Source organism: Rhinoderma darwinii, chromosome 1, assembly GCF_050947455.1.
Source record: "Rhinoderma darwinii isolate aRhiDar2 chromosome 1, aRhiDar2.hap1, whole genome shotgun sequence".
In the NCBI taxonomy this organism is placed as follows: domain Eukaryota; kingdom Metazoa; phylum Chordata; class Amphibia; order Anura; family Rhinodermatidae; genus Rhinoderma; species Rhinoderma darwinii.
In genome coordinates this window covers 394,253,664-394,316,368 of record NC_134687.1, presented here as the reverse complement: position 1 = coordinate 394,316,368, position 62,705 = coordinate 394,253,664, and the positions used below count along the sequence as shown (strand labels likewise).

General features: G+C 42.2%; 1 protein-coding gene across 1 annotated transcript; it reads left to right on the top strand.

Moving 5' to 3' along the window:
* The first annotated feature begins 28,468 nt into the window (after positions 1 to 28,468).
* ZNF367 (zinc finger protein 367) lies at positions 28,469 to 53,959 on the top strand. The gene is made up of 5 exons (XM_075828830.1): positions 28,469 to 29,085; positions 32,245 to 32,395; positions 47,101 to 47,220; positions 51,332 to 51,470; positions 52,060 to 53,959. Exons 1-5 carry the CDS (start codon positions 28,690 to 28,692, stop codon positions 52,295 to 52,297), a joined length of 1,044 nt encoding a protein of 347 aa, XP_075684945.1. The 5' UTR covers positions 28,469 to 28,689; the 3' UTR covers positions 52,298 to 53,959.
* Positions 53,960 to 62,705: the final 8,746 nt, after the last annotated feature.

Sequence of the window (62,705 nt, the reverse complement as noted above, 5' to 3'; positions counted from 1 at the left end):
CGGTTTAAATTACATATTAACTTTATTAATGGAGTCATTACGGTCGCGGCGATACCATATATGTGTACTTTTTTTTTTTTTACACTTTTACTAAATAAAACCACTTTTTATGGAAAAAAATGGTTTTATTTTTTTTTTTACTGTAATTTTTATTATTAATCTTCATTAATTTCACATTTATTATTTATTTCACTAGTCCCACTAGGGGACTTTACTGTGCGATATTCCGATCGCTGCTATAATGCTCTGGTATACTTCGTATACCAGAGCATTATTGCCTGTCAGTGTAAATCTGACAGGCAATCTGTTAGGACGTGCCTCCGGCGCGTCCTAACAGGCATATGTCCAGGGCAGACCTGGGGGCTTTTATCAGGCCCCCGGCTGCCATGACACCCCATCGGAGACCCGCGATTGCATTCGCGGGCCGCCGATGGGTGACAGAGGGAGCTCACTCCCTCTGTAAACAAAGTTAAATGCCGCGGTCGCTATTGACGGCGGCATTTAACGGGTTAAACGGCCACGATCGAAGTAAACTTCGATCGCGGGCGTTGGAGCAGGAGCTCAGCTGTCATCAGACAGCAGAGCCCCGTCACCAGCCTGCACGGGAGACTCGTGCAGGACTTAGACTAGGCTGACGTGAAAAGGCGTCAGCCTAGCCTAAAGCCCATTAGTGACTGACGTAAAAAGGCGTATTAGTGGTCACTAAGGGGTTAAAAGTTAAAAAAAAAACCTTTTCCCATTTTCCCCCTAGAGCATAGTAAAAAAATAAATAAACATAATTGGTATCGCCGCGTCCGTAAAAGTCTGAACTACTACAATATATCATTATTTAACCCGCACGGTGAACGACGTAAAAAAATTTTTGTAAATGCCAGAATCTCTATTTTTTGGTCACCTAATCTCCCACAAAAAATGAAATAAAAAGTGATCAAACCGTCACATTTACACCAAAATTGTTAGGGATCTGCCAGGTACTACGTCTAGGTATACTCCTGGGATTAATCAATCCACACCTGAGGCCAGACCTCTTAGACTGACACCGGCTCCCACCAACCAGGGTGGCAGGCTCAGGAGTGGGAGAGCCTATCGCGGCCTGGTCAGTCGGAGTTAGCTCTGCCCCCGGTCCTTTATTACCTGCCGTGTTCCCCTCCTCAGTGCTTGTAATTCTTTTGGATTCCTGGCCCCACTGCTGCTTGCTCCAGCCTGCTTCTGCCGTGCTTCTGCCTTGCTGCTGTTCTGCTTAACCCGCTTTGCTTTGCCTCCGGCTTTTTTTCCTCCTCCGTGCTCACTTGGGTATACTCCACTTCATCCTGGTCCTTACAACTCATTCACCGCTCCGTTTCCTCGCGGCGTTCCTTGGGCTACTGCCCCTTCCCTTGCGTGTTCCCTGTTTGTTCTCCCGTGCACTTAGACAGCGTAGGGACCGCCGCCCAGTTGTACCCCGTCGCCTAGGGCGGGTCGTTGCAAGTAGGCAGGGACAGGGCGGTGGGTAGATTAGGGCTCACTTTCCCTTCACCTCCTTCCTGCCATTACATAACTAATGGCCAAACGGAGAGGACTAACCAGTCCCTGGAACAATATTTAAGGTGGTTCATCTCTGACTGTCAATTCGATTGGGTCTCATTCCTTCCCCTTGCTGAATTTTCCCTGAATAACCGGGTCAGTAACTCGTCAGGGGTCTCCCCGTTTTTCTGTAATTTCGGGTTTAACCCAAGGTTCTCCTCCGTTTCCCCTGGTTGTTCCAATAATCCTGAGGTAGAGGATGTTCATCGGGAACTGTGCACTGTCTGGGCCCAGGTTCAGAAGAACCTAGAGGCGTCCCAGAGCGCACAAAAGATTCAGGCGGATAGTAGACGTTCTGCTAACCCCCGGTTTGTCGTCGGGGATTTGGTCTGGTTGTCGTCCAGGAACTTGCGCCTTAAGGTCCCGTCCAGGAAGTTTGCTCCCCGATTTATTGGGCCTTATAAGATCATTGAAGTCCTCAACCCTGTATCCTTCCGTCTGGAGCTGCCCCCATCCTTTCGCATACATGACGTCTTCCATGCCTCCCTCCTTAAACGCTGCTCCCCGTCCTGGTTCCCCTCGAGGAAACCTCCTGTTCCCGTTCTCACCCCTGAGGGGGTGGAATTCGAGGTGGCCAAGATTATGGACAGTAGGATGGTCCAGGGCTCCCTCCAGTACCTGGTCCATTGGAGAGGGTACGGGCCGGTGGAGAGGACTTGGGTACCTGCCCGTGATGTTCACGCTGGGGCATTGATCAGGAGGTTCCACCTTCTCTTCCCTACTAAACCGGGTCCTCTTAGTAAGGGTCCGGTGGCCCCTCATAAAAGGGGGAGTACTGTTAGGGATCTGCCAGGTACTACGTCTAGGTATACTCCTGGGATTAATCAATCCACACCTGAGGCCAGACCTGTTCGACTGACACCATCTCCCACCAACCAGGGTGGCAGGCTCAGGAGTGGGAGAGCCTATCGCGGCCTGGTCAGTCGGAGTTAGCTCCGCCCCCTGTCCTTTATTACCTGCTGTGTTCTCCTCCTCAGTGCTTGTAATTCTTTTGGATTCCTGGCCCCACTGCTGCTTGCTCCAGCCTGCTTCTGCCGTGCTTCTGCCTTGCTGCTTTCTGCTTAACCCGCTTTGCTTTGCCTCCGGCTTGCTTCCTCCTCCGTGCTCCCTTGGGTATACTCCACTTCATCCTGGTCCTGACAACTCTTCACCGCTCCGTTTCCTCACGGCGTTCCGTGGGCTACTGCCCCTTCCCTTGCGTGTTCCCTGTTTGTTCTCCCGTGCACTTAGACAGCGTAGGGACCGCCGCCCAGTTGTACCCCGTCGCCTAGGGCGGGTCGTTGCAAGTAGGCAGGGACAGGGCGGTGGGTAGATTAGGGCTCACTTTCCCTTCACCTCCTTCCTGCCATTACAAAAATGGTATTATTAAATACTACAGCTTATCCCGCAAAAAATACCACTTAATCGACGGAAAAATAAAAAAGTTACGGCTCTCGGAATTTGGCGACACAAAAGAAATTTTCTTTTTTACACTTAGGTTTTTACTTGTAAAAGTAGTAAAATACAGAAAAAACTATATATATTTGGTATCACCGTAATCGTATTGACCCGCAGAATAAAATTAACATGTTGTTTTAATTGCACAGTGAATTCCATAAAACTTGCACGCAAAAAACCATGGAGGAATCGCTGTTTTTTCTACCCCACAAATATTTTTTCTCCCGTTTCCTAGTACATTATATGGCAAAATAAATGGTGCTACGAAAAACTAGAACTCGTCCTGCAAAAATCAAGCCCTCAGAGTACTATATCGACGGAAAAATAAAGAAGTTATGGCTTTTGGAAGGTGGGGAGGAAAAAACGAAAATGAAAATCTGAAAAAGTGCTGCGGCGGGAAGGGGTTAAAGGCTGTTTTCAATTTACAAATTCAGGTGGTTACGGACGCGGCGATACCAAATATGTATGGTTTTATTATTTTTTTCATTAATAAATGACTTGATAAGGGAAAAAGAGCGATTGTTGTTTTTATCCCATTTTATCCCATTTTATCCCATTTTCAAAAAATATGAAGCACTAGTACAGTGGATAACCCCTAAATAATGACCCATTTAGGAAACTACACCTTTCAAGGAATTCATCAAGCGGTGTAGTGAGCATTTTGACCCCAGAGGTGTTTCAGCGGCTTTATTAGGGTATGTTCACATGACTTATTTTCGGCATTTTCTCGGGCCGTAAACGGCTGAAAAATCTGAAGCAGAACGCCTCCAAACATCTGCCCATTGATTTCAATGGGAAAACGTCGTTCTGTTCCGACGAAACGTTTTTTATGTGGCCATTTTGAAAAACCGGCACCGTAAAAAAACGCCCATGAAAAAGAAGTGCATGTCACTTGTTGAGCCGTTTTTGGAGCCGTTTTTCATTGACTCTATAGAAAAACAGCTCCAAAAACGGCCGTAAAAAATGCTGCGAAGAAAGCGAATTGTTAAAAAAAAATGCCTGAAAATTAGGAGCTGTTTTCCCTTCAAAACAGCTCCATATTTTCAGACGCTTTTTGATAAGCGTGTGAACATAGCCTCGGAATTAAACTGTAAAAATGGAAAATTCTATTTTCTTCCAATAATATGTAGTTTTAGGTCAAATTTTCACAAGGAATTTAGGAGCATAAGCCCCCCAATATTTGATACACAGTTTCTCCTGAGCACAGCAATACCCAATATGAAGTCGCAAACTGTTGTTTGGGCACTCAGCAAAGGAAAGGATCGCCATTTGGCTATTAGAGCGCAGATTTTGTTGGAATGGTTTGTCGCATTTGCGGAGCCACTGAGGTACCACTACAGTGGAAACACTCCAGAAGTGACCCCATTTTGGAAACTACACCCCTTGTGGAATTCATCTAGGGGTGCAGTAAGCATTTTGACCCCACAGTTGTCCAGAAATTAGTGCACAATGTATGTTGCTGGGTGAAAATTGCAATTGTTCCATAGATATGCCATTTCACGGCCAAAGAAGTGACCCATTTTAAAAACTACACCACTCAAGGCATTCACTGTGACAGTCGCTATAAATGTAAAGGTGCGTGCAAGTACGAACGAGAAGGTAAACCATGTAAACAATGAAGAGGCTGCAGCGTTTATTCGAGTTCCATTGCCCCTTCAAACATCTGACGGTGACAAGAGTGGGACCCCATTGGTCTAATATTGATGGCCTATCCTAAGGAAAAGCCATCAATTTTAAAAACCCGGATAACACCTTTAATACGTTTCACGACACCTTTTAGCCATGCCCCTATTTTTAGACATTTTTAGAACTGTTGCGGTAGGTGTAAAAAGTTTCCAAAACATAAATTTGACCCATTCTATGTACTTAACTTTCCTGGTGCAATTTCAAATAGAAATCTGACGCATTTGTCCCACTGAATTCAAATTGGTCCTGCTAAATGCATCTGTATTTCAGTCCAAGTGGGTCCATAGAATTTCTTTGTTCAGCTCTGTGTGCCTAGTATTGCTTCTAGGAAAGAATATGATCTATGTGTTTTTATGGACTTATTATAAGCAAAAAAAAAAAAAACAGCAGCAGCACATACGTTTTTATCGGATCTCGAGTACAATTGTGCGTATGATCCCTAAAATATAGAACAAAATAGTACTTAAAATAAAAATCGTTATGTCAGCATCTAGCTCGGTATTTTGACAGTATTAGGGTATGTTCACACGCTAGCAGGCTTTTACGGCTGAAATGACAGACTGTTTTCAGGAGAAAACAGCTGCCTCGTTTCAGCCGTAAAAGCTCCTCCTCGTATTATGCGAGGCATCTGTGACGCTCGTAAATCTTGAGCTGCTCTTCATTGACTTCAATGAAGAACGGCTCAAATTACGTTGCAAAGAAGTGCCCTGCACTTCTTTGCCGAGGCAGTCAATTTACGCGTCGTCGTTTGACAGCTGTCAAACGACGACGCGTAAATGACAGGTCGTCTGCACAGTACGTCGGCAAACCCATTCAAATGAATGGGCAGATGTTTGCCGACGTATTGTAGCCCTATTTTCAGACGTAAAACGAGGCATAATACGCCTCGTTTACGCCTGAAAATAGGTCGTGTGAACCCAGCCTCATGTCGAATGTGTCGGAGAAAATGGGTGAGATTTCATTGTGTCTTGATGAATCTGGTGCATACTGCACTGGGGAGAGATTTTTCTGCGCCAGTATTAACAAATCTAATTTTCTATCAAATATTGTGGCTTACAAAAGTGGAGCACATACAGTGGATATAAAAAGTCTACACACCCCTGTTAAAATGCCAGGTTTTTGTCATGTTACAAAATCAGTCCAAGATGAATAATTTCAGAACTTTTTCCACCTTTAACCCCTTAGTGACCAAGCTTGTTTGACCCTTAAAGGACAGGTGTCGCGAAAAAAAAATACTTTTTATATAAATTTGCTTTTAGTGTGTTATTAAAATAAATTTTATTTATTTGTGTTTTTGTGTTGTACTTTTTTCTTACTTTTACTTCACTATGGGGGCTGCCATTTTTTTTTTCATCTCTGTATGTGTCGATTAAGGACACATACAGATATGGAATACATTCCCATAGAGAATGCGAACGGGAGCCGTTCCATTCACTATAGCGTACGCCGTCTGTGTGGGAACGTTGCATGCGCCGTTCCCACACAGACCAAAAGGAAGGTCTTCGGCAGAGCGATATCCGGCGCCATTTTCATGTGGACCGGAAGCCGCGGCTGGACAGTAAGATACTACTTCCGGTCGCGGCTTCCGGACATGTGTTCAGAAGCAGGGACTAGGAGCGGAGGGAGTGGAGGCAGCGGCGGCGGCAGGAGCAGGTAAGTTATGTTTGTGAATGTTCGTGTTTTACTGTGTGATTACCACTGTATCTAAGCCTACTACACTGTGCATTCGCTCAAAAAATGGCGGCACACAGTGTAGAAGGTTTGAACATTCAACCCCCTCCTTTCTCCTGGCACTAGCCAGGATAAGGGAGGGGGATTCTGTGAGCTCACTAGAGCGAGTGTGTCTTCTCCAATTTTGCAGCATAAAGCAATGAGGTTGCTTTACCACATGGCAATGCTGTAATTTTGGGAATTGCTCCCTCTAGTGACCAGCACATGGAAATGTTATAAATTAGTATCTAATTTATAATATTTCCTGTCGAACATGAAAATGAAGAAATGCACCCCACAATATATTCATCTAGAGGTATAGTGAGAATTTTTAGTTTTGTTTGAGGGTTTTTACAGATAATCCACTTTTGTGTGACCAATTGTAATGATGTTCATCATAGTGACAATTTTGGCAGCACAAGCATTTGGCAGCAATTTATGCAGTGGGATGGCACAGAAAAAAATGTATACTTTATTTTTAAAAGGTGTCACTTTGTGGCACCTTTAAAAGTATTCATCTAGGGGTATAATGATAATTTTTTGTTTTGTGCGTGCGTGTGTGTGTTCCAATTTGTAATGGGGCAGTAAAGTAATTGGCAAAAGAGTAAATTAAATTTAAATAATCAAAACTAAAAAGGGCAAACGTGACAGAGCCAATAAAGTAATTGTAAAATTAATATTCTAAAGTGGATTGATAGATTTTGAAACAATCCTGGATACAAAGCCCAGGCTTGGAGGGGCACGTGTCACACTGATGAATTGTGTCTTTGCGTTTATAACAGACATGACATATTTTCTGGAGCCGTCTTTTTTTTTTTTTGTGGGAAGCACCTCAGAAGGGAAATGTTGCCCTCTTCTGGAGGCATCACTTCAAGAGGCTGAATTTTCTCCCCCCTCTTCGGTGTCTGCAAAAATAAAAATTTTTATTATTCTTTCCTGGTATTTCAGCTACTTTTTCTGATGGCCAGCATATCTGTACAACACATAAGAATTGTACAACGCCATTTGAATCAGGTGTACAACTATTTTTTTGTACCACGTACGGGACTTTCTCATCGCATCATATGGCTTTATCATCTGATCCGATAAATTGACTCCCCCCATATGTTTATTGTATGCCTGGATACATACGGGCTTTGGTGTTTCTTCTGCTCTGCCACGCATGGGTACAAGAGTGCTCTCATCATTGTGGATAGTTGTAAGCATAAGGACATCTTTTCAAGGAGGGGGTGCATGAGGTCCCACACAATTCTCCCATGTGTACCTAGATAGGGGGGGCAGTCTAGGGGATTTATTTTTGTGTCCTTGCCCTCATATATTCTGAAGGTATGTGTGTACCCGGATTCTGATTCACACAGCTTATAAATATTAATGCCATATCTGGCCCTTTTATTTGGAAGGTACTGCCTAAATTTTAATCTTCCCTTAAAGTGAACAAGGGACTCATCGATTGAGATGTGCTTCTGAGGGGTGTATAATTCTTCACATTTCTTTGTAAAATGGGCAATGACTGGTCGAATTTTAAAGAGGCGATCAGAGTTTGGGTCATCTCTGGGTGGGCACTGGGTATTGTCATTATAGTGTAAAAATTTCAGAATGGCCTCAAACCTTCCTCTGGGCATTGCATCACGATACATTGGTGTATGATGTAACACATCTGTTGACCAGTATGATCGTATTGTTGGCTTCTTTGTCAGGCCCATATTCATCAGCAACCCCTAGAATTTTAACATTTCGGTTGCATCAGTGGGATGCCACCTGTATTGTCTGGCAAAAAACGATTGCGGGTTTGCATTAATAAATTGTTCTTCATAGAGGTTAGTCTGCACAACACTGAATTAATAAAATCATCAGTTATATAAAGTTTGAAAAATTCAAACTCATTTAGCCCTGTTGTATCCACTCTGATTCCTGAGGCACCAATAAATTCAGGAATTTGAGGGTTAAAATTACATGGGGGTGCCCAATCCTCTTCACTTGTGCCAGGCAGGGCTTGATGGCTTCTCATTTCAGAGGTGAAATATGGATCCGCCCTCACTGGCAGAATCTGTATCAGATCAGAGCATTTGAAATGCCTCCTCTGTGTTATACAGTCGCTTCGCCATAATGATTTTTATTATATATATATATATACACACTACCGTTCAAAAGTTTGGGGTCACCCAGACAATTTTGTGTTTTCCATGAAAACTCACACTTATATTTATCAAATGAGTTGCAAAATGACTAGAAAATATAGTCAAGACATTGACAAGGTTAGAAATAATGATTTTAATTTGAAATAATAATTTTCTCCTTCAAACTTTGCTTTCGTCAAAGAATGCTCCATTTGCAGCAATTACAACATTGCAGACCTTTGGCATTCTAGCTGTTAATTTGCTGAGGTAATCCGGAGAAATTTCACCCCATGATTCCAGAAGCCCCTCCCACAATTTGGATTGGCTTGATGGGCACTTCTTGCGTACCATACGGTCATACTGGCCACTCCATTACAGATAGAATACCAGCTGCCTGCTTCTTCCCTAAATAGTTCTTGCATAATTTGGAGGTGTGCTTTGGGTCATTGTCCTCTTGTAGGATGAAATTGGCTCCAATCAAGCGCTGTCCACAGGGTATGGCATGGCGTTGCAAAATGGAGTGATAGCCTTCCTTATTCAAAATCCCTTTTACCTTGTACAAATCTCCCACTTTACCAGCACCAAAGCAACCCCAGACCATCACATTACCTCCACCATGCTTGACAGATGGCGTCAGGCACTCTTCCAGCATCTTTTCAGTTGTTCTGCGTCTCACAAATGTTCTTCTGTGTGATCCAAACACCTCAAACTTTGATTCGTCTGTCCATAACACTTTTTTCCAATCTTCCTCTGTCCAATGTCTGTATGCTTTTGCCCATATTAATATTTTCCTTTTATTAGCCAGTCTCAGATATGGCTTTTTCTTTGCCACTCTGCCCTGAAGGCCAGCATCCCGGAGTCGCCTCTTCACTGTAGACGTTGACACTGGCATTTTGCTGGTACTATTTAATGAAGCTGCCAGTTGAGGACCTGTGAGGCGCCTATTTCTCAAACTAGAGACTCTAATGTACTTGTCTTGTTGCTCAGTTGTGCAGCGGGGCCTCCCACTTCTCTTTCTACTCTGGTTAGGGCCTGTTTGTGCTGTCCTCTGAAGGGAGTAGTACACACCGTTGTAGGAAAACTTCAGTTTCTTGGCAATTTCTCGCATGGAATAGCCTTCATTTCTAAGAACAAGAATAGACTGTCGAGTTTCACATGAAAGCTCTCTTTTTCTAGCCATTTTGAGAGTTTAATCGAACCCACAAATGTAATGCTCCAGATTCTCAACTAGCTCAAAGGAAGGTCAGTTTTATAGCTCCTCTAAACAGCAAAACTGTTTACAGCGGTGCTAACATAATTACACACGGGTTTTCAAGTGTTTTCTAATCATCCATTAGCCTTCTAACACAATTAGCAAACACATTGTACCATTAGAACACTGGAGTGATGGTTGCTGGAAATGGGCCTCTATATATCTATGTAGATATTGCATTAAAAACCAGACGTTTGCAGCTAGAATAGTCATATAGCACATTAACAATGTATAGAGTGTATTTCTGATTAATTTAATGTTATCTTCATTGAAAAAAACTGTGCTTTTCTTGCAAAAATAAGGAAATTTCTAAGTGACCCTAAACTTTTGAACGGTAGTGTGTATATATATATATATATATATATATATATATATACATGTGTGTGTGAAATATAATACAGTAAACTGTTCTGTAATAGTGATCTAAGTGAACGTACCTATAATATGTCTTCTGTTACAGTAAACTCTACTGTAACAGTAATATAATGTAATTATTCTTTTTTTATATTATATTATTTATTCATTTTTTTTAAATAAAACGTTCCTAACAAACATACAACTGTCCCTAACGGACAATGGCAGGTGATGGCGATTCACAGTACAGGGCACGTCACTCTGGATTCCTCACTGGGTAGAGCAGAGAAGGGGCACTGGACAATGGCAGGTGATGGCGATTCACAGTACAGGGCATGTCACTCTGGGATCCTCACTGGGTAGAGCAGGGGCAGGGCACTGGACAATGGCAGGTGATGACGATTCACAGTACAGGGCAGGGCACGTCACTCAGGGTTCCCCACTGGGTAGAGCAGGGAAGGGGCGCTGGACAATGGCAGGTGATGGCGATTCATAGTATAGGGCACGTCACTCTGGGATCCTCACTGGGTAGAGCAGGGAAGGGGCACTAGACAATGGCAGGTGATGGCGATTCACAGTACAGGCCACTGGGGTACTTTACTGGGTAGAGCAGGGAAGGGGCACTTGTCAGTGACACTGGCAGGGAATTGATATAATTCTTTATTTTCTGTCTTCTCTCACTGTCTCTTACTAACACTCTTAGTAACAAACGTCTGATCTCCTCACTCTCTCTCACAAAAGGAGGATATCAGACGCTGTGAGCAAAAGTTGATAGCCAGTAACTGGCATCAATAAGCTGTGATTGGTCAGTCACTACAGACTGACCAATCACAGTGATCAACAACGTGGGACCGCTGTGATTGGTCCCCCACAACATACAAGTGACAATCTGCTGTCTTTGACAGCAGTTGTCACATTGTGATCTCCTCCCCTGGCTCTTTCTGCCAGGTAACTCTTAGACTGCTGTGATTGGTCAGTCACTACTGACTGGTCCCCCACATCTTGTCAGTGACAATCTGTCACATTTTAAATGCTCTAACCCAGCTCTTTCTGCCGGGTTACTATACTAAAACGCTATGATTGGTCAGTCACTACTGACTGACCAATCACAGCGATCACGGGAGGCACCGCGCTGTAATTGGTCCCTCGCCGTATCAGAGTGACTATCAGCTGTCTGTGACAGCCGATATCAATCTTCTGTCACCATGTCTTTTGACATGGTGACAGATTTTAGCCATGACGTAACTGTACCTCATGGTGCCTTAATGCAGGGCAAACCATGACGTACAGTTGCGTCATGGTGCGTTAAGGGGTTAATTTCACCTATAATCTGTACAATTGTATTGAAAAACAAACTGAAATCTTTTAGGGTGGAAAAAAAATAAATAAAGAACAAAAATAATGTGGTTGCATAAGCATAAACTAATACTTTGTTGAATTACCCTTTGGCTGGGTTCACACGTGGCGGAATTTCACTTAAATTCCGCTGCGGACACTCCGCAGCGTTAATCCGCAGCGGAGCCGTTTCTGCATTGACTTCCACTTCTATTTAGAAGTGTTCGTTTAGACGATGCGTAACATTCCGCTGCGGAGCGGAATTTGGTGTCCGCAGCATGCTCTGTCTGTTGCGGAGCAGTGGCGGACTCATGGCGGAATTTCTCCATTGACTTCAATGGAGATTCTAAGTTCCGCAATGAAGTCCGCAGCTGTCATGCACATGTTATATGTGCTGCGGATGCGTCTTGCTTTTTTGCCATGACATTTCTTCATTCTGGCTGGACCCATGTATTTCTAGGTCTACAGCCAGACTGAGGAGGTCAATGGGGCTCCCGTAATGACGGGAGCGTTGCTAGGAGACGTCTGTAAATAGTCACTGTCCAGGGTGCTGAAAGAGTTAAGCGATCGGCAGTAACTGTTTCTGCACCCGGGACAGTGACTACCGATCCCAATATACAGCAACCTGTAAAAAAATATAAGTTCATACTTACCGAGAACTCCCTGCTTCTGTCTCCAGTCCGGCCTCCCAGGATGACGTTTCAGTCTAAGTGACGGCTGCAGCCAATCACAGGCCAAGCACAGGCTGCAGCGGTCACATGGACTGGCGCGTCATCCAGGGAGGTCGGGCTGGATGCCGAAAGAGGGACGCGTCACCAAGACAACGGCCGGTAAGTATGAAATTCGTTTACTTTCACTAGGGAAAGCGCTGTCCCTTCTCTCTATCCTGCACTGATAGGGAGAAGGGAAGCACTTTTCCCGCAGTCCGCAGCAGCTAGTCCGCATCAATTTTCTGCACATTTTGTGCAGATCCGCAGCCGTAATCCGCAACCCGGATTAGGTGCGGCATTGATGCGGACAGTTGCGGAGGAAATCCGCCACGTGTGGTCATGCCCTTTGACTTTATGACAGCATTCAGTCTTTTTGGGTAGAAGTCTATCAGCATGGCACATCTTGACTTGTTAATTGTTGCCCACTCTTCCTTGGGAAAGCACTCCAAATCTGTCAGATTGCGAGGGCATTTCCTGTCTACAGCCCTCTTCAGGTCTGCCCACAGATTTTCAATGGGATTGAAGTCTGGGTTCTGGCTGGGCTGTTCCAAAACGTTGATCTTCTTCTGGTGAAGCCATTCTTTTGTTGATTTGGAGGTATGCTTAGGGTCGTTGTCGTGCTGAAAGGTGAAATTCCTCTTCATCTTCAGCTTTTTAGCAGAGGCCTGCAGGTTTTGTATCAATATTGCCTGATATTTGGAACTGTTCATAACTCCCTTCACCTTGACTAAAGCCCCAGTTCCAGCTGCAGAAAAATAGCCTCAAAGCAAAAGTTCTACCTTGTTCTCATCAGACCATTACACGTTTCCCCACATGCTTTTAGCAGACCTGATGTAGGTCTTTGCAAAACATAGCCGGGCTTGGATGTTTTTCTTTGTTATAAAAGGCTTCTGTCTTGCCACCCTACCCCACAGCCTAGATATATGGAGAATACGGAAGATTATTGTCACATGCACTACACAACCAGTACCTGCCAGAAGAAAGTCCTGCAGCTCCTTTAAAGTAGCTGTAGGCCTCTTGGTAGCCTCCCGGACCAATGTTCGTCTTGTCTTTTCATCAAGTTTTGAGGGACGTTATGTTCTTGGTAATATCACTGTTGTGCCAAATGTAATCCACTTCTTGATGACCGTCTTCACCGTGTTCCATGGTATATCTAATGCCTTGGAAATTCTTTGGTACCCTTCTCCTGACTGATGCCTTTCAACAATCAGATCCCATTGATGTGTTGTAAGCTTTTTACGGACCATGGCTTTTGCTGCCACATGCAACAAAGAAAATGTCAGGAAAATCCTAATAGAACAGCTGAACTTTATATGGGGTTACTCAGAATCACTTTAAATAATGGCAGCTGTGTACTGACTACTATTTAACATGAGTTTAAATGTTATTGGCTAATTCTGAACACAACCACATCCCCAATTATTAGAGGATGTTCACACTTCTGCAACCATATTATTGTAGTTTTGTTATTTTTATTTTTCCCCTCTAAAAGATTTCAGTTTGTTTTTCAATGGAATTATACAGATTATGTGTCACATTAAAGGTGGGAAAAATTCTGAAATGATTCATCTTGTACTGATTTTTTGACATGACAAAAACCTGGCATTTTAACAGTGGTGTGTAAACTTTTTATATCCACTTTATATGACAGGTCAGACCTTTTTTTTTATCACAGGCTATCATCAGAAGTGCAACCTTTTAACCCCAAGCCTATTTTGTTTTACCCACCCTGCCATCCAAAAGCCATAACTCTTTTACTTTTCAGTTGACATAGCCAAATGAGGGCTTGTTTTTTAAGTTGTATTTTCTAAATCGCAGCATTTAATGAACCACATAATTTACTTTATGTGGTGGAATTTCAAAAATCCAGATATTCCTCCATTATTTTTGGGGTTTTGTTTTATAGCGTTTACCGTGTGCTAAAAATGACATGTTAACTTTATTCTGCGGGTGGATACGATTATGGCGATACCATATGTATATAGTTTTTCTATATTTTATAGCATTTGCACAATAAAATCACTTTTTTTTTTTAAAAAAGTAATTTTTTGTATCACCATATTCTGAATGCCAATGTTTTTTATTTTTTCATCCAAAAAGTTGTGGGAGGGTTTGTTTTTTGCGGGAAGGGGCTCTAGTTTGTATTGGTACAAAATTGGGACCATGCAACATTTTGATCTCTTTTTATTCCATTTTTTGGGAGGGGTGATGAACAAAAAACAGCTATTCTGGAATTGTTTTTTTTTTTTTTACGGTGTTCACCGTGCGGGGAAAATAGCATGATATCTTTATAGTTTGGGTCATTACGGATGCGGCGATACCAAATATGTGTACTTTTTTTAATGTTTTCCGTTTTTTCCTATAAAAAAATGCAGTTATTGTTTTTTTTTAACGTGAAACTTTTTTAGTATTTTACATTTTTATTAAATTTCTTTTAACTTTTTTTTTTTGTCCAACTAGGGGACTTGAAGGCCTGAAGCCCTGATCGCTATTCTAATACACTGCACTCCCTACATAGTGCAGTGTATTATTCATTAACAGCAAGCCTATAAGGGTATGTTCACACGCCCTATTTACGGACGTAATTCAGGCGTTTTTTGCCTGGAATTACGGCCGAAAAATCGGCTCCAAACCGTCGGCAAACATCTGCCCATTGAATTTAATGGGTCTTACGGTGTTCTGTGCAGACGGGCTTTTTTTTTACGCGCCGCTGTCAAAAGACGGCGCGTAAAAAGACAGTCGCCTCGAAGAAGTGCATGTCACTTCTTGAGACGTAATTGGAGTCGTTTTTCATTGACTCCATTGAAAAACACCTCCAATTACGTCCATAACGGACGCCGCGAAAAACGCCTGCACTTGCAAAAACGTCTGAAATTCAGGAGCTGTTTTCGCCTGAAAACCGCTCCATAATTTCAGACGTATTTTACGTTTGCGTGTGAACATACCCTTAGGCTTCGCCTGCGGGCGGGGCCTAATAGGCTTCTGTACTCGCGCAGCCACCATCATTATGACACTCTGTTTTCAATCATAGTTTTGACTACTGTAGTGCGCAACACGCGCGGCACACGGAAGAACAACGCACAAACGCACAACGCACAAATATAGGACATGTCGTGCACGGACTGTCTGCACGGCCCCATAGACTAACATAGGTCCGTGCGAGGCGCGTGAAAACCACGCGTTGCACGGATGTATATCACGTTCGTCTAAATAAGCCCTAAGCCTTTTAGGCGGGGCCTAAAAAGGCTTCCTTGCTTGGCAGACCAGGAGGCCATTGTTAGGCCTCCAGTTGCCATAGCAACCACTGGCATCCCGGCGACGCAGGGATGCCGACATGCTAGAATCCTCCTAAATGCAGTGATCGCTTTTGATCGCTGCATCTAAGGGGTTAATAGGCAGGATCGGAGCCTAGCTCTGGCCCTGGCTGTTACAGCAGGGTGTCAGATGTAATATACAGCTGACACCCGCTGGTGATGGCGCTGGCTCAGCCTCTGAGCCCACACCATCTCTTACAGTTACGTGAGAAGGCGTTAACACATTAGCGCTGACGACGTAACTCTACGTGATTGGGCGGGAAGGGGTCAAAATAAATTCTCAATACATAAAATATACACACATTCGGTATCATCGCACCTGCACAACAAATGTAAGCGTCATTTATGATGTGTACGCTGTAAAAAATAAAATAAAAACAGCTTTCTTTCATTTAGTAATGTGAGGCGCGAGGTATTATGAATTTTAAACCTCCATGTGCCTCACATTAATAGTAATTAATTCCATCATGTACTTGTTGTCCATTACGACTGAGAAACATGATGGGGTTAATTACTTCTAGGGCTTATTTACACGAACGTGTAATACGTCCGTGTAATGAGCGTGATTTTCACACGTGTCGTACGGACCTATGTTAGTCTATGGGGCAGTGCAGACAGTCCGTGATTTTTGCGCAACGTGAGTCCGTTGTGTAAAACTCACGACATGTCCTATATTTCTGCGTGAAAACCACGCATGCCACACGGAAGCACCTCCGTGGGACGAGCGTGATTCGCACAACAGCTGTCAAACTATGAATGATAACAGAAAAGCACCACATGCTTTTCTGTTTACAAACATCAAAACAGAGTGTCATAACGATGCCGGCTGCGCGAAAATCACGCAGCCGCGCATCATACGGGGCTGACACACGGAGCTGTTATGTAGCTTTTGTGCACGCAAAACGCCGTGTTTTTTGCGTGCGCAAAACGCACACGCTCGTGTAAATCCGCCCTTAACCCCTTCCCGCTATTGGGCGTAACTGTACGTCCGAAAACCAAGTGATTTCCCGCAGACGGGCGTACAGTCACGCCCTGTAGATAAAGCGAGCACAGGAGCTGTGCGCGCTTTATCTTCAGCGGCTGTCAGCTGTTATACACAGCTGACATGCCGCTGCAATGGCTGCGATGGCTGTTACCGCCGATCGAAGCCATTTAACCCCTTCAATGCGGCTGTCAATGACGTCCGCCGCATTGAAGTGGTTGACAGAGGGAGGAAGCTATGGCAACCAGGAAGCCGTTACTAGGCTTCCTGGTTGCCAAGGTACGGTAGCCTATTAGGTCCTGCCTGAGGCAGGACCTGATACGCTAATTGTCAAATGAAAAATGACAGTTACGATACACTGCACTATATAAGTAGTGCAGTGTATTGTACCGGAGATCAGAAGACCAGATCTTCAAGTCCCCAGGTCAGTGTAAAAGAAAAGGTAAAAAATGTGAAAGAAAAATAAATAAATAAAAGTTAACCCCTTGAGTACCCAGCTCATTTTGGCCTTGAGGACCAGACCCATTTTTTCAAATCTGACATGTATCACTTTATGTGGTAATAACTCCGGAATGCTTTTACCTATCCAATTGATTCTGAGATTGTTTTCTCGTGACATATTGTACTTTAGTTTAGTGCAAAAATTTGGTCGATAAATTCATTGCTTATTTGTGAAAAACACCAACATTTAGCGAAAATATGAAGAAATTATGATTTTTCCAATTTTAAATGTATCTGCTTGTAAAACAGATGGAAATACCACACAAAATAGTTACCAATTAACATCTCCCATATGTCTACTTTATGTTTGCATCGTTTTTTGAACATCCTTTTATTTTTCTATGACCTCACAAGGCTTAGAACTTTAGCAGCAATTTCTCATATTTTTAAGAAAATTTCAAAAAGCGATTTTTTTCATGGACCAGTTCAGTTCTGAAGTGGTTTTGAAGGCCCTATATATTAGAAACCCCCATAAAACATCCCATTTTGAAAACTGCACCCCTCAAAGTATCCAAAACAGCATTCAGAAAGTGTTTCAACCCTTTAGGCGTTTTACAGGAATTGAAGGAAAGTAGAGCTGAAATTTTCAAATTTCATTTTTTTTTTACAAAATTCATTTGTAATACATTTTCTTCTGTACCACAGAAGGTTTTACCTGAGAAACGCAACTCAATATTTATTGCCCAGATTCTTCAGTTTTTAGAAATATCCCACATGTGGCTCTAGTGCGCTAATAGACTGAAACACCGGCCTCAGAAGCAAAGGAGCACCTCTTGGATTTTGGGGCCTCCTTTTTTCAGAATATATTTTAGGCATCATGTCAGGTTTGAAGAGGTCTTGTGGTGCCAAAACAGTGGAAACCCCCAAAAGTGACCCCCATTTTTTAAACTACACCCCTCAGGGAATTTATCTAGGGGTATAGTTAGCATTTTGACCCCACAGGTATTTTTCTATATTTATTGGAGTTAGTCTGTGAGAATGAAAATCTACTTTTTTTTCTGGAAAAACGTAAAAATTTCTAATTTTTGCAAGAAATAAAAGGAGAGAAAGCACCCCAACATTTGTAAAGCAATTTCTCGCGATTACGGAAATACCCCATATGTGGTTGTAAACGGCTATTTGGACATACGGCAAGGGTCTAAACGGAAAAAGTGCAATTTCGTTTTTGGAGTGGAGATTTTACAAAATTTGTTTTTGACGCCATGTTGCATTGCGCTGAGGTACCAGTACAGTGAAAACTCCCGAGAAGTGACCCCATTTAGGAAACTACACCCCTCAAGGAATTCATCTAGAAGTGTAGTGAGCATTTTGACCCCCAAAGGTTTTGCAGAAATTAGTGCACAGTGGATGTTGCAGATTGAAAATTGTCATTTTCCACATATATGCTATTTCAGTGCCCAATGCGTTGGGCCCAGCTTGTACCACCGGAGACATACGCCCCATAAATTGTTAAGCGGTTCTCCAGAGTACGGTAATACCCCATATGTGGTCATAAACCGCTGTTTGGGCACACTGCCAGGCCCAGAAGAACCGCCATTTGGCTTTTGGAGCGCAGATTTTGCTTGGTAGTAGTTTTGTTTAGTGTTTTACTGGTGTTTCAGTTTATAATGTGGGGGCATATGTAATCTGTGCGGAGTACATACATTTTTTGCGTGACACACTGTCGTTTTTATTGGTACCATGTTTGGCTACGCGCGACTTTTTGATCACTTTTTATTCCATTTTTTTGGAAACAACGTGACCAAAAAAGGAAATTCTGCCATTGTTTTTTATGGTATTTTTTTTACGGTGTTCACCGTGCGGGATAAATAATAAGATATTTTTTTAGGTCAGGCCGATACGAACGCGGCAATACCTATTATGTCTAGTTTTTGTCTTTTTTTTAATTTTTTTTTCTAATTATAAAGGGCTTGGTCAGGGAAACAGGGCGATTATTGTTTTTATTACGTAAAACTTGTATTTATTTATTTATTTATCTAAAACTTTTTTTTACTTTTTTTTCACTTTTTTTTTCACCTAATAGGCCTCCCGTACCTGGCAACCAGGAAGCCGTTGCTAGGCTTCCTGGTTGCCATCGCAACCATCAGAACCCCGCGATTTTTCGCGGGGGGGGGCAATGGGGTGCAGAGGGAGCCCCCTCCCTCTGTATCAATCACTTAAATGCCGCTGTCGCTATTGACAGCGGCATTTAAGGGGTTAAACTACAGCGATCGGAGAGGACAGTGATCGCTGTAGTTGCAGTGGGATGTCGGCTGTATATTACAGCCGACATCCAATAGAACACAAGAGAAAGAAACAGAGTCAAAAACTATCAATAAATGTAAATTTTGCCAATGGCATAGAAAAATATATTTATTGGACAATACAAATAACACGATTAAAAATAGACTACAAATCAAAAATGGACTGTATATCTCCAAATAGTATGGGAGAGGGACGTGGGTCATGGAGGTAAAACAGTACAAACACAGTTTATAACAGTAGTTCTAAGCGGTTTGCTAGAGAGTAGATATAGAGGAAGCGAGGGTTAGCTACAGCCATATACAATGTCGGTATATCTCAGCACGAGCGTTTAATCTGTAGTAACAGGCATGAAAAGGATAAGGAGCTTAATAGTTAAGCAAAGAACGTCTCCGTGCAACCAGACCTGCTGTCTAAGTAGACGTAAATGTTTTGCAGCTAAACCTATCGCAAGCTCAGAGGAGTGAATGTATCAATCAATAGTCATTGCAAAAGAAACACCGCTAGTACTGACCCATATCGTTCCAAGGATGTGGTGACTCCCAAAGGTGGAGAAACCCCAACGCGCGTTTCGCGTGGATGGCTTTTTCAAGGGGTATGTGGAGATATACAGTCCATTTTTGATTTGTAGTCTATTTTTAATCGTGTTATTTGTATTGTCCAATAAATATATTTTTCTATGCCATTGGCAAAATTTACATTTATTGATAGTTTTTGACTCTGTTTCTTTCTCTTGTGTTCTATTTGATATTTGGAGTTTCTATCATTACTGGGGAGTTGAATAAATTTTACCGCACCTGCTGGCGACTTAGCCCATAGACTGTATAGTCCCATGAGATATATGTTGACGACATCCGATGAAGATGGAGCGCGCACAGCTCCTGTGCCCGCTTCATCCTCAGGGCGTTACTATACGCCCATTTTCGGGAAGGGGTTAATAAAAATAGTGGTTTTTATTTTACACCGCTTTCTCTGATCTCCTCACGTATCTCACAGAAATAAGGAGATCAGAGAAAGTGACAGGAGCCTTCTCCTGCAGACGACGTCACAGACGGCTGTGATTGGTCAGTCTTCAGAGACTGACCAATCACAGCAATCGCCGGCATTGGGGACTGCTAATTGGTCCCCAGGCCGGTAGCAGAGACGGTTAGCTGTCAATGACAGCTGCCGCCGCTGTTCTGTCACTATGTGATTTCACATAGTGACAGTTTATTCCTGCGCCGTAATAGTACGTCGAAGGTACGCTGGAATAAGCGGCCAGCGACGTACTATTACGTCGAAGGTACGCAAGGGGTTAATAAATAATAAATAAATAATAAAAACAACACTTGCCCTGTTTCCCTGATCAACTCCTTTATTATTAGAATAAAATGAAAATATGGAAAAAAAATTATACATAATAGGTATCGCCGCGTTTGGAACGGCCTGATCTATAAAAATATCACATTATTTTTACCGCACGGTGAACACCGTAAAATTTTTTAATAAAAAACAATGACTGCATTTTATTTTTTGGTCATCTTGTCTAAAAAAAAATGTAATAAAAAGTGATCAAAAAGTTGCAAGTAACGCAAAATGGTACCAATAGAAACTACAGTTAGTCACGCATAAAACAAGCCGTCCCGCAGCAATATCAACGAAAAAATAAAAAAGTTATGGCTGACAGAAAATGGCGACACTAAAACATGTTTTTTTTAGAAAAGAGTATTTTTATTGTGGGAACGTAGTGAAACGTAAAAAAACGATATAAATTTGGTGTCACTGTAATTGTATCGCCCCACAGAATAAAGTTAACATGTTGTTTATACTGCACGGTGAACACTGTAAAAAAAAAAAAAAAAAAAGAAACGTGCTGGAATGGCTGTTTTTTGGTTTCCTCATCTCCCAAAAAATTGAATAAATAGTGATAAAAAAAAAATCGCATGTACCCCAAAATGGAACCAATAAAAATTACAGCTCGTTCCACAAAAAACGCGCCCTCACACAGCTCCGTCACCGGAAAAATAACACGTTATGACTCTCAAAACGCAATGATGCAAAATGACGGCCCAGACTAATTTTTAGGTCCAGTAGAATTTCACTAAATACAAAACATCATCATTTGTTGGACCCCACAGGTGGACCCCGTAGACGCAGCGGAGATGAGGAAACTTTAGGGCCTTGTGCTGCTTATAGGGCTAGTGAAGAAGTCAAATATAAGGCAATACTGGAGCACAGATATTTTGTATAATACCCAATAATCCTGGCCTGTGTATAAAGGAAAGGTTCAAAGCGTACCACACCAATCCATGGATTATTCATTCTCCCCATTATTACATCATCCTATTATGACCTGATGTACTCCGCCCGGCTTACATATACCCTGATGTACTCCGCCCAGCTTACATATACCCTGATGTACTCCGCACAGCTTACATATACCCTGATGTACTCCGCCCAGCTTACATATATACTGATGTACTCCGCGCATATTACATATACCCTGATGTACTCCTCACATATTACATATATCCTGATGTACCCGCACATATTACATATACCCTGATGTACTCCTCACAGTTTACATATATCCTGATGTACTCCGCGCATATTACATATACCCTGATGTACTCCACAGTTTACATATACTCTGATGTACTTTGCACAGCTTACATATATCCTGATGTACTCCGCACAGCTTACATATAACCTGATGTACTCCGCACAGCTTACATATACCCTGATGTACTCCTCACAGCTTACATATACCCTGATGTACTCCGCCCAATTTACATATACCCGGATGTACTCCTCACAGCTTACATATACCCTGATGTACTCCGCACAGCTTACATATGCCCTGATGTTCTCCGCCCAGCTTACATATACCCTGATGTACTCCGCCCAGCAAACATATACCCTGATACACTCCGCCCAGCTTACATATACCCTGATATACTCCGCCCAGCTTACATATACCCTGATGCACTCCGCCCAGTTTACATATACCCTGATGTACTCTGCACAGCTTACATATACCCTGATGTACTCCGCACAGCTTACATATACCCTGATGTTCTCCGCACAGCTTACATATACCCTGATGTACTCCGCCCAGCTTACATATACCCTGATGTACTCCGCACAGATTACATATACCCTGATGTACTCCGCACAGTTTACATATACCCTGATGTACTCCGCACAGCTTACATATACCCTGATGTACTCCGCCCAGCTTACATATACCCTGATGTACTCCGCACAGCTTACATATAGCCTGATGTACTCCGCACAGCTTACATATAGCCTGATGTACTCCGCACAGCTTACATATACCCTGATGTACTCCTCACATATTACATATACCCTGATGTACTCCGCACAGCTTACATATACCCTGATGTACTCCGCACAGCTTACATATACCCTGATGTACTCCGCACAGCTTACATATAGCCTGATGTACTCCGTACAGCTTACATATAGCCTGATGTACTCCGCACAGCTTACATATACCCTGATGTTCTCCGCACAGCTTACATATACCCTGATGTACTCCGCACAGCTTACATATACCCTGATGTACTCCGCACAGCTTACATATAGCCTGATGTACTCCGTACAGCTTACATATAGCCTGATGTACTCCGCACAGCTTACATATACCCTGATGTTCTCCGCACAGCTTACATATACCCTGATGTACTCCGCACAGCTTACATATACCCTGATGTACTCCGCACAGCTTACATATAGCCTGATGTACTCCGCACAGCTTACATATACCCTGATGTACTCCGCCCAGCTTACATATACCCTGATGTACTCCGCCCAGCTCACATATGCCCCCACATTATAAGCTGAAATACCACTAATACACCAAGCAAAATCTGCGCTTCAAAAGCCAAATGGTGGTCCAACTGAGCCTGGCAGTGTACCCAAATGTCAATTTATGACCACATATGGGGTATTCTGGAGAACCCGCTTAACAATTTATGGGATGTGTGTCTACGGTGGTACAAGCTGGGCACAACACATTGGGCACTGAAACTGCATATTTGTGGAAAACAGCAATTTTCAATCTGTAACATCTATTGTTTATTCATTTTTGCAAAACACTTGTGCGGTCAAAATGCTCACTACACCCCTAGATCAATTCTTTGAGAGATCTAGTTTCCAAAATGGGGTAATTTTTCGGGGGGTACCACTGTACTGATACTATAGCTCAATGCAACAGGGTGTCAAAAAACGAATCTTATAAAATCTCCACTCCAAATACTAAATGGTGCTCCTTCCTTTTAGAGTCTTGCTGTGTGGTCCAAATAGCAGTTTATGACCACGTGCTGGGTATTTCCCTACTCTGAAGAAGTTGCTTTACAAATGTTACGGTGCTTTTTCTCCTTTATTTGTTGAGAAAATGAAAATTTTTTAACTAATGCTGCGTCTTATTGGAAAATAATGTAATTTTTAATTTTCACTGCCCATTTCTAATAAAATATATGAGACACCTGTGGGGTCAAATGCTCACTACACCCCTAGATGAATTCCTCAATGGGTGTAGTTTGCCAAATGGAGTCACTTTTGGGTAGTTTCCACTGTACTGGTACCTAAGGGGCTTTGCAAAAGCGACATGGCGCAGAAAAACCAATCCAGCAAAATCTGCTCTCCAAAAGCCAAATGGCGCTCCTTCCCTTCTGAGCCCTGATGTGTATTCATACAGTACTTTATTACCACATATGGGGTATTTCCGTACTCTGCTTTACAAATGTTACGGTGATTTTTCTCCTTTATTTGATGAGAAAATGAAACATTTTTACCTAAAGCTACGTCAAAGTGGAAAAAAATGAAATTTTTCATGTTTACTGCCCAATTCTAATGAAATCTATGAAACACCTGGGGGGTCAAAATGCTCACTACACCCCTAGATTAATTCCTCTAGGGGTGTAGTTTCCCAAATGGAGTCACTTTTGGGGGTTTCCACTGTACTGGTACCTTAGGAGCTTTACAAATGCAACATGGTGCCGAGAAATCAAACCAGCAAATCTGTACTCCAAAAGCTAAATGGCGTGCCTTCCCTTCCGAGTCCTGCCACTTGCCCAAACAGCAGTTTATGACCACATGTTTGGTATTTCCGTACTCTGGAGAAGTTGCTTTACAAATGTTGGTGTGCTTTTCCTCATTTATTTGTTGAAAAAATTTAAAATTTTGAGGTAAAGCTACATGGTATTGGAAAAGAATGTAATTTTTCATTTTCACTGCCCAATTCTAATGAAATCTATGAAACACCTGTGAGGTCAAAATGCTCACTACACCCCTAGAGGAATTCCTCAAGGGGTGTAGTTTCCAAAATGGGTTATTTTTTGGGGTGTTTCCTTTGTTTCGGCACCACAAGACCTCTTCTAACCTGACATGGTGCCTGAAATATAATCTAAGAAGAGGAAGGCCCTAAAATCCTCTAGGTGCTCCTTTGCTTCTGAGGCCGGTGTTTCAGTCCAGTAGCACAGTAGGGCCACATGTGGGATATTTCTAAAAACTGCAGAATCAGGGCAATAAATATTCAGTTGTGCTTCTCCGGTAAGAACCTTCAGTATTATAGGAAAAATGGATTAAAATTGAATTTCTGCAAAAAAAAATGAAATTTGTAAATTTCCCCGCTACTTTGCTTTAATTTCTGTGAAACGCCTAAAGGGTTAAAAAACTTTCTAAATGCTGTTTTGAATACTTTGAGGGGTGCAGTTTTTAAAGTGGGGTGATTTGTGGGGCTTTCTAATATATAAGGCCCTCAAAGCCACTTCACAACTGAACTGTTCCCTAAAAAAATAGCCTTTTGAAATTTTCTTGAAAATGTGAGAAATTGCTGCTAAACTTATAAGCCTTGTAACGTCCTAGAAAAATAAAAGAATGTTCAAAAAATGATGCCAATCTAAAGTAGACATATTGGAAAAGTTAGCTAGTAACTATTTTGTGTGGTATAACTTATCTGTCTTACAAGCAGATACATTTGAATTTAGAAAATGCTAATTTTTTGCAAATTTTCTCAAAATTTTTGTGTTTTTCACACAAAAATATTGAATATATCGACCAAATTTTTTCACTAGCATAAAGCACAATATGTCAGGAGAAAACAGTCTCAGAATCGCTTGGATAGGTAAAAGCATTCCCGAGTTATTACCACATAAAGTAACACACGTCAGATTTAAAAAATGAGGCTCTGTCATTTGGTCCAAAAGTGGCTCAGTACTGAAGGGGTTAATGTGAGGCACTCGGAGGTTCAAAATTCATCACACCACATTCCTCATATCAGAAAACGGAAGAACATTTTTTTTTTATTGTAGGAAAAGTATTGTTTTCATATAGAGAATCTCAATACTACACAAAGTATCGGTATCGAAGTCCAAGTTCTGGTATCGTGACATCCCTACTACAGAGGGCACTGGCATTATCTATGGGGGTGGGGGGGGGTGGGTGTGGCACCATCTACAGGGGGCACTGTGGCACCATCTACAGGGGGCACTGTACCTAGCCCTAATGATAAAGTGAGACATCACCTGCCTGTGAACAACCGAATAACCAGAGAGAACCTGGCGACCATAATAGTTGTCTGCCAAACGAGCGCAGAATTTTTTATTCGTTTATTTGTATGCAGAAATTCAGGGAATAAAGCCACGCCCCATTAGCTACTTTCACCGAGTAAGCCACACCCACAAAAGCCACACCCACCAAAGACGCCACACCATGTGTTCCTGGAAAAATGCTTCAAATGTTGCCAACTATGCACACTGGGTTCTATGCTGGCTGGGTTCAGACAGAGTTTTTTTCAGGCAGAAAATCTGCCTCAAAATTCTGTTTAGAATTTTGAGGCAGATTTTGCTCTGCCTGCACGCCGATTTTCGCCCGCTGCCATTGAGCGCCGCGGGCAAAAAACGCAGTGAAATACACTTTCTCTGCCTTGCATTGATGTCAAAGGGAGGTCAGAGACGTAAACGCCTGAAGATGGGGCATGTTCTTTTTCCCGCAAGCCGTTTTTTCTGCTCACAGGAAAAAAATGCCTCCGTCTCCCATTGAAATCAATGGGAGGCATATTCGGCCATTTTTTGCAACACGTTTTCCACGTCAAAAAACTCTGTGTGAACTGACCCTTAGGTCAAAAACGGACGCGTAAAAAAACGCTTTGTAAGGCTGGATTCACACGAGCGTGTGCGTTTTGCGTGCGCAAAAGGTCCATAAAAGCTCCGTGTGTCAGCAGCGTATGATGCGTGATTTTCGCGCAGCCGCCATCATTATGACACTCTGTATGTTTGCAAACAGAAAAGCACGTGGTGCTTTTCTGTTTTCATTCATAGTTTTGACTACTGTAGCGCGAACCATGCACAGCACGCGGAAGTGTGTCCGTGTGCCATGCGCGGTTTTCACGCACCCATTGACTTCAATGGGTGCGTGATGCGCGAAAAACAGGCATATATAGGACATGTCGTGAGTGTTACGCAGCGGACACACGCTGCGTGAAAATAACGAACTGTCTGCACGGCCCCATAGACTAACATAGGTCCGTAAAAAACGTGTGACATACGCGCATAAAAAAACGCAGACGAGCACCGTACACGGATGTCACAGGGAATTGCAACGCAGGAAAAACGCCGTTTTTTTACGCGCGCAAAACGGACACGTTCGTGTGAATAAGGCCTCTAGGGTATGTTCACACGGCTTCATTTCGGTCGTAAACGGCCGAAAAATCTGAAGCAGAACGCCTCCAAACATCTGCCCATTGATTTCAATGGGAAAAACTGCGTTCTGTTGCGACGGTCCGTTTTTTTACACGGTCGTTTTTAAAAACGGACGCGAAAAAGAAGTGCATGTCACTTCTTGAGCTGTTTTTGGAGCCGTTTTTCATTGACTCCATAGAAAAACAGCACCAAAAACAGCCGTAAAAAACGCAAGTGGCTTAAAAAACCTCTGTAAATCAGGAGCGATTTTCCCTTGAAAACAAATCCGTATTTCCAGGCGTTTTTGAGTTTGCGTGTGCACATACCCTTAGGGTATGTTCACACGCTTAGCAAAAAACGTCTGAAAATACGGATCTGTTTTCAAGGGAAAATCGCTCCTGATTTACAGAGGTTTTTTTTTTTTAAATTAACTAGCGTTTTTTACGGCCGTTTTTGGAGCTGTTTTTATATGGAGTCAATGAAAAATCGGCAAAGGGTCAAGAACCTGCACTGCATTTTCACGGGAGTTTTTTAACGTGGCCATTTTTTAAAATGACCACGTAAAAAAGCAACCCGTCGCAACAGAACGCCATTTTTCCCATTGAAATCAACGGGCAGATGTTTGGAGGCGTTCTGCTTCAGATTTTTCGGCCATTTACAGCTCAAATAATGGCAGAAAATAAGCTGTGTGAACATACCCTTAATCTTAAACCAGCCCTGGATGGACACACAGGTGCACGGCTCGTTACAGTATGTGTATCAGATCTATGTCGATCCCAGCACCTGTGCGTCCATCACATGACCATGGACAGAATTGTATCCACTGAAATTAAACAATGAATGTTCCTACTGAATAACAACAAGCAGAGATCTTGAAAACTGTGAGGAATTAATACAGAAAGTATATTGGAAAATTGTATAACTTTTTATTACACAAAAAATAACATTCATTTGCTGAAACCGGACAACCCCTTTAATTAGAAGGCTTTTTGTGGTAGTATCTGCATGATATAAATGTGGATATTTGTTCATAAAATGCAAGAACAGTTGAAAGGCTATTTTTTAGAACTATATATGAGAAATACCCCACACATACTATATATACTGTTGGAAGGTAGATTCGTTAGGGTGTGACATATGTATTACCACACAATATGGGCACACAATACTTCTATTATGCGGCGCCTGCTCTAGAAACACCATAAACGCGGGAATGTCTCTGATAAATCTGGCGCCAGTTGTTACTTTCAAAAACCCACCTACTAGGAATGTTGTCCTAATTGGCGCTTATGTGTGCCAGTCCGAGTTGTATTCCCGCCTACTTCTCCTCCCATACTCTTATTGGCTGCCATGTTTCTTAGACGTTAAAGAACGAGTGACGCTTTCCATTCATTCAAGGCTGAGAATGTGTCAAAATAGAGGGAAATTTTTTTTACTCGGCCACCACCAATCAGAGAGCCGGTTTGGTTTCGTCATTCGGTGAAGCGTCTGACGTTATCCTCATCCAATAGAACCCCTCGAAACTCGGCAAGGTCTTCGTTACATAGTTTGCGATTGGCTGTGCTATCCGCCCGTCCTGAAGTACTTGGGATCGCGCCTGGAGGAAGAAATATGATTGGTTTTCGGCAGGCGCGAAATCTAACGCGGGAAAAAAAAAAAGAAGAGAAGGTCCGAGCAGCCGCCTACTCTCATCTATCACCTACAGGTCTGTTCTCCGTGACAGCTGCCGGTCACCTCATCTAGCGGAGGGTTGGATGGGGTAGTGAAGTCAGCGCCTCACAGGGCAAGGAAGAAACCGCAGCATGATGTCTGATGCGTGCCCATCTCCTGTCCTGCAATGTCCCTCATCTCAAGACGCGTCTCCTCCCCGCCGGGTCCTGGTGTCCGTAATTAAGGCGGTATCTCCGTCCTCCGCCCACACACCGCTCAAGTCACGCCGCCCGCCCTTTTGTGCCGGGACACCGGGAAGAGCTCATTTTAGCCCAGTCCCGACTAGTCCCGGTTTTAGTGATTTCATGGTTTATCCGTGGCGGTGGGGAGAGAACGCGCACAACGTCACCCTGAGCCCTGGACCTCCTGCAAGGCACCAACCGCCTCCTCCCGAACCCGGCCATGGCGACCACGACACCGTCCATGATGTCATTAGGACCGGAGCAACTGGGGACTGCAATGGCGCGGGCGAAGACTCCTCACTGAGGGTGCGTGGTAATGTCGGATTGTGTGCAGTGGCATTGGGTAGTAAGGGTCTAAGGTGTGGGTAGCGGTACAACGTGTGAACATGGCCTTACTTTTTGCGTAAACCACTGATTAAATTGACAGTTGCACGTTACTATGATGGGATTTGGCCTGTGATACTGAAATAGATGGTCAGTGGGTACAAAATTGGCTGAGTGAGGGCCTGTTCTACATTGGTCCTTACTGGCTGCATTCTTCAACTGATAAGAAATACCATGTGTGTCCCTTTTAAAGGTGTGGTTTGACAGCTCCTTACCGGAAGACATGTCCTTAAAGAGGCTCTGCCACCACATTATAAGTGGCCTATATTGTACATAATGTGATCGGCGCTGTAATGTAGATGCAGCAGTGTTTTTTTATTTAGAAAAACTAATTTGTTAGTTATGACCTATATTAGCTTTATGCTAATGAGTTTCTCAATGGACAACTGGGCGTGTTTTACTTTTTAACCAAGTGGGCGTTGTACAGAGGAGTGCATGATCTGACCAATCGGCGTCATACACTTCTCCCCATTCATTTACACAGTAGATAGTGATATAGCTATATCCCTATGTGCAGCCACATAAACACACTATAACGTTACTGCAGTGTCCTGACAATGAATATACATTACCTCCAGCCAGGACGTGATGTGTATTCAGAATCCTGTCCACTTCTGTAGCGTCTCTGTGATGCACAGCACAGCGAGATCTCGCTGTAAATGACAGTTTACAGCGTAAGCTCGTGAGACTACTCCTGCTATGCTGTAACTCAGAGACGTGACCGGAGAATGAATACACATCACGTCCTGGCTGGAGGTAACGTATATTCATTGTCCGGACACATGAATAGCGTTATAGTGTGTTTATGTGGCTGCACATAGCGATATAGCTATATCGCTATCTGCAGTGTAAATGAATGGAGAGAAATGTATGACGCTGATTGGTCACGGATTGGTCAGCCTCATGCACTCCTCTCCACAACGCCCGCTTGGCCAAAAAGTAAAACACGCCCAGTTGTCCATTAAAGAAACTCATTAGCATAAAGCTAATATAGGTCATAACTCCGTCAAAAATGATCGTTTTTCTAAATAAAAAACACTGCTGTAATCTACATTACAGCGCCGATCACATCATGTACAAGATAGGCCACTTATAATGTGGTGACAGAGCCTCCTTAACGTGTTCTAGCGAATCTTCATTTAAAGGGTTCTTCCCATTTCATAAAGTGAAGGCATATCCTAGCGATACTTTTCAAGATGGGAATAACCCATTAAAACTGTGTGCTGCTGGTACAGACCATCCCGGCCCTCCAGAGTTGCTTTTTGTAGGCACATTCTGCATAGCCTAATCTAGGGGCATCCCGAGTGGTGGGCCTATTAAGGCTTATGGCTAGGGGTTTTCTTTAGAATGCAGCAATGTGTACTTGACTGCTTTTCAATGCAAATGATCCTTCAAAAAATAAGTACTTTCTGTTTTTTAACATGTAAGTCCAAGACATGCGCAACTCTGTCAGAGCTTTGTGGTCTGCGCATACGTCTGGAGAAGTTCCCTACTCTCAGTTTACATTTCTTTTACAGTCAATCGTACGCTGTGGATGATCCTATAGGTACCAGAGAGATACCCCTGCACTATGTCAATGGAAAGGTGGCAATGCTCAGGTTGCAATTCAATCAGCTGCACGCTAATGTGGCCACCTATCCATTGATTTGTATGGGTATAGTAGCCTGTGGGAACCAACGAATGGATCACAAGATGCCGCTTCTTTCCATAGGTACCTCTGGGACCACTCCTATCATCTGTGTCCGGCCGTTTTCTTAATTCCCGGCCACCTCTTCATTGACTGTCTGGAAGTGGTGGCCAGCAGCCGCCTCACCAAGCAGGATGAGATAGGTGGATCCCTGCTCTGATACCCGCATCTAAATGTCTAAGATGAGGATACTGTTAATATTTGCATAACCTTGTAATAGTTGGTGCGTTTCCTTGTAAAGAACCTCGTTTTCTTTATCTGCTGTAGATTAGAAGCAACATTGTGATTTAGTAGGTATATTATTGCTTACAATAACCTGTCGCTGCGTGTTCTCGTATCTGTGGTACACTAGATGGCGCACTTGCATGTCTCTACACGTTTCATTGGCTGTACACCAGATGACTCTAATATGCACAATATGGCATTTTAACTTTCTTTACCTGTAAATGTTTACTTGAGACTTACTTACACTTTAAAAAAAAAAAGTTATGACTGAATAGTTCATGTCTGATGTAATAAAAATTTTGTCTAAAGACTTGTCATACAATTATTTGTGATTGGCATATTCTGATTGCAAAGTCAGAACTCCACCAAATCATAACTGGTTACTGAGGGCAGCTGCAATTAGTTTAAAAATAAAAAAGTACCCTTTAAAATTTTAGTTCACTCTTATTTCTGAAGAATATGGCTTTTCAATTATTAAAAAAAAAAAAAAAAAGTCTTCCTTCCCTGGCTACAGTGCCTGCTGAGCCGAGCCCTGCTGCATGTAAACATTGAAACTGTGCTGCGCAGGTTCATGTGCTGCCCCTTACTCTATGGGCAGTGTCAGTATGTGGCATGGGCACACTTTCTGTGCAATGTACCGGTGTCCCAGTGGAGAGGGGACATATGCTGACCTGAGTGCTGCTTCATTGTTTAAATGTAGTGGTGTTTTAGGTTAGCAGGTGCTGGAAGGAGGTAGTGTTTTTTTGTTTTTTTTTTAATTATAATTTTAATTCTTCATGAATAAGACCGCTAAATAAAGAAGGAAAAATCCTTCATGTGGCTGCTCTGCATAGAGCTCTTGGCCCACATTCACACCACTTGCTAATACTGTTGGGGGTTTTACACTGGGATGAAGTACTGTAGACTTTAGTAGCTTAGTTGGTTCCCGGTCCATTGTCGTTTTGTTGTTTTTTTTCTATGGGGGACTCTGCAAGAAATAGTAGTAGTAGCAAATGTCTATGTGTAGTATTGCTCTGGGATTTTCCCTCTCCTTGATTAGCACTTAAATGTGAAAATAAGAATGAAACTACTTGAAGCTAAAAGTGTAGGGATTTTATGGATAGTAAAACACACCCCTTTCCCCCTTTTTACACAAGTTGTTTGGTAGACACCTTGTTTTACTCTTCCAGGATGGGATTAGACGTGGACGTCCCAGGGCTGAAATGGTTCGAGACTTAATAAATGAAGGAGAGCACTCTTCTAGCAGAATTCGGTGCAATATTTGCAACAGAGTGTTTCCACGTGAGAAGTCTTTGCAGGCTCATAAAAGGACTCATACAGGTGAGAACTTACAACGAAACTGTAAGAGCTTCTGGTTCTAATTCCACTTGAACTATTCATTTTAATTTGTGCATATATGTGGCCAACTAACTATTCTTTGGAAGCCTCAATTAATGGCCATTTAGGTGTATCAAACGTGGAAGCATAAAAGCACATACCACACCAATTTTTTCAGATGGTATAACATCACTCAAGCCTTACCACCAAAACCAACTCTCTTTGAATAAGTTTTTGGGCACTCAGGAAACATAGTGATGCCTCTCAATGGTTCCAGACTTTGGTGCCACTTTGCAAATACTCTGCTTGGCATATGTAGTAGTAGTAGTATAGACAAAATAGTTCCAGAACAGAGATCGTGTATATAATACATGTATCTGCTCTATAGTCCTAACAAGAGCTGAAGCTGATCAGCTGCCATGCAAACATAAAAATCCCTTCCTTTGCCAATCTCAACACTAAATATTTCAATCAACATGGTTTTATGGCCCTACAGTGTGTCCTAACTTTGTAGCAGATCCCTAGACCTAATAGGAAAGTATAATGCCTGAGTTTATTTGTTCAAATGTGTACGGTAAATAGGCAGATTGACTACTGTTAGGCCCCATGCACACGACCGTAAAAAAAAAATCTAATTGCGGGCTGCAATTACGGACCCATTCGGTTCTATTGGGTGTGGACACCTTTCTGTGACGCTACGAATAGGTGTCAGTGCCGGGAATTAAGGTGCATGTCCTACTTTTCGTGTTTTACCGGCTGTGCTCCCATACTTTGTATGGGAGAACGGCACGAAAATGTGGTCGGCAACTAGCCATGCCTGCGTTCGCGGGCAGTGATTGTGAACACGGCCGTGTGCATGAGGTCTTAAAGAGACTCTGTCACCACATTATAAGTGCCCTGTCTCCTACATAAGGAGATCGGCGCTGTAATGTAGGTGACAGTAATGCTTTTTATTTAGAAAAACTATCTATTTGAAACCACATTATGAGCGATTTTGGTTTATGCTAATGAGTTTCTTAATGCCCAAGTGGGCATGTTTTACTTAAGACCAAGTGGGCGTTGTACAGAGGAGTGCATGACGCTGACCAATCAGCATCATGCACTCCTCTCCATTCATTTACACTGCACTAGCGATATAGTTATATCGCTATGTGTAGCCACAAACACTAACATTACTACAGTGTCCTGATAATGAATATACATCACTACCAGCCTGGACGTCATGTGTATTCACAATCCTGACACTTCTGAATCTTTTCTGTGAGATTCCAGCAAGGCAAGCGTAATCTCGCGAGATTACGGTGTAACCTGTCATTTAAAACGAGATTACGCTTGCCTTGCTGGAATCTCACAGAAGAGATTCAGAAGTGTCAGGATTCTGAATATACATCACGTCCAGGCTGGTAGTGATGTATATTCATTATCAGGACACTGCAGTAATGTTAGTATGTGGCTGTATATAGCGATATAACTATATCGCTAGTGCAGTGTAAATTAATTATAGAGAAGTGTGTGACGCTGATTGGTCAGCGTCATACACTCCTCTGTACAATGCCCACTTGGTCAAAAAGTAAAACACGCCCAGTTGTTCATTAAGAAACTTAATAGCATAAAGCTAATATGGGTCATAACTCCGTCAAAAATGATCGTTTTTCTAAATAAAAAAACACTGCTGTAATCTACATTACAGAACTGATCACATAATGTACAATATAGGGAATTTATAATGTGGTGACAGAGCCTCTTTAACCCGTTAGTGACCGCCAATACGCCTTTTCACGGCGGTCACTAACAGGCTTTATTCTGATGCATATGCCTTTTTACGGCACTGCATTAGGATAAAGTAAACAGAGCAGGGAGCGTCAAATCTCCCTGCTCTCAGCTGCCAGAGGCAGCTGTGGGCTGGGAGCGTCTCTGCTCTGCCGGGTGAGATCGATATTAGTATCGATCTCATCCGTTTAACCCCTCAGATGCGGTGCACAATAGCGTGCACCGCATCTGAGTGGTTTTGGAGAGCGGGAGGGAGCTCCCTCTCTCTCCCACCGACACCCGGCGATACGATCGCTTAGTGTCTGTGTTTCCAATGGCAGCCGGGGGCCTAATAAAGGCCCCCAGGTCTGCCTGGAGCGAATGCCTGCTAGATCATGCCGGAGGCATGACCTAGCAGATGCCTGTCCGTTTTAAATGGACAGGCAGTAATACACTGCAATACAAAAGTATTGCAGTGTATTATAATAGCGATCGCATATTGAAGTCCCCTAGTGGGACTAGTAAAAAAAAACAACAACTTTTCCCCTTACAAAATGCTTTACTATTAAAAAACCAAAATAAAGTAAAAAAGTTACACATATTTGGTATCTCCGCGTCCGTAACGACCCCGACTATAAATCTATTACATTATTTAACCCGCACGGTGAACGCCGTAAAAAATGTAATAAAAAACTATGGAAAAATTGCTGTTTTCTGTGAATCCTGACTTAAAAAAAATGTGATAAAAAGTGATCAAAAAGTCGCATCTACTCAAAACTGGTACCAATAAAAACTACAAGTCGTCCCGCAAAAAAAAAGCCCTCACACAACCGCATCGGCGAAAAAATAAAAAAGTTATGGCTTTTCAAACATGGAGACACAAACAAATTTTGAAAAAAAAGCGTTTTTACTGTGTAAAAGTAGTAAAACCTACAAAAACTATACAAATTTGGTATCGTTGCAATCGTAACAACCCGCTAAATAAAGTTATTATTTATATCACACGGTAAACGGCGTAGATTTAAGACGTGAAAGAGTGGCGAAATTTCAGATTTTTTTTCTATTCCCCCCCCAAAAAAAAGTTAATAAAAGTTAATCAATAAATAATATGTACCTCAAAATGGTGCTATTAAAAAGTACAACTTGTCCCGCAAAAAACAAGACCTTATACAGCTATGTCGACGCAAAAATAAAAAGGTTATAGCTCTTGGAATGCGACGATGGAAAAACGTAAAAAATGGCTTGGTCATTAAGGTTTAAAATAGGCTGGTCATTAAGGGGTTAAAGCGTTTCTGCAGTGCTGTCCCATCTTTATGGTGATCCTTAGGCCTGGTTTACACGAGCGTGTGCGTTTTGCGCACGCAAAAAACGTGGCGTTTTGCGTGCGCAAAAGGCACTTAACAGCTGCGTGTCTTATCAGCATATGATGCGCGGCTGTGTGATTTTCGCGCAGCCGCCATCATTATGACACTCCGTTTTGAATGTTTGTAAACAGCACGTGGTGCTTTTCTGTTTACTTTGGGAGTTTGACAGCTGTTGCGCGAACCACGCAGTTCGTATGGAAGTGCATCCGTGCGGCATGCGTGGTTTTCACGCACCCATTGACTTCAATGGGTGCGTGATGCGCGAACAGTGCACAAAGAAAGGACATGTCGTGAGTTTTACGCAGCGGACTCACGCTGCGCAAAAATTACTGACAGTCTGCACGGCCCCATAGCCTAATATAGGTGCGTACGACACGCGTGAAATGCACGCGCGTATATTACGCTCGTGTAAATGATGCCTTAGACTGGATTTACACATACAGTTTTTAAATGCATAGGGCAAACTCAGGAGTGGATACAAAAGAAACAAGTCTTAGGTCTGATTCACACAAACGCTGCACATCTCGGACGTGAAAAACTGCCGTTTTACATGTGCGAGGTGCATCTATGCTCAGCGCTGCGGGACGTAATGTCACGCATTCCCTATAGTCTAGGGAGGGATGCGTGATGAGAACGGACATGTCCTATTTTCCCACGGACCCTTCACATGGTCCGTTGAAGCAACGGCTGTGTGAACGGCCACATTGAATAACATAGGTCCGTGGGACTATTAGCACGCTCGTGTGAATCAGGCCTTAATTCTTTACTTTCTTCTGGTATTCACTCTCTACTTTAAATCTTTACTTTACTGTAGATGTCCAGAAACTGTATGTGTGAGTCCGTCCTTGATAAGGGTACAGAATGTATAATGAAAAGGCTTGTGCACATGACTGTATTACGGAGCTGAAAATAAGGCTTGCATAGAGGTACACTAATTCTGAACCTCAGTAATTCGCCATTTCACTTCAACTCTGGATTTGCCCTTTTAGAAAGGTGATGGCTGAGGTATATACAGCAAGTTATACTTTATTCCCACCAGCTTTATGTTCTGCCAAAACGACTTTAACTCATTACCTGACCTATCATACATAGTGGCACGGAAGCCGTTCAGTTGCCAAGTATGTATTTGGTTCTTGCATGGGCTAGAGCTGGCTGAAGTGCGAGCTACAGGGAATTGGCCTGAAAAAGTCATGGAGATAAAGGCCTTTGATGCAATGTAGAAGATAACAGGAAGCCCAAAGATATTACAACTTCAAAGCAAGGCTCCATTCACACGAGCATGACAGATTTATACACGGGCAAAAACGTGTCAATCTGTTTGTGTTTCGTTATGCATCCGTATGCTTTGTGAGTGGCATGCATTTTTTTTTACGCACTCGCAAAGAACTACTTTTTTATTTGTTTCTTCAAAGTAACTGATGTGCAAATTACGCACCGCACACAGATGTGCCGTAGTTTTCGTGCACCCATTGACTTCAATGGGCGCATAGGTGTGTGAAAACGCACCAATATAGGACATGCAGTGAGTTTCACTCAGCAGACACTCGCTGCATGAAAACTCCTGCATGTGTGAATGGGCTCTAAGGAAGACCTATAAACGTGCGGCCTGACCTTTGACAGAAGTGTATTTTTAATTTGGTAGAATGATGGCGGTTTATGGTGTGCGCTATATATTTCACATTTGCAGATGGACTAATTGTTCCGTGTTTTTGAGAGCATAAGCTCTTGTTGATGCAGATGTTTACGGTATATATTTGCACACCATATATTTACTTTATTTTTGTTTGTTACATGAAGGTTTGCATGGCTGTAAGCTGCGCATTAAGAAAACCGCAGTTGGGTTGTCTGCTTTTATGAAATTTAAAGGCAATGGGAGTGCTTTTGATGTGTAATCCCTGTCTCTACAAGTTGCTGTTTTTTTTTTAAATTTTTTATTTCCTCCCCCCTCCCTCAGCTTAACCCCTTCCCGACATCCGCCGTATATATACACGCAGCTGCCGGGCTTCCCACAAAGCACAGTACCATTACGTCGCAGTGATAGTGTGGGCTCAGGAGCTGAGCCCGCACCCTCACCACCGGGTGACAGCTGTATGTTACAGCTGGCACCCTGAGGTATCAGCCGGAGCTAGCATCCGATCCGGCCGATTAACCCCTCAGATGCTGCGTTCAATAGAAATCGCAGCATGTGAGGAGTTTTTAGCTACCGGCACCCCAGTAATGTGACCGCTGGCTTGCCGGTGCCTGCAAATGTGATCGGAGGCTTAATACTTATCTCCCGGTCTGCTAGCAACGGAAGCCTCCTATGCCCCACTCTCCAGCGGGGCATAAAAGGCTTCCGGTACCATCGGCAAGGTGGCGCCGGCTCAGAAGCTGAGCTGGCGTCATCAGCAGTGGGTGTCCGCTGTATGTTACAGCGAACACCCCCATGTATCGGCAGGAACCGGAGCTAGCTCGATTCCTGCCATTAACCCCTTCGATGCAGCGATCCAATGCGATCGCTGCATCAAAGTGGCTTGTAGCAAATCGACAGCCTGCCGTGCGATGGCAAGGCTGGCAACTGCTACTATGGCAACAGGAGGCCTAACAATGGCCTCCTGTCTGCCATTACGCAAGCAGATTAGACCCGGACCTGAGCCGGAGCCTGATCGGCTTGCTGTCCGTGAATAACTGACAGTTCTAATACATTGCACTACATAGGTAGTGCAATGTATTAGAACATCAATCAAACAGTTGGAGCTTCAAGTCTTCTAGTGGTACTAAAGAAAAGTGTAAAAGTTGTAAAAAATAAAATAAGTTTCAAATAATAACTAAAAACACAATCGCCCTTTATCAAGTCCTTTTTATTATTGGAAAAAAAAAAGAATAAAACCATACATATTTGGTATCGCCTTGTCCGTAATGACCTGAAATGTAAAAATGTTATTTATCCTGCACAGTGAACGCCGTAAAAAATAATGCCAGAATAGCTTTTTTTTTTTTTTTTTTTTTTGGGTCACTTTGTCTTCCAAAAATTAAAATAAAAAATGATCAAAAAGTCGCATGTATCCAAAAATGGTACCTATAAAAACTATAGCTCGTCTCGCAAAAAAACAAGCCCTCATACAGCTCCGTCGACTAAAGTTATGGCTCTTACAACTTAGCGACAGAAAAAATACATTATTTTTTTAAATTTTATTGTGCAAAAAGTTGTAAAACTTAAAAATGTGCTATAAATTAGGTATCGCCAGAATCGTACTGACCCACAGAGTAAAGGTAACATGTAATTTATACAGCATTCACCATGCGTTATAAAAAAAACCCTAAAAAAACTATGGCAGAATTGCTGTTTTTTTTATTAACTTGCCTCCCAAAAAAAAGGAAAACAAGTGATCATAAAGTCTCATGTACCCCAAAATGGTAAAAATAATGACCGCTCGTCCCTCATACCACTAAGTCTATGAAAAAATAAAATAAGTTAAGGCTCCAATAAGTCAGGAAAGAGAAATATGCGGTTGTGCAGCCCGAGGGGAACATTTTTTCTCTTTCAAGCAGCGATTTATCAATGCCCTAAAATTAGGGAACCAGGAAGGGGAGGGCCCAAACATATCCGCTGGAAGCGACGGTGCCCGTATTATACCAGGACAACACTTCCCAGCAATATTCCCCAAACTGTAAAGGTGCGGAGTGTGGACCAAATGGGAGAGAAGTAAGGACACTTATCAGTGCGACACCGGCCTGTGCAGAAAGGAATAGCGTAACAAATATTTATGGATTATTTTATTGTTTATCCCATTATTATACCACCTGACTATACCACCTGACAATGCCCTTGATGCACTCTGCCCAGCTTGCATGTGCCCCCACATTATAAACTGAAACACCAGCAACAAAATTACTACCAAGCAAAATCCACGCTCCAAAAGCTAAATGGCGCTCCTTCCCTTCTGAGCCCTACAGCGTGCCCAAACAGCAGTTTCCTTCCACATATGTCATCGCCATACCTGGGAGAACCCTTTTAACAATTTTTGTGGTGTCTCCAGTGGCACAAGCTGGGCACGACATATTTCCCACTGAAATGTCACATCTAGGGAAAAATTAAAATTTTTACTCTGCACCATCCGCAGCGCATTCATTTATGGAAAAGACCTGTGGGGTGAAAATGCTCACTACACCCCTTAATAAATGCCTTGAGGGGTGTAGTTTCCAAAATGGGGTCACTTCTCAGCGGTTTCTTTTATTATTTGACATCAGAGCCTCTGCAATTGTTAACCAATACTTATATGTCACCAAATTAGGCCTCAATTTCACATGGTACACTCTCACTCCTGAGCCTGGTCGAATGTCCTGGCAAAAGATTAGGGCCACATGTAGGGTGTTTCTAAAACCGGGAAACACAGCATAATAATTAGAGGGCTGTCTTGTTATGGTGGCACAAGCTGGGCGCCACATATTGGCATATCTATGGAAAAAAATTAAATTTTCACTCTGCAACATCGAGTGCACACTAATTTCTGCAAAACACCTGCGGGGTTAAAATGCTCGCTACACCCCTAGGTGAATACCTCGAGGGGATGTAGTTTCCAAAATGCGGTCACTTCTGGGGGGTTTCCATTGTTTTGGTCCCACAGGCACCCAGAAACCAATCCAGCAAAATCTGCACTCCAAAAAGCCAAATGGCGCTCCTTCCTTCCTGAGCCCTGCCGTGTGTCCAAACAGCAGTTTATGACCACATTGCCGTACTCAGAGGAAATTGCTTTACAAACGTTGTGGTTCCTTTTTTTTCTTTTATTTATTGAGAAAATGAAAAATTTTCAGCTAAAGCTACGTCTTATTGAAGATTAAGGATTTTTTTTGAATTTTTACTGCCCAATCCTAATAAAATCTATGAAACATCTGTGGGGTCAAAATGCTCACTACACCCGTAGATGAATTCCTCAAGGGGTGTAGTTTTCCAAAATGGGGTCACTTGTGGGAGGTTTCCACTGTTTTGTCCCTTTGGGGGATTTGCAAATGTGACATGGCCTCTGCAAACCATTCCTGCTGAATTTGAACTCTAAAAAATTTCTACATTTCACCTACTTTTGCTTTAATTCCTGTGAAAAATCTAAAAGGGTTAAACTTTCTAAATGCTGTTTTGAATACTTTAAGGGTGAAGTTTTTAAAATGGAGTGACTTATTGAGGGTTTCTAATAGATAAAGCCCTCAAAGCCACTTCACAACTGAACTACCCCCTATAAAAATAGCCTTTTGAAATTTTCTTGAAAATGTAAGAAATTGCAGCTAAAGTTCTAAGCCTTGTAACGTCCTAGAAAAATAAAACTATGCCGATCTAAAGTAGACATACGGGGGATGTTAATTAGCAACAATTTTGCGTGGTATAACTGCTTGTTCTTGCAAGCAGATACATTTTAAATTTAGAAAAATGCTAATTTTTCCCAATTTTGGTGTTTTTCACAATTTAAATACTGAATGTATCGAGCAAATTTTGCCAATAACATAAAGTTCAATGTGTCATGAGAAAACAATCTCCGAATCGCTTGGATAGGTAAAAGCATTCCGAAGTTATTACCACATAAAAGGAAACATGTCAGAACTGGAAAATGAGGCTCTCGGGAATGTCAAAAGTGGCCAAAGCGGGAAGGGGTTAAAGAGAACATGTCACCACTATTTCACCTATTGAACTCTACTCACCCCTTGCTGGCCGCTTCTGTCAAAATTTCTTTGCTGTTATCCCTTCTCCTAAACTCTGCAGACCATTATTTACGGTCAGAGGAAAACGTTTTGCAACTTTTATGGTAACAATCCGGCAGTCTCGTTCGTTCCTCTTTTAGCTCACCCACCGCTGAAAATTGACCCGCCTCCGAATGTCCAAAATTCGTGGGAGCGCTCATGCACCCGTCATGTATGGTCTGACACCCTTCCTGTTTCGTCTGGGTCTCAAATCTAGTTACTGCTTGTGCACCGCTATGGCGTCCTGTTGTGTAAACGCAAGAGTATCGATACAAAGTGTGGGATTTTGTGTGTGCAGGAGGGAGATGTGCTGTCAATAAAAGGAAGGAGACGGGCTTAACTCGGAAAGGCTTGAGGAATGCAGCTATGACTTGTACTCCTCAGGAACACTAAAAAAACTGAATACTAAAGGAAAAGTCTCTACTAAGAAGATAATTATAGGTTACATAAAAATGATCGTTCACCCGCTACCACCAGCTATTTCTGTCTTAAAGAGGCTCTGTCACCAGATTATAAATGCCCTATCTCCTACATAATCTGATCGGCGCTGTAATGTAGATAACAGTGGTTTTTATTTTGAAAAACGATAATTTTTGACCAAGTTGTAAACCATTTTAGATTTATGCTAATTAGTTTCTTAACCCCCTAGGCGCACCACGATGCAACTGTATGCCCGGGTGGCCAATGTCTTAGCGCACGGGGACGTACAGTTACTGTGCAGCTGCCACTCCACTGTATGCCGATCAGCAGCTTATTTTCGCTGATTTCGGCAATAAACCCCTTAATTGCGGTGATCGATTTGAAATCGCCGCAATTTAGAGCTTTCTAGCACATCGGCAGACCTCACAATAAAATCGTGAGGTTTGCAGATGGCTAGCATGGCGACCGGAGACCAAGTAATGGCCTCCGTGTCTGCCATGTACAGAAGCCTATCAGGACCAGCCTCCTGATAGACTTCCTGTCAGAGTGACAGGACGTCACTGCCGTGTTCGATGCACACTGTCGGCGACAGTGTCTGTGACAGTGTGCATCGGGAACCAGGACGTCAGCTGACACATTCCGCTGTTGCCGATCAGCAGCTCATTGCCGCTGATTTCAGCAATTAACCCATTAAATGTGGAGCTCGATTTGCGATCTCCGCATGTAGGGGGTTTGTAGCACATCAGCAGCCCCCATGCAATTGTGGGGGCTGCTGATTCTTGAGATGGCACCCAGGGGCCAGAAAACGGCCTCCGGGTCTGCCATGTATGGAAGCCTATGAGGATCAGCCTCTGGCTGGTCCTCGTAGACTAACTGTCAGAGTGACTATGACGTCACACTGACAGTTGGAATACATTACACTACCTAGGTAGTGTAATGTATTCTAGCAGCGATCAAAGCTGCAGGTAAAAAAAAGTGTCAAGTAAAAGAAAGTTAATAAATATGTGTTACAAAGGTGTAAAAATAGATTATTTTTTTTCCTATAAGAAGTCTCTTATAGGAAAAAAATAAACGTTAAAAGAACAGTACACATATTTGGGTCGTTACGAACGCGGTGATACCAATCTATAAAACTGTTCTTTTTACCGCACGGTTAACGCCGCAAAAAAACAAACTAAAAACAATGATGAATACCTATATAGTACAGACGAAACAGTAACGTTTCAATTTAACGTCCACATATATCAAAAGAATATATAGAATGAATACCTATAAATGTACATGTGGACAAATCACGCATCCACAAAGGAAAAAATAGAACCAAGTACAAATATGTACATTGTAATAATCACATCGCTTTATTGAAATACATAAAAACATATTGGCCATCAAGACCTAAAATGAGACACACAGTTAAAATACAAAGAAGTGGGGAACACCCGATTATGACACAATAGAATATACTCAGAAAAACCCATGTATAAAAGGTAGTTCAGAAAGGCATACTATTAATGGAAAAATCCAGAAACCACTGCTGTGATATAAGTTGCCATGCAAATGCAATGACACAATCAATGGATGAACAGCAAGTATACAAGGAAGGGAACATACAGGACACACTGGTATATGTGTGAACAGTATAGCAAGGGAGTAACCGAGATTCAAACCCGGTCCCAAAGAGTGTACCAACCAGTATAAGTCATAATCCTTAGGGTGAACACCACACCATGAGCCGGGACGCGCGTTTCGCGGTAGCTTTATCAAGGGGTACTGCTCAGTACATATTTGTACTTGGTTCTAGTTTTTCCTTTTGTGGATGCGTGATTTGTCCACATGTACATTTTATAGGTATTCAAACTAAAAACAATGCCAGAATCACTATTTTTTTGGTCACCACCCCTCCCAAAATATAGACTAAAAAGTGATCAAAAAGTCGCATGTACCCCAAAATAGTACCAATAAAAATGACAACCCGTCCCGCAAAAAACAAGCCCAAAACTATATACGTATGGTATTGCCGTAATCGTACCGACCCCTCAGAATAAAGTAAAATTGTCATTTATAGCGCATTATGAATGCCATAAAAAATAAATAATTTTAACCACCAAAATCAGTTTTTTGGTCACCAAAGCTCTAAATAAAATGTAATAAGTGATCAAAAAGTTGTATGTACCAAAAAATGGTACCAATAAAAACTACAGCTCGTCCCGCAAAGTTATGGCGTTGGGAAGGCGTGGAGTGAAAAACTAAAAAAGGAGCAGTCCTGCAAAGGTTAATTAATGTCTATTAAAAAAAAAAAATAACCACGTGGGGTATTGTCGTACTCGGGAGAGATTGCGTTACAAATTTAGGGCGACTTTTTCTCCTTTATCCCTTGTGAAAATTAAAAAATGTAACATTTTAGTGGACAAAAATGTTTATTCATTTTCACGGCCTAATTCTGCAAAATACCTGTGTGGTATAAATGCTTACTATACCCCTAGAAAAATTCCTTGAGGGGTGTAGTTTCCCAAATGGGGTCACTTTTGGGGTGTTTCCACTGTTTTGTTCCCTCCAGGGCGTTGCAATTGCGACATGGCACTAAAAACGAATCCAGCAAAATCTGCGCTCCAAAATCCAACTGGCACTCCCTTCCCTTCTGAGCCCTGCTGTGGGTCCAATCAGCAGTTTATTACCACATATGGGATATTTCCGTAATCGGGAGAAGATGCTTTACAAATGTTGGGGTGCATTTTCTTCTTTATTCCTTGTAAATATTAAATTGTCTGTTTTTTCAGAAAAAAAGTAGATTTTCATTTTCACAGCCTAAGGCCTCATGCACACGAACGTATTTTTTTCCTCCCGTAAATACTGGCGTCAATACGGGTCCTGGGTCGCAAGTTTTCGACCCGTATTGCACCAGTATTTACGGACCCGTGCCCGTAAATACGGTTCCGGTGTCACCAGTATTCCACCCGTATTTACGGGCACGTTTTCGCTGCAAAATTGCACTGCACTAATCAGCAGCCCTTCTCTCTATCAGTGCAGGATAGAGAGAAGGGGCAGCCCTTTCCGCAGTAAAAATTCATACTTATCCGGCCGTTGTCTTGGTGACGCGTCCCCCTTTCGACATCCAGCCCGACCTCCCTGGATGACGCGGCAGTCCATGTGACCGCTGCAGCCTGTGATTAACTGCAGCGGTCACATGGGCTGAAACGTCATCCCGGGAGGCTGGACTGGAGGAAGAAGCAGGGAGTTCTGGGTAAATAGGAACTTCTATTTTTTTTGCAGGTTGATCTATATTGTGATCGGTAGTCACTGTCCAGGGTGCTGAAAGAGTTTCTGCCGATCGTTGAACTCTTTCAGCACCCTGGACAGTGACTATCCCCTGACGTCGCCTAGCAACGCTCCCGTAATTACGGAGGCGCACACGTAGTCACCCGTAATTATGGGAGCCCCATAGACTTCTATGGGCCTGCCTGTGTCATTATTACGGCCTGAAATTGGACATGTTCTATATTTTTCCCCGGCATGGGCACCTTCCCGTAAGAATACGGGGAGGTACCCGTGGTCAATAGAAGTCCATGGGCCCGTAATTACGGCGTTTTTACGTTCGTGTGCATGGTGCCTAACTCCAATAAATATAGCAAAATACCTGTTGGGTCAAAATGCTAACTATACCCCTAGATAAATTCCTTGAGGGGTCTAGTTTCCAAAATGGGGTCACTTTTGGAGGGGGGGTTTCCACTGTTTTGGCACCACAAGACCTCTTCAAACCTGACATGGTGCCTAAAATATAATCTAAAAATAGGCAGGCCCCAAAATCCTGTAGGTGCTCTTTTTTTTGCTTCTTGGGGCTTGTGTTTCGGTCCATTAGGGCACTAGGACCACATGTGGGATATTCCTAAAAACTGCAGGACCTGGACAATAAATATTGAGTTGCGTTTCTCTGGTAAAAAAAATTCTGTAACACAGAAGGTTTTATTACAAATGGATTTCGGCAAAAAAAAATTACATTTGTAAATTTCCCTTCCACTTTGCATTATTTCCTGTGAAACGCCTAAAGGGTTAAATGTTCTGAATGCTGTTTTGAATACTTTGAGGGGTGCAGTTTTTAAGATGGGGTGATTTATTGGGGGTTTCTAATATATAAGGCCCTCAAAACCACTTCACAACTAAACTGGCCCTTGTAAAAATAGACTTTTGAAATTTTCTTGAAAATATGAGAAATTGCTGCTAAAGATCTAAGCCGTGTAACGTCCTAGAAAAATAAAAGGATGTTCATAAATGATGCAAACATAAAGTAGACATGTGGGAAATGTTAACTAGTAAGTATTTTGTGTGGTATTACTATCTGTTTTACAAACGGATACATTGAAATTTAGAAAAAATGCAAATGTTCTCTAAATTTTGGTGTCTTTCACGAATAAGTATTGAATTTATCGACCTAAATTTTTCCATTATCATAAAGTACAATGTGTCACGAGAAAACAATCTCAATCGCTTGGATAGGTAAAAGCATTCCAGAGTTATTACCACATAAAGTGACACGTCAGATTGGAAAAAAATCATCTGTGCCATAAGGCCAGAACAGGCTGTCCTGAAGGGGTTAATAGACAACTGGGCGTGTTTTTACTTTTTACCAACTGGGTGTTGTACAGAGGAGTGTATGACACTGACCAATCAGTGATCAATCAGCGTCATACACTTCTCATTGTTCCAGCCCAGCTTCTTTCACTGCACAATCACACTGTGCTGTGGATCATGCTGGGCTGGAACAATGAGATGTGTATGACGCTGATTGATCACTGATTGGTCAGTGTCATACACTCCTCTGTACAACACCCAGTTGGTAAAAAGTAAAAACACGCCCAGTTGTCTATTTAGAAACGAATTAGCATAAATCTAAACTAGCTCATAACTTGCTCAAAAATGATTGTTTTTTCCGAAATAAAAAACACTTATCTACATTACAGCGCCGATCACATTATGTAGGAGATAGGGCACTTATAATGACAGGGCCTCTTTAATAGGTGAAATGCTGGTGACCGGTTCCCTTTAACAACTGATTTTTGGTCTCCAATTCGGTTGATTTTTGGGAAGTTTATTTTTGTGCAGATGTAGACTTAAGTGACGTGTGAACTCGGCATATCCTAAAAATAAAAGTTAAAAATGTGCAGTGTATCTAATTTTCTTCTTGGGTCAGACTTTCAGCCACAAATTTAGATTTTTATGAAAAATTATACTTTTACTCAAAATTGCATGAGTATAAACTGCTCAGTCTCGTTTTGACAATGTGATAGAAAATATATTGGTAATGGGGTTTAGTGTGAATTTTCATTTTATAAATCTGATTTTATTTGTATGTGTTGAGTGAAAATTTGTCCTGGCTACCAGAGGGGCAAAACGTCCAGAAACCTCGGTCAGTAAAAGGGTTAAAGTATCAAGATCATTTTACAGAATATTTTTCATTTTGCTTACTTTAAGGTGAGCGGCCTTACCTTTGTGACTATCCTGATTGTGGGAAAGCGTTTGTTCAGAGCGGACAACTGAAGACTCACCAGCGCCTTCACACAGGAGAAAAGCCATTTGTGTGCTCAGAAAATGGTTAGTGCAGAATATTCTGTCCATTGAAGTTGTCATTTGTCATGTTTTTAACCCCTTAACGACATCCAACCTAATAGTACGTTGTCGATAAGGACTTAACGCAGCACAACATACTGACACAGAAGCGGAGCCTGCGCCATCATCAGGCGTATATTACAGCTGACACCCTGCTACATGGCCAGGACTGGAGATAGTCTCTGATCTGACTGATTAACCCCTTAGATGCAGCGCTCAAAAGCGCTGCATCTTTGGTGTTTCCTAGCAGATTGGAACCCCGTGGGGTTCCCATGGCTGTTCTGGCAGACCGCAGGCCTAACAATGGCCTCCTGTCTGCCAAGTACGGTAGCATGCTTGGTCCCGCCCAGAGGCGGGGCCCAAAAGGCTTCCGATCGCAAAAGAAAGATGGCTCAGAAGCTGAAACTCTGACATCAGTCGCCGGTGTCATCTGTGTGTTATAGCTGACACTGTGCTGCAACGGCAGGAAACTGAGCAAGCTCCGATCCCTGCCATTAACCCCTTAGAAGCCACGATCGTTACATCTTAGTGGTTTGTAGCGATCGGCGCAATGTGGTAGTGAAGCTGCCGATCGTTACTAACGACTGCCTCCTGGTCTGCCACGTATGATAGCCTATTAGGCCCGCCCACGTGGGTAGTGCAATGCATTAGGTGTAGGCCTTCAAGTCCCCTAGTGGGACAACAAAAAAAGTTGAAAAAAGTAAGGGCTCGTCCACACGTAACTGAATTGCCGTGCTTTTTCTGGCTAGAAAAAACGCAGCATAGTGGATGAGATTTAACAAATCTCATCCACGTGCTGCGTAAGACTTCCGAGCCGAAATTTACATGCGGTGCAAATTTTTCAGAGCGCAGCATGTCAATTCCTGCTAAGGAAAGTGTGCAGAATTGCTGCGTTTTTCGGAGATGATGTCTCCATCACCTAACATTGGGAAAAACGCCGCAATTTTGGCACCGTTTTCTGCCGTAAAAAACGCAGGAAATGGTGCATTTTTGCTGCAGCGGAAAGCCTTTGACTTTCAACGGAATTCCTGCAGAAATTTCGTTGTGTGGACGAGCCCTAAAAATAAGTTTCAAGTTAAAAACAAACCCTGCCTTTTTTCCTTCCTTTTTATTATAGGAAAAAAATGAAAACCTTAAATAGAAAAGTACACACATTTGGTATAGCAGTGTCCGTAACGACCCAAACTTTTTTTTTTTTTCCCCCCGCACGGTGAACACTGCAAACAAAATAAGAAACCATGCCAGAATCGCAAGTTGTTTTTTTTTTTTTTTTTATCACCACCCCTCCCAAAACATGGAATAAAAAGTGATCAAAAAGTCGCAAAATAATATCAATAAAAACTGCAACCCGTCCCGCAAAAAACAAGCCCTTACACTATTTTTCAGTCAAAAAAGATAAGTTATGGCTCTCAGAATATGGTGACACAAAAAATAAATAGTCCTTTTTATTGTGCAGATGCTGCAAAATGTAAAAAACCAATATACATTTGGTATTGCCTTAATAGTGTCGACCCGCAGAGTAAAGTAAGTTATTTTATAGCGCACGGTGAAAGTCGTAATAAAAAGCATTGTCAGAATTGCTGGTTCTTGGTCACCGTGCTTGCCAAAAAATTGAATAAAATGTGATTAAAAAAAAATCGCATGTACCCCAAAATGGTACCAATGGAAACTACAGATTGTCCCGCAACAAATAAGCCCTCACACAGCTCCGGTGGGGAAAAAATAAAGTTCTGGCTCTCAGAATATGGCGATGCAAAATGTGCAGTGTCCAAAATCAGATAAGATCGGGCACCATTTATCAGTGCGACACCGGCCACATATCTATGATTTATTATTTATTTACAGCATTATTATGCCCTGATGTACTCTGCCCAGCTTACGTATGCCCCCACATTATAAACTGAAATACCAGCAAAACCCAAAACAGAGCTACTACCAAGCAAAATCTGTGCTCAAAAATGGCACTCCCTCCCTTCTGCAGCGTGCCCAAACAGCCGTTTACGTCCACATATGGTATCGCTATACCTGGGAGAACCGCTTAAAATTTTGAGGCATTTGTCTTCGGTGACACAAACTGGGTACAACATTGTGCACTAAAATGGCATATCAGTGGAAAATTGCAATTTTCACTTTGCACAATCCGCTGCGCATTAATTTCTAATGAAAAAAAAACCTGTGGGGTCAAAATGCTCACTGCAGCCCTTAAAATGCCCTAAGGGGTGTAGTTTCCAATATGGGGGTCACTACTTGGGGGTTTGTTTTACTATTTGACCTCAGGGCCCTGCAATTGTGAACCAGTAGTGTGAAAATCACCAAAATAAACCTCAAATGTGCATGTTGCTCTTCACTTCTGAGCCCTGTTGTGTCCAGGCAAATGATAAATGCCTTGGGGGTGTGTAGTTTCCAAAATGGGGTCACTTGGAGGCTTCCACTGTACTCTGGTACCTCCAGGGTTTTGCCAAATAGCGCTCCAGCCTTTGAGCCCTGCCGTGTCGAAACCACAGTTTATCACCACATATGGGGTATTGCTGTGCTCTGAAGAGTTCACGTTACAATTGTTGGGCGGGGGGGTTTTCCTTTATCTATTGGAAAAATCTGAGCTAAAACGACGTTTTATTAGAAAAAATTTAGGTTTTAATCCCACTAAATTCAGCAAAAAAACCTGTGGTGTCAAAATTCTCACTAGACACCTCGATAAATTCCTTCAGGGGTGTAGTTTCCCAAATGGGGTCGCTTTTGGGTGGTTTCCACTGATTTGGTCCCGCAGAGGCTTTGCAAATGCAACATGGCACTGCAAATCATTCCAACAAAACTTGAGCTCCAAAAGCCAAATGGTGCTTCTTCCCTTCTGAGCCCTGCCGTGGGTCCATACAGCAGTTTATTGCCACATATGGGGTATTGCCGTAACCGGGAGAAATTGCTTTTCAAATGGTGAGGTGGTTTTATTCTTTTATTGGAAAAAAAAATTAAGATTTTCATTTTTACATACTAATTCCATTAAATTCAGCTATAAAACTGTTGGGTCTAAATGCTCACTATGCCCCTTGGTAAATTCCTTGAGGGGTGTCCTTTGCCAAATGGTGTCTGTTTTGGGAGGTTTCCACTGTTTTGGCATCTCTTTAAAATCTGACTTGGTGCCTAAAATATATTCTAATAAAATCCACTAGGTGCACCTTTGCTTCTGAGGCCGGTGCTTCAGTCCAGTAGCACAGTAGGGCCACGTGGGCTATTTCTAAAAACTGCAGAATCTGGTCTATAAATATGGAGTTGTTTCTCTGGTAAAAACCCTCAGTTACAGGAAAAAAAATGAATTGAAACTTTAATTTGTAAATTTCACCTCCACTTCCTGTGAAACACCAAAAGGGTTAAACTTTCTAAATGCTGTTCCGCACTCTTTAAAAGTTCTAAGTCTTGCCACGTCCTGGAAAAGTGTTCAAAAAACGATGCCAACAAAGTAGAGACATGGGAAATGTTAACTAGTAAGTATTTTGTGTGGTGTTACGATCTGTTTTATGAGTAGATACATTTAAGTTGCGAAAAATGCAAATTCTAGCAAATTTGCGGTATTTTTCACAAACACTGAATATATCGACCAAATTCTATCACTAATTTTAAAGTACAATGTGTCACAAGGAAACAATCTCAGAATCGCTTGAAAAAATAAAAGCATTCCAAAGTTATCACCAAGTGACAAATGTCAGATTTGAATAAAATGGCTTGGTCCATTAGGGGAATACAGGCTCTGTCCTCTCAAATATCTAACAAACATGAAAATAAACCAAATGATAATATACTTGCCTTAGTAATTCTGTGCCATACCTTCCTGTCCCCAGAATTTAAAATAATCACTACGCATTGACATGATGTCCACGGTAACATCACGTTTTTTACAGTGACTGGCTGTCACAATCATATGACATGATGTCTCACGAATGGCTCGTCATTGTGCATTGATATGCAAAAAAGAATCGGATGGTATGGAATTACTAAAGTAAGCAGATCACCATTTTGGTTTGTTTTCATGTTTTAGCAAAAGTTGTAAACTCCCCTGTTGGTGTAATTCATTGTATTTATTTCTTCCTGTTTTTCTTACCAGGTTGTATGAGCAGATTTACTCATGCAAATCGTCATTGCTCCAAGCATCCATATGCAAGACTAAGAAGAGAAGAACCAAGCAACAAAGGAGGCAAAAATCAAGTTGCAAAAAACAGAGATACAGCGGAGTGGGTGGCAAAGTGAGCTTCAGTTTTTTTTGTGCTTTTTTTTTTTTTTTTTTTTTTTAAATTTATTTTTTGCCTCGGTTGTTGAAGTTAGGGCCGGTTCACATCAGCATTGGCTTTCCATTGAGGGCTTCCGTCGTAGGTTTCCATCGGGTGAAGCCCTCAATGGAAAGCAATGTTTCCGTCACCATTGATATCCACGATGATGCAAACGGAAGCGAAGGTTTCCGTTTGACTTTCCATTGAGGGGTTCACCCGACGGAAACCTCCGACGGAACCCCTCAAAGGAAAGCCAACGCTGATGTGAACCGGCCCTAACATGTCTGCTAAAACTGTTGTATGGAGCTTTATGTCAAATGGTAACTAAACTTTCAAAAAACATCTGACATGATAGAAGTTTTGATCAGTGGGGGTCTGAGCATTGAGACTCCCACCGATCGCTAGACAAAGCGACAGACGCTCTCGTGTGAGCGCTGAGCCTCTTAGTTTCTGAACGGTGGTCGGGACCATAGATTTTCTATCGAGTCCGTACACCAATTGCATTGAGGCAATACAGCTATATTCGAGATATCTTTCAACTTCTTTTGCAATTTTTCACCTGCAGGCACTGGGAGAGGCAAGAACAGCTACCACCCACTTTAAAGATGAAGTCTCTTCAGAAAACAGACCAGGAGCAACAGGACCCTTTAGAATATCTTCAGTCTGATGAGGATGAGGAAGATGAAAAGAATGGCTCTCATTCCGCTGCCCGTCGTCGTGTGCAGGAGCAGCGAGAACGTATGCATGGCGCTCTGGCTCTAATTGAACTAGCCAACTTGGCTAGTGCACAGTTGCGCCAATAGGCGTACAAAATGTCCTTCCCTGGCAGTATAAAGGCCTTAATTCTTTCTATAAGGGGAATACTTTTCAGTGTTTGCCTCTTTTAGCTGAAACTAAAGGTTATTAAATACAGCTCAGGGTTATAAGCTAAGCACCTTATTTGCTTAACATAGGCTGCTATCCTGTAGAATTTTTATGAAGAATGTTGTTGCTTCCTAACCATGGAAGTAAGAGAATTGCACTTTTTATGGTAAAGATAGTTGTAAAGTGTTTTTATAATAATAATAATTATAATATTTTGTACATACAGAACAGAAAAAAAAGCAAGGATGGTTTCTACATCTGTGTGAAAAAGCTGGATTTTATAAGCTTCTAGGCTTTCTGGGAGTACACATTGAAGGCTTGTTCTTAGTGAACGGTGGTGAGCGGTAATAATAGGCACAGCTGTTCATGTGGTGTTATGCCTGGCTGAACTATGAGTGCAGCTCTTGTGATCAGTGGGGGTCCAAAGGGTTGGACCGCCATCTATAACACATTGAGGCCTGTCCTAAGGATAGACAATCTGTGTGTACTCCAGGAAAAGCTCTTTAACGTGTTGCCTTTCTAAAACGTGTCAAACGTTTCCTCTTCGTACACTCGACCTAATAGAAAGAACAACATTCTTCTCTATCCGTACCAGAAAATGGAAGCTTTTGTCGCCGGTCCATTCTTTGTCTTTTGATACTTACATTTGTTCAGAACTGAAGAAATGGTATACAAGTTAAGCTTGTAAAATAGAAAGTTGCCCATGAAATGGACACTGATGTATGCAGGCACTTGTTTTACTAAGCGGGTGGGTATTGACTTGGTGGTATTGTTGTAGTAAACTATTTGTAGATGACCTGCAAACACTAAATATTAATATTCAGCTTTTAGTTATCTTTTTAAATATATATTTTTACGAAACTGCCAGGCTGTTATGTTTGCATATTGCTCCAAAGCCACTTTATTGCTTTAACATGCCAAGGTGCATGTGTGTGATACACGATTGTGCTATTCGCTAATAAATTCATTGTCTTATTACTAGAATGTTCGTTGTAAAATATTTTAGCAATAACTTGCCCAGCATAATTGAAGCAAGTAAAAGTTCTTATTCCAGTCTCCTGTGTTTAAATTGAACACAGCAATTGCCTCATTTTTGAGTTTTCCTGCAGAAGTCGCTCAAATGACAAATATTTCTACTGGAGCAATAAAGGGTTATTTATTTATTATTTTTCAACTTTGATTTAGTTATTAAAATGGATTACCGTTCGGTGCTCTACCAACACTTGCCATAACTGCAGACAAATGTCTTATACGGCACCTGTAAATAAAGTCCCTGTCACAATTAATATGTCATTTAATGTTTTAATCATTCGGTCTCAAGCACTTGAAACCAGTATTTTAGTTACATTGATGTTTTCCATTTTGAATACCTGGTTTAAGTTTTACACAAAATTGCTTTGGCAAATCCATTTTTCCAGACAGAAGATTGAATACAACATTGTTATGCACTTATTTCCCCAAAAAGTCTTCTAAAATATATTGCTGTAACTGTCTCATCCCACTTTTTGCCAAGTTGGTAGTTTGGGAAGAAGATTTTTTTTTTGTTTTTTTTTAGGGTATATGTATTCAATGCTTTGAATAAACTTTTTAAAATGCTAAAAGTGATTTTTTTAAATCTTGTGTTCTATCTCTTCATATGATAATAATATAATATCTTTATTTATATAGCACCAACATATCACGCAGCACTTTACAATTTAGAGGGAATATGAAACAAACAATATCAGACATTACATAGTGACAAAGTTAATTTACAATTCAAACCTGAGTGAGGACCCTGCTCGCAAGAGCTTACAATCTATGAGGAAATAAGGGAGACGCAAATTGTAACAGTGTTTGTTCTGTACAATAGTCCGGCCATTTTTATACACATGCGGTGGTAACATAAAGCAGCATGATCCGGTCACCAGCCAGTATCCGTGTATGACGGACATGAAGAGAAGGAGTGTGAGGGAATCTTATTCTGATGACTAATCTAAAAGGGGGCCAGGGAAAGGAGTTAGATTACGGAATGTTATAGACCTGTCTAAATAGATGTGTTTTCAGGGCACGTTTAAAACTGCGGATATTGGGAATTAATCTGATTGTCTGGGGTAGCGCATTCCAGAGGATGGGTGCAGCACGAGAAAAATTTGGAGACGGGAGTGGGAGGTTCGGATTATGGAGGATTTTAATCTAAGGTCGCTGGCAGAACGTAGAGCCCGAGGAGGGTGGTAGACAGAGAGGAGGGAGGAGATGTAAGGAGGTGCAGCACCGTCGAGAGCTTTGTGGGTGAGAGTAAGAAGTTTGAATTTTATTCTGAAGGGGTTGGGCAACCAGTGCAGTGACTGGCACAGATTAGAGGCATTGGTGTAGCAGTTGGTCATAAATATGAGCCTGGCTGCTGCATTGAGGATAGATTGGAGAGTTTGGTGAGGGGAAGACCGACTAGTAATGAGTTATAGTAGTCAAGACGAGAGTGAATCAGAGCAACCGTAAGAAAAGAGCGGATTCTGGAGATGTTTTTGAGGTGAAAATGACAGGAGCATGAAAGTGATTGAATGTGAGGAGTAATGGTATGTTCACACGCTAGCTGGCTTTTACGGCTGAAATGACAGCCTGTTTTCAGAAGAAAACAGCTGCGTCAGTTCAGCCGTAAATGCTCCTCGTAATATACGAGGCGTCTGAGACGCTCGTATATCTTGAGCTGCTCTTCATTGAGTTCAATGAAGAACGGCTCAAATTACGTTGCAAAGAAGTGCCCTGCACTTCTTTGCCGAGGCAGTCAATTTACGTGTCGTCGTTTGACAGCTGTCAAACGACGACGTGTAAATTACAGGTCGTCTGCACAATACGTCGGCAAACCCATTCAAATGAATGGGCAGATGTTTGCCGACGTATTGTAGCCGTATTTTCAGGCGTAAAACGAGGCATAATACGCCTCGTTTACGTCTGAAAATAGGTTGTGTGAACCCAGCCTGAAGGAAAGATCTGAGTCAAATAACCCCGAGACAGCGGGCGTGGTGCTTAGGAGTTATGTTAGTGCCACACACAGAGATGGAGACATCCGGTTTAGGGAGGTTAGTAGATGGTGGGAACACAAGGAGCTCCGTTTTAGAAAGATTCAGTTTCAGATAGAGAGAGGACATGATGTTGGAGACAGCGGACAGACAATCACTGGTGTTTTGTATTAGAGCAGGGATGATGTCATGGGAAGAGGCATATAATTGGGTGTCATCAGTGTAGAGATGGTACTGGAAGCCAAATCTGCTGATTCTTTGTCCAATAGGAGCTGTGTAGAGAGAAAAGAGGAGCGGACCTAGGACTGATCCCGGAGGAACCCCGACAGCAAGGGGACGAGAAGTGGAATCGGCAAATGACACACTGAACGAGCGGTCAGAGAGAGAGGAGGAAAACCAAGAGAGCCTCGTCCTTGAGGAGTTTGTGGTCTACAGTGTCAAAGGCAGCAGAGAGATCCAGAAGAATCAGTAGAGCATATTTGCCGTTAGATTTAGCCGCCAAGAGATCATTTGAGACTTTAGTAAGGGCAGTTTCTGTAGAGTGCGGAAACCAGATTGTAAGGGGTCTAGAATGGAGTTAGCAGAGAGATCGCGGATAAGGCAAGAGTAGACCAAGCGTTTCAGTAGTTTGGAGATGAAGGGCAGATTAGAGACTGGTCGGTAGTTAGCAGCGCTGGATGGGTCAAGAGTTGGTTTCTTCAGTAATGGGTTTATAATGGCATGTTTAAAAGAGGAGGGAAAGATACCAGATGAAAGAGAGGTTAAATATTTTAGTTAGGTGACCAGTTACAGCTGGGGAGAGGGACTGGAGGAGGTGTGAGGGGATAGGATCACGGACAGGTAGGACGAGAGGAGCCTGGAGACTTCTTCTGTTGTTGGGTCAAATGCTGAGAGTGAAGAAGAGGGAGTGCGGGAGGGAGGGGGATCGATGTTACTAGGGGACTGGGAGATATGGCGGATGTTGTCAATTTTAACTTTAAAATAAGTGGCCAGGTCTTCAGCACTGAGATCTGTGATTGGCGTCTGCACTTCAGGACTAAGGAGGGAGTGAAAAGTATCAGAGGCGTTTTGGATTATTAGATAGTTGGGAGATGAGAGAGGTGAAATAGAATTGTTTGGCTCGGTGAAGGGCAGAGTTGTAAGTTCTCAGCATAAATTTGTAATGGAGGAAATCTGCATCCAAATGCGATTTTCTCCACAGTCGCTCAGCACATCTCAAGCACCGCTGAAGAAAGCGGGATTGAGGCGTGTGCCAGGGTTATTGTCGGGTGGTTCGGAGTGTAGGGGGGGCTGCTTCATCCAATGCATTCTTGAGTGTTATTGTAAAGTTTGGCAGCCAGATTGGGACAGGAGAAGGAAGAGATAGGGGACAATGAGGACTGTAGACTGTCTGAGTTAGGCCTCATGCACACGAACGTATTTTTGTCCTCCCGTAAATACTGGCGTAAATATGGGTCCTTGGTCACACGTATTCGACCCGTATTGCACCAGTATTTACGGACCTGTGCCCGTAAATACGGGTCCGGTGTCACCAGTATTTCACCCGTATTTACGCGCACGTTTTCACTGCAAAATTGCACTGCAGTAATCGGCAGCCCCTTCTCTCTATCAGTGCAGGATAGACAGAAGGGGCAGCCCTTTCCGCAGTAAAAGTAAAAGAAATTCATACTTACCCAGCCGTTGTCTTGGTGACGCATCCCTCTCTTGACATCCAGTCCGACCTCCCTGGATGACGCAGCAGTCCATGTGACCGCTGCAGCCAGTGATTTGGCCTCTGGCTGCAGCGGTCACATGGGATGAAACGTCATCCCGGGAGGCCGGACTGCTGGAAGAAGATGATGATGATGATGATGATTTCTGGGTAAGTTAACTTTTAATACTATTAACTCCAGCGATAGTCACTGTCCCCTAATCAGTTAACTCTTTCAGCACCCTGGACAGTGACTATCCCGTGACGTCGCCTAGCAACGCTCCCATAATTACGGGTGCACACACGTAGTTACCCGTAATTACGGGAGCCCCATAGACTTATATGGGCCTGCCCGTGCCGTAATTACGGCCTGAAATAGGACATGTTTTATATTTTTCAACGGCACGGGCACCTTCCTGTAAGCATACGGGGAGGTACCCGTGGCCAATAGAAGTCTATGGGCCCGTAATTACGGTCCGTGATTACCGGCGTTTTTACGTTCGTGTGCATGGGGCCTTACTGAGTGTTAATGGCATGTAGATTTCTGTATATGATCAGTGTAGTGTTTATTTACAAATACATGGCATCATGTTAGCAGGCTTTCATTTGGTTATCAGATTTGGAAAATGTCCCAAAGCCAGACATTTGTAAATTGCTCATGGGTAGCTGGTAAGATAAATGGGTTTTCTTGTGACCATGACCAAATGCTCTATTAAGGCATGGGGATTTTAATAGTGCCCCCCCCCCCCCCTCACTCGGTTCTCCATTTATGAACCAGAGAGCTGCTTTCAAACAGCAAATCTGGCATGTGAATATATGTGGCATCTTCCTCACCTTCCAGCAGCTTCTAGTTCCCCCTTACATTGCCTGCAGGTTCTCTATAAATGTTCAGAATCCTCTTTAGTATATTATGGACGACAAGCTTTACTGCCTAAAGACCCAGAAGTGAGGGAGGAGGATTAAATGTCCATGATAGCGAAAGGGGAGATCTGATTAGTACAAGCATACATCAACCACGATGACATCACACCAGGAAGAGCTGACCCGTTCAGTACGGTTATACAGAAAATAGGAGGAGGGAAGGATAAGACAAATTCGAGTTGGAAAAAGGGATAATAAAGCTGCTTATAGCGGTCATTATTTCTGTATCTTCATCCAAAGAAGTTGTCATTGCAACCAGACATCGCTAGAAAACTTATTGGGAAGATCACATTTCTATTGCATTGCCATTACAGATTTCATCTTCTCCAAGCATATAAAAAAAAAAACCTCCAAATTGATTGCTAGAAGTAGGGAGTTATTAGAAATGTGCATTTGTAAATTATTATTCCTTACCTAGATGTCATGTGGGACACCCCTCTCCTCTAGTTGCGACAGACCATCTTACCAAAACCAGGACATTTTTCTAGGATTCTAGCTGGACTTCTAGAAATGAATCTCTTCTGAAAAGTGCTCCATAAAGCAGAACTTATGTTACAGGAGCAGGATATTTAGGTATTCTCAGATAATGGAACAATCGTCTTCTTGTCCCACCACATTACAGAGCCAAATATCAGAAATCTTTAAGTGGGCAGTCTCATATTGTCCCCCACAGCAATTCACTTGAAAGAGTTAGAAAACTGGGAGGCTTACTTCCTGGACCAACAAAAAATTGGCTTGTGGAAATGCTGCTTAACCCCTTCAGGACTGAGCCTGTTTTGGCTTTGTGGATGAAGCTGTTTTGTTTTTTTTTCCAAATCTGACGTGTCACTTTGTGTGGTAACTTGGGAATTCTTTTACCTATCCAAACGATTCTGAGATTTTCTCATGACATACTGTACTTTGTTAGTGGAAAAATTAGATCAATAAGTTCAGTATTTGTGAAAAACACCAAAATTAAGAGAAAATGTGCAAAAATTTGCATTTTGCTAAATTTAAATGTATCTGCTTGTAAAACAGATAGTAATACCACACAAAATAGTTACTAATTAACATCCCCCATATGTCTACTTTGTTTGCATCGTTTTTGAACATCCTTTTATATTTCTAGGACGTTACACGGCTTAGAACTTTAGCAGCGATTTCTTACATTTTCAAAAAAATTTCCAAAACCTATTTTTATAGGTACCAGTTCACTTCTGAAGTAGCTTTGAGGGGCCTTATATATTAGAAACCCCCATAAGTCACCCAATTTTAAAAACTGCACCTTTCAACGTATTCAATACAGCATTTAGAAAGTTTCTTAACCCTTTAGGCATGTCACAGGAATTAAAGCAAAGTAGAGGGGAAATTGACAAAAAAAAAAAATGGTCAGAAAATCCATTTTAATCCATTTTTTTTCTGTAACACAGGAGGTTTTACCAGAGAAATGCAACTCAATTTTTATTTCCCAGATTCTATAGTTTTTAGAAATATCCCACATGTGGCCCTAGTGCGGTAGTGTGTTGTAGAAAACGGAGAGAATGCACGGTGCCACCATAGACCATATACATATGGTATCGCCGTAATGGTACCGACCTGCAGAATAAAGTAAAATGTCATTTATAGCGCACCGTGATTACTGTAAAAAAAAGGACAAAAAAAAAATGTATGTTTTTTTTTGTCACTTTGCTTGCCAAAAAATCAAATGAAAAGTGATCAAAAAAATCACATACCCTAAAATGGTACCAATGAAAACTACAGATTGTAACGTAACAAATAGGCCCTCGCACGGCTCCGGTGGAGAAATTTTTCAAAAAAAGTTCTGGCTCTCTGCACAATTTCTGTTCCTATATTCTGAGTGTCCAAAAGCGGATAAGATTGAGCACCATTTATCAGTGCAACACCGGCCACACATCTATGAATTACTTATTTACCCCATTATTATGCCCTGATGTACTCTGCCCAGTTTACATATGCCACCACATTATAAACTTAAATACCAGAAAAACCCCAAACAGAACTATTACCAAGCAAAATCTGCGCTCCAAAAGCCAAATGGCGCTCCCTCCCTTCTGAGCTCTGCCGTGGGTCTAAACAGCAGTTTATTACCACATCTGGGGTATTGCCGTAATCGTGAGAAATAGCTTTACAAGTTTTGGGGTGCTTTTTATTTTCATTTTCACAGCCATATTCAAATAAATATAGCAAAAGACCTGTCGGGTCAAGATGCTAACTATACCCCTAGATAAATTTCTTGAGGTGTGTAGTTTCCAAAACCACTTTTGGGGAGATTCCACTGTTTTGGCACCACAAGACCTCTTCAAACCTGACATGGTGCCTAAAATATATTCTAAAAAAAGGAGACCCCAAAATCCTCTAGCTGCTCCTTTGCTTCTGAGGCCGGTGCTTCAGTTCATTATCACACTAGAGCCACGTGTGGGATATCTCTAAAAGCTGCAGAATCTGGGCAATAAATCTTGAGTTGCATTTCTCTGGTAAAACCTTCTGTGTTACAGAAAAAAATGTATTACAAATGAATTTTGGCAAAAAAAAATGAAATTTGTAAATTTCACCTCTACTTTTGCTTTAATTCCTGTGAAATGCCTAAAGGGTTAATAAACTTTCTGAATGCTGTTTTGAATACTTTGAAGGGTGCCGTTTTTAAAATGGGGTGATTTATGTGGTCTATCTAGTACATAAGGCCCTCAAAGCCACTTCAGAACTGAACTTGAAAATGTGAGAAATTGCTGCTAAAGTTCTAAGCCTTGTAATGTCCTAGAAAAATAAAATAATGTTCAAATAACAATGTAAATATAAAGTAGACATATGGGGGATGTTAATTAGCAATAATTTTGTGTGGTATTACGATCTGTTTTAGAAGTAGAATACATTTAAAATTAGAAAAATTATAATTTTTGCAAATTTTCTTTAAATTTGTGTTTTTCACAAATAAGCTATGAATTTATTGACCAAATTTTTCGACTAACAAAGTACAATATGTCATGAGAAAACAATCTCTGAATCGCTTGGATAGGCAAAAGCATTCCAGAGTTATTACTGCATAAAATTACACATGTCAGATTTGAAAAAAGGGGTCTTGTCATTTGAGGCATCTGATGACCCTTGGTCCTGAAAGGGTTAAAATGTTTTTTCTAAAATGTTACATTCTTTCAAAAAATTGGTTTGAGAGGAGCAGTTTTTCCTTACCTTTCTGAATTGACCAAATGGTATGTTTTTCAACCATGGGGGATAGTGTGTACTCTTAGGGCATGACCACACATGGCGGAATTCCTCCGCAACTGTCCGCATCAATGCCGCACCTAATCCGGGTTGCGGATTACGGCTGCGGATCTGCACAAAATGTGCAGAAAATTGATGCGGACTAGCTGCTGCGGACTGCGGGAAAAGTGCTTCCCTTCTCCCTATCAGTGCAGGATAGAGAGAAGGGACAGCACTTTCCCTAGTGATAGTAAAAGAAATTCATACTTACCGCCCGTTGTCTTTATGACGCGTCCCTCCTTCGGCATCCAGCCCGACCTCCTTGGATGACGCGCCAGTCCATGTGACCGCTGCAGCCTGTGCTTGGCCTGTGATTGGCTGCAGCCGTCACTTACACTGAAACGTCATCCTGGGAGGCCGGACTGGAGACAGAAACAGGGAGTTCTCGGTAAGTACGAACTTCATTTTTTTTTACAGATACATGTATATTGGGATCGGTAGTCACTGTCCCGGGTGCAGAAACAGTTACTGCCGATCGCTTAACTCTTTCAGCACCCTGGACAGTGACTATTTACTGACGTCTCCTAGCAACGCTCCCGTCATTACGGGAGCCCCATTGACTTCCTCAGTCTGGCTGTAGACCTAGAAATACATAGGTCCAGCCAGAATGAAGAAATGTCAAGTTAAAAAAGCAAGACGCATCCGCAGCACACATGACATGTGCATGACAGCTGCGGACTTCATTGCGGAACTTTGAATCTCCATTGAAGTCAATGGAGAAATTCCGCCATGAGTCCGCCACTGCTCCGCAACAGACAGAGCATGCTGCGGACACCAAATTCCGCTCCGCAGCCTATGCTCCGCAGCGGAATTGTACGCATCGTGTAAACGAACACTGCTAAATTAAAGTGAAAGTCAATGGAGAAACGGCTCCGCTGCGGAATAACGCTGCGGAGTGTCCGCAGCGGAATTTAAGTGAAATTCCGCCATGTGTGAACCCGCCCTTAAAGTTAAGATAACTGTTAACGTCCACCGTTTTGAAGTGTGTACTGGTGAGTAAATTATGCATATCATCAGTACTATAGGTTTAGAAAATATAGTTTGTAATTGGATTGAGAATTGGCTCAAGGACCGTATCCAGAGAGTTGTGGTAAATGATTCCTACTCTGAATGGTCCCCGGTTATAAGTGGTGTACCCCAGTGTTCAGTGCTGGGACCACTATTATTCAACTTATTTATTAATTATGTAAAGGATGGGATTAATAGCACTATTTCTATTTTTGCAGATGACACCAAGCTATGTAATATAGTTCAGTCTATGGAAGATGTTTGTGAATTGCAAGCGGATTTAAACAAACTAAGTCGTTGGACGTCCACTTGGCAAATTAAGTTTAATGTAGATAAATGTAAAGTTATGCATCTGGGTACCAACAACCTGCATGCATCATATGTCCTAGGGGGAGCTACACTGGGGGATTCACTTGTTGAGAAGGATCTGGGTGTACTTGTAAATCATAAACTAAATAACAGCATGCAATG

Coding starts and splice junctions, on each gene's coding strand:
- ZNF367 (XM_075828830.1), top strand. CDS start 28,690: ATGATGTCTGATGCGTGCCCATCTCCTGTCCTGCAATGTCCCTCATCT. Junction 32,396..47,100: donor TCATAAAAGGACTCATACAG/GTGAGAACTTAC, acceptor GCTTACTTTAAG/GTGAGCGGCCTTACCTTTGT. Junction 47,221..51,331: donor ATTTGTGTGCTCAGAAAATG/GTTAGTGCAGAA, acceptor TTTTCTTACCAG/GTTGTATGAGCAGATTTACT.